This window comes from Notolepis coatsorum, assembly GCF_963971535.1.
Source record: "Notolepis coatsorum genome assembly, chromosome: 7".
Lineage (NCBI taxonomy): Eukaryota > Metazoa > Chordata > Actinopteri > Aulopiformes > Paralepididae > Notolepis > Notolepis coatsorum.
In genome coordinates this window covers 169,736,430-169,808,518 of record NC_140171.1, presented here as the reverse complement: position 1 = coordinate 169,808,518, position 72,089 = coordinate 169,736,430, and positions in this window count along the sequence as shown.

Below are 72,089 nucleotides of genomic sequence, written 5' to 3'. Positions count from 1 at the left end.
AGCACTGACTGCACTTAGCACTGTCTGAGAAAGTACACATTACAGTTCTACTTTTGTTTTGATGTGAAAAGTGATGCTGCACTTAGCACTGACTGAGAAAGTACACATTACAGTTCTACTTTATAAAATGCTAATTGTAAATATGTTTGTCAATGTTAATAATATGAGAAAGTCCACATTACAGTTCTACTTTTGTTCTGATGTGAAAAGTGATGCTGCACTTAGCACTGACTGCACTTAGCACTGACTGAGAAAGTACACATTACAGTTCTACTTTATAAAATGCTAATTGTAAATGTAACTGGGGGGTACAATTCCCTGACTGTATTAATAAGTATGGTATCATTAAACCACTACTGTCTTATGTACATTACTACTGGCCATACAGTACACAGGTATATGATATGAACACCTCCACAATGACACGGTTCCACAACAAATCTTGGTTAGAGTAATATTTATTATTATAGCAACGGTAGGTTACAGAATGATAACTATGAATTGCGCTTGTAAGGCGAAGAATGTGCGTGAGTAAGTCAAGAGCGTAAGTCCATTAGAATAGTACGCAGGAGATAATGAATACCACCTGTATCTTAGGAATTATATCTATGGTACACTAGTAGGGCAGCGGGAGATACTGGTAGGGTCCCTCCGGTTGTAGGCCAGCAGGGGGAGGAAATGTTCGAATGCAAAGTCTGGATCAACGGGGAATCAATAAACTCCAGCTATGGGAGACGGTACATTACTCCCTTGATCGGCAGACGAAAGCAGCAGCTGTAATCCAATTATGCGTGCAGCATAGGTGAAAGCCGGCCAGCCTCTCCTAGAGACGGGCTCGAGTGATGTTCCTCACGGGTAAATCCCACACAGTAGTGGGTGTAGACGATTCTCCTCCGCTCCAACAGCCACAGGACCAAAGCAATAATCCAGCTGGAAAGGGCTCTGCATTCACCGGTGTAGATTCTCCGGTGCGCGGTACTTCACATTAACTAGGTCGAACTTGACGTTATTCCACTAAGCTCTGACACTTTACTATCCTATTCGCACGCGGTTATAAGTGCTCTATTTAGATGCACGGTTGCTCACTTCACTTGGTCGTTGACTCGTGATGAAGGCTTTAACGTTTGAGGGTAACACGTTTCTAGGTTAACTCGTTTCGGGTAACTAACTGCTGTATCCACCTGCAACGTATTTATACGTACGGTGAATAATCTAGTACCAGCCTCATTCCTGTCTCGTATTCTTGCGCAGAGCCGTTCATGTGCAGGCATGTCTTTGGCGGTGACTTTGAACTAGACCTTGGGGGTATGGCAGTGGCGCCTAGGGGACCGCTGTCCAATAGGAGAACGAAATATTATGGTCTGTACTAGGTTAAAGGGATATTCCATGTATATGTACAAAGAATACACAAGGGATATCAGACGATATACAAATATGCAATATATATCAATCAATAAATATATATATTCGGTTTAATCTGATCCTTCGTAACAGTAAATATGGTTGTCAATGTTAATAATATGAGAAAGTCCACATTACAGTTCTACTTTTGTTTTGATGTGAAAAGTGATGCTGCATAAGATGACTGCACTTAGCACTGACTGAGAAAGTACATAATAGTTCTACTTTGACGTTTTAATGTTGGACCAAAGCATTGCATGTAATTAGAATACAGGCAAATAAAAGTCATTTAGTTTAAAGTACAATTTTGGCTGTCTTTTTCTCAACGCTTCAATAGGTAGATCTTGCCTTCACCAAAAAAAAAAAAGGTGATCTTGGGCATAAAAAGGTTGGTGACCACTGCACTAGAGACTAGTGTTTACAACAGCCACGGGTGCGGGAGGGAGGAGGAGCAGCAGACGCCGCAGCTCTCTCCGTGTGTCTGAGTTCAGTTCAGTTCGGCTCACTATAGGAGGTCGAACGCGTCGAAAATATGAAGCAATACTAACTTAACTTTTCTTCATAGCTAAATCAGACAGTCAGCCAGTCTATCAGAGTGAGTGCTCAGTCGATTGTTCCCGCTGATCATACATGCTGAGTGCTCACTGCTCAGCTCGCGTGAGTGACGTCATCGCGTCATCACACGCCTTGGATAATTTAGGAGTGAAATGCGAATGCAAGGCTTGAAAGCACTACTCGCAAGCCCGCCCCCAGATAATATTTACCAATCGCAACGGCCAATTAAAGGGGCAATTCGCGATGATCTCGTCGCAGTGTACAGCCCTGGTTTATTCATTTTCTACTTCCGGGCATGCCGCCATTGATCTGCTTGCGAGAACCACAGTTACCACAACAAGCTTACCGTAGCTAATACGTTAGCTGCCCGCCGACCAGCGCTCCACAGGATGACCAAACGAGACATAATGATTTTACTGCAACGAATGTTATAATAAAACAAAGCCTTTCTATACATTTGTCTGATTGAAAACTTTATTAACAGAATGGATTGGGTACAACTCTCAGGGCTCTATGAGCAACGGAAGGAACTGAGCTAGTAGTTCGGGTAAATACTATGTTTATGTTATTGAACGTGTAACACTAACTATATAACGTTAACACTTTAATCGCCGTTGGCGCTGAAACACGTCTTTCCCCGCCATGCTCATTCTGCCGAAGACGCTGGACAGCGTCTTTGATATCAATATTTAAAAAATCTGTGATCGAAATCATATTTCTCCCCCGGAGAGACATGAGATGTACTGGTGAGCCCCTATCAACTCTCTAACGGTTCAAGAGCGCCATCTGGTGGCCGATCGGCGGATCGCCCAGGGAAGAAACAGGAAGTGGAAGCTGGTGCTCATTTCAATTCGGTCCGATCACTCGGTAATAGTCCCAGGACTCGAGCTGATCACAACGGATAGTGATCCGTTACCAATAACTCGATAAACAACATGATTTGGACGTATATACTATTATACAACCTGGAAATGGATCGGATATTTCGACATCCCATAATAGAAAATATTCTGTTCCACGCTCATCTCCCAACGGCGAGAGGAAGCTACGGTGAGTTTCAGCGTTATTTTTTAATGTCTTCTATACTAACTGCTCTAATGATCATATCACCCACACTAGATGAATGATATAACGTTGCCCACGGAATTATAAACGACCCCCCCCCCCCCCCCCCCCCCATCCGGTCATCATCAGATCATACATAGTAACTTCTAGAAGTACGTCCATTTGAAATTTTTTATCTCGCACAGATTCCTACCAAACTGTATTTGATCATCAATATAATGCATTTAGGGCTATAAATCAAGTTCTGGAGAAAGCTGCAGAAAACGATAAAAACATACTTATACTTTAGACCGTATTTTAGTATGAATATGTGAATGAAAAAGTATAACGTTGCTACACCCTGAACAATATATATAGGACATTGAATGGGCCATAGTAATGTCAATTTAGCAATAAAATTTAAAAAGTTATAGCCCTGCAAAGAAGGGGAACTTCTCCATGTTAAATAGGGCTGGCGAGGGATGGTAAATTATGAATTTAACCCCGGCGATCAAAGTGTTAATGCCACAAAACTAATGTTTGTGTCATTTTAACAACAGATACTTTCTTAAATGCCATCTTCACGAGAGAGGGGTGTTGACGGGGAGCTGTGATGGGTTCGCTTGGTTGTGTTATTAGCATTGAACAGCTAACCGAAAGCTAGCGTTAACTAACGTTAAAGGTTTAGCCATAACGTTACCTTGGCTAAAGTTGGGGCTATTCATAATCCAGCAATAATGGCTGCAGACCTGCAAGCAAAGTACAGCAAGTTGGCAAAGGAGTATTCCAACGTAAATCACATTTTCACCAGTAACGTTAGTCTTTCCATCCACCGGTAGCTCATGCTAGCTAACCTAGCTCACGTTAGCGTCGTCACTGAGCGACCACCTCGCGTACACAATTAATGACATGTTGCGGACAGCCATATCGATGACAATGTTTAGCTTTGAGTGCCAAATGTTAAGAGTCTGAAGTCTCAAAAGAGAATGTTGAATATTTAGTAGTAACTTTGATGCAGTAGCTTGTGTGGGGGACTGGGGGCGGTGTTGTGCAGGACGCAACTGAACTTATCGGCTACTGCCATCGGCACATTCGAGCTTATCGGCCGATAGGCTGATTGCAGTCAACAAGGCACTTATCGCCGATACCGATACCCGACCGATACATCGGCGCACCCCTAGTTAACGGTCTTTATTAGTGTTTGCGCTGCCCAGGCAGCAATGGTCTTTAGGAAGTTAATGGATATCATATCCGACATCACCGTGTACACGTCTGTCAGCCTGTCGCGTATTTCTCCCATAACACGCGTTCGCTCGGTTTAGTAAATTTTTCCACATTTCATGGGGGTGTTTCATTACCGTATATGGTTAATTACGGGCGGTTCTGTATGCAAATACTTAAAATCGCGCTCAAGCGCGCAGCATAGAACAAGTGGTATTTATCAACACGGAGTACTTGCAGGTGTGCGTAGGACCTGTCTACGCACTGTCAGGGAGCGAAATTAAAGCCCGTGTCGTAAATTAAATTGATCAAAATGACCGGTATATGCATTACAGGAGGGATCAAAATCATCTAGCGGTTTCTGGAAAAGGCCACAGGAGAATTCAGTCAAAAGCTAATAGTGCAACCCTTCACCCTTCACCTAGCAGCTATAGGAAAAAGCCCAGAGTGCCATAAAAATAAGAACAGATCAAATGGCAAACAGATGACACATCTTCCTCCACAACGAACAGGGATGGTGCGCCCAATAACTAACTTTTAAGTCAAGAAGTGACGGCCTGAAGGCCAACATCCGAGTTCTGTTTACTTTAGCTAAGCAGACCAAACAGGCCATTCTGTGATACCCACTGTTAGGTTGAGTGGGTACTATATTTCCATCTGTATGAGGGTCGCATTCAGGGACACTTGGGTAAATCATTCTAAAAGGAAACTAGTTCATATCCCCTCTGTAAGGTCACCTTGTAACACTGTTTCGCAAGACCCAAATCACTGAGAGGGGAGACCTTCTAGCCAATAGGAAAGCAGGCTCTCTGGGGTGACGGCACTGGATGGCGCAAGGGCGGGGGGGGGTTCTCTCTTCTCTATAAAACCTACAGGTTGAATGATGGAGGTGAGAGAGAGACACGGAGACACCGACACGCAGAGAGAACGGAGAAGCAGAGATGGAGAATCCACCCCACCACAGTTCGAGAATAAGAGACGCCACTAAGAAGCCCTCCGGGAAAAGCTGATTAGAGATAGAAAATAATTGATGCTGTGAACCAGATAATTTAAGCTGTTGGATATTCCAATAAAACAACGGTCAGACTGTTTACACCTGCAGCGCTGTCTCCGCCTCCACGTGATTTCCAAAGGACCACATTTGAATGAACTGTTACTTTAACGGGAAACACAACGAGCAGAGTAAGCTATTCCACTATACATTAGAGAAAGATCATATAGCTATAACATAGAATCATTGAGAAGATACATTAATCTGGCGCCGTGACTGCCGGTCTGTACATCCGAACGAAACCCAGGACAAGGACACAACAGAACTTCAAAAACTCTCAGAGCAGAGCAACGACGCCTGACTACACCATCCTCGAGCAACAACAACCAGCAGAGGTCAAACGGTGAGTTGGAGATGTGTCTGTATTGTCGGGGTTTGTTTGGGCAGATTTCGAACAGGGGTAGGGAATGGTTGCATTGGCGCGATCGAGTTAAACGATTGAGCGCACAGCCGTATCGGCACTAATGAAATTAAGGGGATTGGCGCGATCGGGTTAAACGATTGAGCGCACAGCCGTATCGGCACTAATGAAATTAAGGGGATTGGCGCGATCGGGTTAAACGATTGAGCGCACAGCCGTATCGGCACTAATGAAATTAAGGGGATTGGCGCGATCGGGTTAAACGATTGAGCGCACAGCCGTATCGGCACTAATGAAATTAAGGGGATTGGCGCGATCGGGTTAAACGATTGAGCGCACAGCCGTATCGGCACTAATGAAATGAAGGGGATTGGCGCGATCGGGTTGGACAATAATATAGTTCAGGTCGCGCACTGCTGAGGGGCTAGAGGATTGCGCCAGGTTAGGCGACAGAGACTCTTGTTTAGAATCGTAGGTTCAAATGCAATGACAAAAACTGGAGACGTCTGGTTTGTACGTTGCTAAAGACAAATCGACGTCGTACGAATCCATTTAATTCTTACGGAACAAGAGATCTGGAGCGCGTAAGGTAGTCCTCTTAAACCTCGGAAAAATTAGCACTTGTGCACTGGGGGGTTATAAAGATCTGCGCTTATGTTCGAACTAAAAAACTGCACTTAGAAGCGATGAGGCATTATATAAGGACTTTGGTATGTAACAATGTATATATGTTGTTTAGATGAAATAGGATGACACATGCATGGTATCATGGCTATAATCAAACGTACGTCATCATAACGCTAAACGTCGCGGATTACTATATTACAACCAATACGGAATAAAGCCGTTTTATACCCGGGAAGCTACTGCTATACAAAGCAGGGCTAATACATGCTAAGCTACGTTGCAAGCTAACGGGGAATGCTTGGGGCTAATAATGTTTAGTACAACTGATGTGTTGAGATGACGGAACTTATAGCTTCATCCATGGTGGCTGAAAGGCTACCGAATGATGCTGCATGATGTACAAGGTTAACCAGTGCTAAGAATGATTATGTTGCTGAATGGAAGTATGAGTGTAACTGTGTGGATGAGAGAGGATGTGTGTGAATGAGTCTGCTAGAGGTTATGGAGTGGATGCCGGTATTTTTTGTATCATTATGATAACTCTAGGGACGGGTACGGCCGCGGGGACACCATAGCACTGTCCGCAAGAACGTCGTACATACCGTATGGACGCTGCGTTGCGATATCGAATGAATTGAGTGAATGACGAGTGAGATGGAACCAAAAGGATGTGTCACGTTATTTGAATTTTTTTTTAAATCAGTGGTAATGAGGTCGTGGTTTAATGTGGTAAAGATCAAAGAAAGCAGGGTTCTTCTTCTGCTTCGAGGAATAAATGGCAGATCGCGGCCACCACTGATGACGTCACTAGGAGCATCTGCTTGGTGGGGGCCTAGAGGGGGTGCGTTAGATTTGAAATACGGGGCTGGATCGGGAGCGTTAGATTTAAAATACGGAGCCGGCCGGGGCCGGACGGGTGTGCAAACGAGAAAATGATACTGTAAGGTTTATGAACGAATGCTTAATAAATTTAAAATTATGTTATAAAGTATGACTGGGTTGTGCAAAACGTCGCGATGTGTTGTGCTGCTCAAATCAACAGGATAGTGGGCCGTATAGGAAACGCTATTGTAAGGGGCTAGGCTAAGCTAACTAGCCGTGCTAGGCTGATCGAGCGATAGCAACATTGAGCTAAGCTAATGGGGCAAACGGTATTAAGCTAATGGTGTTAGCAGTGGACAGCTAACTATGCTAAAAATGCTAAGCTAACTATGCTAACATGCTAAAGCTACCTGTGCTAACAATGTTGCATGCTGGGAGTCTCGGGGAATATCGCGTGATGCTATTTTGGCTGGCAGCGGGACCTTGTGTGTGTGAACGTGACGTAAGCCTGTGGCGACGTCTCGCGGGAAGCCATCCTTAAGGGCGGACTACGATTCGGTACAGGGAATTCTGGGAATTGGGGTTCATGTTGTGTGAGCACGTCGGCTGACGTCATGGGAAAAGTGGCTGCGTGATGACGCACTTGTCGAATAGAGACAGCAGGGGGCGGTGTTGTCTTTGAAATGGATACACCTCTGCTGTTGCTTCGCCCTCTCTCCCTAGGTTGCCCCCCTCCCTTCCTCCATCCCTCCCTCCCTCCCTCCCTCCCTCCCTCCCTCCCTCCCTCCCTCTCTCTCTCTCTCTCTCTCTCTCTCTCTCTCTCTCTCCCTCCCTCCCTCCCTCCCTCCCTCCCTCCCTCCCTCCCTCCCTCCCTCCCTCTCTCTCTCTCTCTCTCTCTCCCTCCCTCCTTCTCCTCTCCTCTCCTCTCTCTCTCTCCCTCCCTCACCTCCTTTTCTTCCTCCATCCCTCCCTCCCTTTTCCACTCCCTCCCTCCTTTTTTCCCCTTTTATGGCTAAAATGGTACAGTATATGAGAGGATACTAGAAGTTTCATCAGGCCCCCCCCCTCCCCACTGTAGCCTTCCCTATAGGGTGTGCCCCCTCCTGCACTATTATAATGGGTGCCATCCTGCACTATTATAATGGGTGCCATCCTGCACTATTATAATGGGTGCCATCCTGCACTATTATAATGGGTGCCATCCTGCATTATCATAGTGTGTGCCCCCTTCCCCTCCCCCCTTCCATCCATCCTGCACTATCATAGTGGGTACCACATTCCATTCCATCCTTCCATTTATTATATGGTGTGAGCTCCCTATGGTACAGCTCCTTCTCTGGAATACTTCCTTTCTTTTGTAGTCTCTCCCTTCATAGCTTCTATGGTGTGTGCCCCCCCCCCCCCGCCCCACTGTAGAGATGAGATATCATCTCCCTCTATACCATAGTGTGTGCCCCCCCATGCAGATATAGTACTCTCCCTCCCTCCCTCCCTCCCTCCCTCCCTCCCTCCCTCCCTCCCTCCCTCCCTCCCTCCCTCCCTCCCTCCCTCCCTCCCTCCCTCCCTCCCTCCCTCCCTCTCCTCTCTCTCCCTCCCTCCCTCCCTCCCTCTCCTCTCTTTCCCTCCCTCCCTCCCTCCATCCCTCTCTCCCTCCCTCCCTGCCACCCTCTCTCCCTCCCTTTCTCCTTCCCTCCCTCTCTCCCGTTCCTGTGTGCGTATGAGTCACGTGTCCGTTCTAATGTTTGCAAACAATGCACCTTTAGATGTAGTTGTGATGCGCTCTGCTCACGAGGACAAGTTTGTAACATGAGACGCACATGAGGTCTTGTTTCGCATTTGATTTGACCAGATGTGTGGAGGCTTATTTCCTGATACGGGTTCGAAGATGACTTCACAGTTATTGGCAATTTGTTTCCTTATATCGCTCCCTCCAGGGTTCCAACTTGTGTTGACAGACGGCAACCCTGCTCAAATACGGAGCGTCAGCGCTCTCGCTGGACTAGAAGGGTGCACTCAGTAGAGCACAGATGTCCGCCAGGACAGCAGCCACACATGATAGTGATAATAATGGATTGGATTTGTGATGCGCTTTTTGTTCGATGGGATCCCAGAGTGCTACGCTACAGGTTTAAAACAGTTATAGGGAAGAAATAGAACATGGTTAATTAGAAACATAGAATGAACGGAGGATTTAAAAAACGAGGGCGATAAAGTTAAAATAGGAGGCTGACAGTCGAAGGCCTTTTTGAACAGGTGGGGTTTCGGCCTGCCTTCTCCCTCCCCCCGTCCCCCCCTCCTCCCTTCGTCTCGCCGTCTCTCTTTTTCTTTCCCTCTCTCCCCCTCTCCCTCCCTCCCTCCCTCTCTCCCTGCATCCCTCCCTCCCCCATTCCCTTCTCCCTCCCTCCGTCCCTTGGGGTATAGTGGTGGCTTTTAGGAACTCCATGCAAAGACCATTAGTTGTATTAAGCTGTGGGTTAACTGGACCAGGCTATACAGTGAAGTCTGCTGGTTGATTCTGGAAATGGAAAGAAGGTAAATAAATCTCCCTTCATAGCGTCCCCCCCTCCTTCCCTCTCTGTGCCCCCTCCTCCCGTCGTGGCTCCCCCCCCTCCCTTCATCTGTCTGTGCCCCCCCTCCCTTCATCTGTTCTCCCTCCCTGTCTTCCTCCCGCTCTCCCTCCCTCCCTCCCTCCCGGTATCTCCCCTTCCCTCTGTCTATCCCTCTCTCCCGGATGGACTCTGTTGATTGATTGGTTGATTGAAAACTTTATCAGAATGGGTGCAATACAGTACGGCTCAATACACACGATTGTTAAGGGGATGCAGACCAGAGAAAGGCTTTCGTCTTGTTTACATCAGGGTCCCCCATTTTCGGTTCATCAGGACATACGTGACATGCTGTTAGTTAGAGTATTCGAGTTAGGTTGCCCTTATGGTGGGCTTGAGGCAGTGGTTGTATTAAAATAGTGTATACTTTACGGAAGGATAGGTTAATATTCATGGTCGTTTGGGAACTCCTCTTCCGTATGTATGTCTCTCCCCCCCTCTGTCTCTTCTTGTATTTCTCCCTGTGTCTCTCCTTCTCTCCCTCCCTTCATTTCTCCATGTGCGCCCCCCCTCGATGCCTTGCCTTCAAATGGATTGTGGGTGCGTTACGGACCGTTTCTAGTTGGGGTCCCTCCAACCCCCAGACTGGCCCTCTTGAGTGTGGCGTGTGTGTTTGGGCTGGGGGCAAGGAGTTTGTGCATTTGTTATAAGGGAGATGGGTTTTACATTAGGTTGGTTTTGGTTAGAGACGGTTGTGGCGTGTTTTTTGTTTTTCATTTTAGGGAAGGTGCCAGTCCCCTAGTTTCCCCCTTCGGTTGGGGTCCTTGGAGGCAGGGTTGGCTTTGCGTCTTGTTGTGTGTTATTGGTTGGGTGGTTGTTTTAAACTATGTAGCTGTTATGTATGTGAAATAGGTGCCGGTACAGGTGATGGTTGGACGAGTTGTGATATTCCTTGGAAGGGGGCTTGGGGTGTTTTCATTCAGGTTCGAAACTGAGGGAAGATGCTTTGGGCTGTGAAATGACGGGTCTCGGTGGATTCAGGGATCATGGGAAATGTTGCGGTGGGTATAGTACTGGGGTTCATGAATTTAATAACGTGGACAACTGGGCTATGTAACGGTCAGGGGTTTAGTGACCTAAGTTGCTAAAGATACATTTTTTTCCCGTGATAGTGGTTGGAAGCAGTGACGCCACCAAAAGGTTTTTTTTTGGTGGTGTGAGGGGGTATGTGTGGAAAAATAATGTAGAATGATGTTGTATGAAGAATGTGATGAAGGCGTGAGATGTAAATGTGGTGAGAAATGTAGGAAGAAGTATAGTTTTTGATTTTCATAGTAGAAAGCAAGTAGGGAAGTTAATATTACATTTATACATAGTTAATACGCGGAGCAGTCATTTAAAGTATAAATTATGACAATTTCATCAAGGCAAAAAGAAATTGGAACAGATGGCTAACCAAGTTTACCATTTGTTAGAATTGATAGGTTGTGTGGAACTTAATGATTATGTTCCCCAGAGAACCAAAGGTGAAAGGAACACAAAAAGGATTGGAACCTCCAGTTTCCGGTTGGACAAACGGACAAAAACAAGTAAAGCCGTATCGTTATATTCAAGTAGATCACACCGAATCTCTCTAGAAGAATTAGTATAGGAATGCCCGACATTTCCAATGCATAAATATTGAGGAAATGAAAAGGGAAATGCCACTGTATTAAGTGTTATGTTTTTGCTTTCTTTTTGCACAGGCTCGGCGAGGACTGGGGCTCTGACGATTTCAATACCAATTGGGGAAACGGCTATATGAGCCTTGGTATAGTATGAATGATAAGAAAATTGTCAATCCCTGTCTGCACCGGTATAAATCTGATAGTGTGGGTGAATTTTAACTCAAGTAGCGAAAAATAGGTTTGGACACAGAGAAACTTGTTCTTCCAAACGGTGATTGCAGGTGTGTTTGGAAGTGGTGAGAATGTCGGGTACACAGGAAGTTCACCTTAGTGGAACATTGATAGAGACAACTGAAGGTTTAGAAGCAATAATGATAGCAAAAGTAGACAATCTGTCTATGTCAATGACTGGAAATATCACAATATAAGTGAAGAAGCCATGGCCAAAGAGATTCAGGCCTTTACAAAACCTTGTATTTAAGTATAAAAAAGGAGGCTGTTATAGATTGAGAAACAAAAATAAAAAAAAAAAACAGAAAAGGAGAGCACGAAGAGCGATGAAAAGAAGTAATGCCGACAATAGCAATAGGCTGACAACCTTTGCAGACACTCCCGTAGAAAGATTGATATCTGAAGTTAATCTGATTGAGTGGGATGTGATGTAATTTCCTCAGGTGACCAGTACGACAGAGGGACTGGAAATAATTACTTTGATTCCAATACAGGAGGTCTTACAGGAGAGAGAACCAGAGACAACGGTTTTACTCCAACCAGAACCGAGCCACACTGGGGTGTCCATTGCAGGCGACTGCAGTTTAACCAAGGGACAGAGAAAGAGACTGAGAAGAGCGGCGTTGTTACAGCAGTCCCACGAAGTCTATTCTGGCCGTACGGCTGGTACTGAGACCAACAGCAGGTATGGAACTATACATGAACAGTTTCTACAGCCCACCCGTTTCCCATGTCCAGTCGTCCCTCGAGACCAAAGCCGGGATGAGAGGCGTGGGCCGGTGACGAGGAGCCAGCCAGCGGGGGCCAGGGTGGAGGTAGAGAGGATGACGTGCCTCTCTCCAGAAAGACAAAGAGCATTCACGGAAGCGTCCGAAAGACATGAGACAGTCCGTAGAAAACTGGTGGAGAAGCAGCTGGCGGTTGACCAAGTCACACGCGAGAGGGAGGTGCTAGAACAAGAGCTGGCGAAACAGACTGTGATCATGAGTGATGTAATTTTGGAAATCATGTTTCGTACTGCAGAACAAGGACTCAGTGAACAAGAGAAGTCACCTGCCCTGTTACCTGAACAGGGAGCGGAGCAGCGAGGGAATGATGACAGCCGCAGGGGGGGTGAGTTTCCAGGCCCCTCCCAACAACAAAAGGCCCAAGGTGCGGCGGCTGGGAAGAACAGGTATGTCCCTCTCTCATCCAGACAACAGAACTGGCAGCCCCAAGGAGGGAATGGACGACAAAGAGGGGGACCGCTTGGATGGCCGGCATCAACTGAGTGCTGGAAATGTGGAGAAATCGGCCATCTCGCTCGATCATGTGGCAAAGGGTGGCGGGCTCAGCCAGAGTCCAATAGAAAGCAAGCGTCCATCAGAAAACAGAGTTGCTGGACATGTGGAAAGTTGGGACATTTTCAGAAGGGGTGTAAAGAGGGTGTGTCTGCAAAGGCCATAGGTTGAATAAGAACGAAGCAGGAATGCACAAGCGAAGCTAATAGTGCTCGGGCAAATAGAGTATTAATAAGTTAAAATGGGAAAAAGGACTGATTGGAATAAAAATAGAATAAAAAATATATAGAAGCGTTGGTACATTAGATTATGAGTGGAAGCGACTAAGATGGATGTGCAACTAACAGGGAGAGATGAAATGACTGACAGATGCATGAGCCAATCGTACTAACAGTTAATTAATAGACCAATCATGGGTTTTCCTTTTTGCTACAGTGTGTCTGATCAACTCTTGCTGTGGCAGTGAGGAAAACGCAAGGGAGAATGGTATGGTGGACGATTTTTGGTATCTCCCACCTGTGCAGCCTGGCCCGGCTGCACAGATTGGAGAGAGAGAAAAAAATGGTCACCGCAATGGCTCTTGTGGTCATGTGAACTCTGATTCAGACGGTGTCAGAGAAGGGTTAAACAGTTGATATTAGACATAATATTAAACAGAGTTAATAACAAAGGACTATTTTAATAGTGATTATACATACTTGATCCAAGGGGGGTCAAGGAGACGTAAAAAAAAAAAAAAAAAAAAAAAAATTTAATTTCTTTACTTAATTTCTTTTTAATTTTTATCTCTTAGTGATTATGCGGGGGTATTTATGCCTCTAGCTGATAGTTTAATTGTGTTGATGGGTGTGTTGCATGAAGGCACTCACGAATTTTTGTTTATGTTTGTTTGCAATTTTCTTTGTTTTTGTTTGACACTCTATTTTTTTAGGAACTGACTGGCTGGGAGGGATCTCTCGCCGGTCAGGGATGGCAGGTGGTGGTGACACAGCGGGACTGGTAGGGATGTCTAATATAATGGGCTGGAAACTAAGGGTGGACGGGAGCTGGTTCATGATTTTGTTTTCCGCTCATTGAGAGTCCAGGAGTAGATTCTGGGGAGTTGTGTCACTTTTTTGGGTTTGGTAAGTGTTGGGCGAACGTGTTTCTCTGTTTATAGGTAAGCTCTGTAGATTTTGGTCGCCATTGGCCAAATAGTTTACGAGTAGGGTGCAGACGTGTGAAATTGATAATTGGCTTATGGGAGACTCTGCACCGGCTTGTTGAAGGCTGGCAGAGTGTGTGGGATGTGTGTTTAAAGGGACTGTGGTTTGTTACCATGCACATAGGTTCTGTTGGTGGTTGGCCTCGTCTAGAGCTGGCTGTCCGGACCGAGGAGGCTGTCTGGAAACAAGGTATTGATAGTGTAATAAATGGTTATTCCACTTTCAAGGGTGGAAGTGGTGATTGTGTTGAACTTGAGATAATTGATCTAGTAAAATAGTACAGCACAAAAATGAATGAGACAAAGGTGATTTGATTGAATATTAACAATTGAAGCTGTGGAATATATAGATAACGAATTTGGAAAAAGAGTGTTGTCAAATACAGAACAGTAAAGATGTATCTGTGCGAAAAAGAGAACTTCCAATCCATTGTGTGTTTGTAAATAACAATCCAAAATGCAAAAAAGGACAGAGGGAAAATCGTTTCCTTCTGTGGAAAATCGGAGCAGTACCAAAAACTGCATACAACAAAGAAGAGGCTGTGGTTAGCACAAAATACAACAAGAAGAAAACAGCCAAAAAGGGTTATCAATAGACCTCAGAGGTTTCAGTGAGGATAACTGGTAGAATTGCAGCTAAGAGGAAATAGACCTCAGAAGGTCTTTTGCGAAGGAGAAATTCAGTGTTTATATGTTTATGGTTTAAGTCTCCTTCGTGTTTTATTAGAACTGTTAGTCTTATATTGGTGTGAGGTAAATCTTTTCTTGCAGAGTCCATTACACAAAATAGACATATTTTGTAATTACATGGATAATGTATAGTCTTAAACGAAATAAGCTGAGAATGGTACGATCATCTTTTTGTATAAAGAGACGGACCTAGACTGGATGTCATAATAATAACTGATAATGTGTATAACTGTGCAAGAAGAAGAGGTAAGTGGAATTTTGGAATTTTTTGGATTTTTGGATTTAAAAAAAAAAAAAATTATATTTTATGGAAATATTATATCATTTTGATTTTGAAATTTACTGGTTACATAATGAGGGTAGACCCCTCAGAGAAGGGATTGTCGTAAATTAAATTGATCAAAATGACCCGTATAAGCATTACAGGAGGGATCAAAATCATCTAGCGGTTTCTGGAAAAGGCCACAGGAGAATTCAGTCAAAAGCTAATAGTGCAACCCTTCACCCTTCACCTAGCAGCTATAGGAAAAAGCCCAGAGTGCCATAAAAATAAGAACAGATCAAATGGCAAACAGATGACACATCTTCCTCCACAACGAACAGGGATGGTGCGCCCAATAACTAACTTTTAAGTCAAGAAGTGACGGCCTGAAGGCCAACATCCGAGTTCTGTTTACTTTAGCTAAGCAGACCAAACAGGCCATTCTGTGATACCCACTGTTAGGTTGAGTGGGTACTATATTTCCATCTGTATGAGGGTCGCATTCAGGGACACTTGGGTAAATCATTCTAAAAGGAAACTAGTTCATATCCCCTCTGTAAGGTCACCTTGTAACACTGTTTCGCAAGACCCAAATCACTGAGAGGGGAGACCTTCTAGCCAATAGGAAAGCAGGCTCTCTGGGGTGACGGCACTGGATGGCGCAAGGGCGGGGGGGGGTTCTCTCTTCTCTATAAAACCTACAGGTTGAATGATGGAGGTGAGAGAGAGACACGGAGACACCGACACGCAGAGAGAACGGAGAAGCAGAGATGGAGAATCCACCCCACCACAGTTCGAGAATAAGAGACGCCACTAAGAAGCCCTCCGGGAAAAGCTGATTAGAGATAGAAAATAATTGATGCTGTGAACCAGATAATTTAAGCTGTTGGATATTCCAATAAAACAACGGTCAGACTGTTTACACCTGCAGCGCTGTCTCCGCCTCCACGTGATTTCCAAAGGACCACATTTGAATGAACTGTTACTTTAACGGGAAACACAACGAGCAGAGTAAGCTATTCCACTATACATTAGAGAAAGATCATATAGCTATAACATAGAATCATTGAGAAGATACATTACCCGCCAACAGCCATTTGCGGGCAGATTTTACGTTTGGCGGGTGGGACTGAGAGGTCTGTCCGCCATGTGGCGGGCAACGAAATAGTCATGTGAAAACTGATCGAATAACATGATCCAATTCTTAGCGGAGTTCTCACTCGCTGTCTCAAGCACACAGACATGCAACGCGCTGCTCCTCCCTCCTCCAGCCCCTCCCAACCCCATGTAAACAGAGAGGCTAGAGTCGGGCCGGGCAGTCTGCTGACTGCTCTAACGTTAGCTACCGTTACAAAATGACCCAGTCAACTATTCACTTTTAGTTTAATACTGAGGCATTGTCTGTTATCTAGCCGGCTAGCTACTGATAGCTCCCGATATCAACAAATGCTCCAGCAAGTCTAGTAGTGCATAATACCTCCGTTGGATAGGTAGCTACCTAGTACACGTTAGCTCCAGTAGGGTCCAGCTGCAGCGCCGGAGAATCCTTGCTGGAGCTGGAGGCTACAGTATAGGGTCCAGCTGCAGCGCCGGAGAATCCTTGCTGGAGCTGGAGGCTACTCGAGTATACACACACAGTGGAGCTGTTTGCAGATAGCGAGCATTTTGACTTGTTGCGTGGTGGCGATGTCTCGCAGATAATACAACTACAAGTATGATTATATAATATATATATTTTATTAAAAAAAAATGTAAAAGAAAATTGTCTGGTAAGAAATATGCTTGGCGGGTAGATTTTTCTCATCTACCAGCCACTGGCCGGTGAGTCAAAAAGTTAATTTCGCTCCCTGCGCACGGTTGATAAATCCCGATTTTTCTGTGTTCTAAATTCCGTGCGTAGGAACGGAAATAGAACACTTTCTACGCATTGTTGATAAATGAGGGCCCTGGTGTGGTTACGTCATTGCTACTTTAGAGCTGCTCTACCGGTCACAAGGTATAGTCAAAATCCATACCGTAGTGCAAATTCATACCGGCGTACTTTCTATACCATTTATACCATCCACCCCTACCCAGTACCCGGAGGGTAATAAAGGAAAGTTGTAAGTTCTCAATGGCCAATTATACAATCAGCAATACAATACACAACAGTATCGTATGCATACAGATGGGCTTGACAACCATACAGTGAAGACACAATATCATTCATATAAATAGTGAAGAGGACAGGACCTAGAATTGAACCTTGTGGCACACCTTTAGTTATTGATAACAATTTTGATTGGGCATAACTCGAGTTTACACACTGACGTCTCCCTGATAGATAATCTTGGAACCAATCACATTCATTTCTATCCAAACCAGTAGTAGCTAATCCTTTTAAGAGTAAATGGTGATCGACTGCACTGCACCATGCACTGCTCCCCCCCCCCCCCCATGTTGGTTTTGTTAATATAACAATACGTTTGTGGTTATGTTACCTTTGACCTGGAAATAATGTGTCTCGGGCGAGCAAGAAACATGATTTACGCATACCGCAGAAAAAGCTCGATAACTCACGTTCTAGGAAAACAGCCTGGATTTTAGTGAAACGGAATTGTGAACGAATGAAGGTATGTAGAAACAAACTCATGTTGGACTACAAATAGTGTCTGTCAAATGAGCCATACTATTGTCTCCATAGCTATAATATAGAATATACAATAGCTCCGCAAAGATCGTGAAATATTGTGATAAAAAAAGCTGGCGCCAGGCAGTGCAGATGGGGAAAGAGTGTTGCAGTCAATGAGTTAAGGGGAATTCACTTACATTTACATTTAGTAATTTAGCTGATGCTTTTATCCAAAGCGACTTACAAGTTTTGTACAACAAGTCAGCAGGAAGGGCAGGGACCGAAACTAAAGCCCGCCGCCCGCCAGGGGCGGTCTGTTTTTACCTTTGGCGCATGACACTTAGAGGGCTGCCCGCCGTGTGGCGTGTAGACGTGTAGTTCATAACGTTACTCTTGTGCGAGTACAGATTATAGCCGCTCGTCTTTTTTTTCTCCGCCGCGAGATCGTTAAAAAACTACAAGTCCCACATTGCACTCAAGTCAACGGTCCAATCACAGTAGAGTGACGTGACTGGTTTCACGAGAAAGAAAGCAAATGACTAATCGGAAGCTCTCATTTGGCTTGTTTACTTCCGTCTGCTCTAGTCTATATCGGACCTCCATGAGCTAACGTTACTGTTTAAACAATGACCCAGTCAACTATTCACTTTTAGTTTAATACATGACGAGGCATTGTCTAACGGGATCTAGCTGGCTAGCTACTGATAGCTGCTGATATCAACAAATGCTCCAGCAATAGTCGACTCGAGTGCTCCGTTCCCTCGTTAGCTAGCTTAGCTAGCTCACGTTAAATCCATCTGTCCCAGTAAACTAAATTGTCTTAACGTTATCTACCGGGCTAGCAGTAGCTACAGATAGCTCCTGATATCAATGTCTTATAAGATCCCGTTAGACAATGCCTCGTCATGTATTAAACTAAAAGTGAATAGTTGACTGGGTCATTGTTTAAACAGTAACGGTAGCTCAGCCCGCATATCGCAATGGTGGTGTTTCAGGAAGTAAACAAGCCAAATGAGAGCTTCCGATTGGTCATTTGCTTTCTTTCTCATGAAACCAGTCACGTCACTCTACTGTGATTGGACCGTTGACTTGAGTGCAATGTGGGACTTGTAGTTTTTTAACGATCTCGCGACGGAGGAAAAAAAGACGAGAGCGGCTATAATCTGTACTCGCACAATCAAAATAAGAGTATCGTTATGAACTACACGTCTACACGCCACACGGCGGGCAGCCCTCTAAGTGTCAAGCGCCAAAGGTAAAAACTGCCCGCCCCTGGCGGGCGGCGGCCTTTAGTTTCGGTCCCTGAGAAAGACGTTTGTCTTGTTTACATCAGGGTCCCCCATTTTCAATTCATAGTGAACATTGCTGCGGTTGAATAGTAGTACCTACTTACTGGTCACGGGAGGCTTCAATAACGTTTGAATGATAATCCATTTTGTGAATCCATTTGTTGAAACAACTTTGTTGGCCGACAGCTCCTGCTACCTTAACGTTAGCTGCGCTCTAACGTTACATAGCTTAATTAACGTGTATAACATACCACTGTAACGTTAAGCAGCTTGTGTTCCGCTGGGAAAACATCACTGCATACACTTTGTTTAATCCAAACGTCCATTTGGAAACGTTGTATTATGAAACCAGTATGATTGTTCTCTTAATTTTTATTTTATTACGAGCTACTAAACTAAACATGTGGTGTCGCACAATGGAAGTGGACACGGTTTCAGGTTTCACAGTCGCGCATGGCTTCTTTTTTTTTATCCCGCCATTCAGTGAATAACGATCGGAGCCAATCAGAGGCAGATCGGCGCTGGTCTTTGCACAATGCACGTGTTGGAACCAATCAAAGGCAGATTTTTTTTAAATATTTTTTTTAGAACGCACATGGCCGGGAAAAATACGCTACACACACACACATACACACAGACAGACAGACCTGCTGGGAGGTGCACCAGTGCGACAAGGGAAAACATCCAGTCACACTCCACTGATATTCGCAAAATGCGACCAAAACAGTCGCACTCTGGAGCCCTGGAAGGGGCGGATCCTTCTGACGTTGCTCAGGAGGAATCTGCAGGTTCTGGTTGTTGCTGCGATGTGAGCGGAGAAGTTCAGCCGGTCGTCAAGGACAACACCAAGGTTCTTGGCGGTCGGGGGGCGCGGCCACAGCTACATTATCTGCTGTGATGGAATGGTCGATCAGCTGTGAGTATTTGGCCGGCAGGTGAATCAATTCTGTTTTGCTTAGGTTCAGTTTGAGGTGGTTGGTCGAATCAGGACAGAGGAGAGGCCCTTCGCTTTTGCTAAGTGAAGAGCTTCTGTGACCAGTCCTGAAGCCTGACTGATTAGGGTCTAGGTCAGGAGGTCATTCTGTATGAGATAATCAGTAAGTTGGTTTGATATAGCATGTTCAAGTGATTTAGAAAGGAAGGAGAGAAGAGAGACAGGACGATAGTTGTCTATGACGGTGAGGTTCAAGGTTGTTGTTTTTTGTGGTGTGACTCTGATTGGTTTTAGGGAGGTGGGGACCACCCCTGAGTTGAGGGAGGAGTTGATGGTTGGACCATCTGGACCATGTGGGACGGTTCGACGTTACCAGTGTCAAGGTCTCGGCATCTGTAATAGGAGAGAAAGATGACAGAGTAAAGGATGAGGTGAGGATGAGGTTGAATTCACAGAGCAGTGGAGGGATAACATTGTTTATGTCCATTACCTTTGTACCAGGGTAGCAGCAGGTCTCAGCATTAGGGACAGTGACATACATGACCATAGAGGACCCTACCACAAGCACAGGGGGGGGTTGGCACACAAGGTCTGGTGTTGAGGCCTCTCCCTGAGAAGCATCCGTGGGGCAGTCACAGGAGTAGCAGGCGGGGCAGCCATAGAAGCAGCAGGTGGGGCAGTTGAGGAAGCAGTAGGCAGGGAACCTGCAGGGGGAGCAGACAAGACAGAGATCTGTGAAGAGGAGTGTTCACTAATCGGCTCCAGCACCAAGGTGCTAAACATGTTGGAGAGCTGTAGGACCTTCTTCGAGGGTGGTGGGGCACAGCAGGAACCCCTCTACCTTCTCACAGCAGACCAGCCCTCTATCTGCGGAGTCCAGTGCCGCCAGCCCATGGTAGATTGTCTTTATCCTCATTAGTAGAGTCATGGGAGGTGGCGATGATGGATGGTGCAGGCTGATGAATTGAGCTGACCAGATTGTTGAGCTCTTCAACCTCTTTGATCTGGTAGAGAGTTGAGATTCTTCCCTCCAGCTCTGCAATCCTCTGGCTCAGGTGTAGACGGCCAGAGCAGTTGGGCTGGTTGGATACCGGGGGCATTAGCCCACTGTGGTTGTCCACATCCACATGTTGGTTGACGTTGTTAATTCTCCAGATTGAACTTCCTCTGGCCTTGCGACTAGGCGAACCTAGCCGTGAGCCATTTAGCCGCAAAGCTAATACAGGCTAGGTTAGTTAGCTAGCCTAGCCACAGTACAAAGAGCAGTCTGGGCGGGGGGGTCAAACCAATACAATCGATAATACCAAGCAACCAATCCGATATCCAAATACTCAAAACTAAAGTAAAAATATAGTAAAATACCAGACACCAAGCACAAGGACACAAACAACAACCAGACCGGATATGTCCTTAATTGTCAATGTTGGGCCGTAACATGCTACAATAATATTACCTTTCCCAGTACAGAGTAGTATAATGCATTGCCACCTCAATTTAAGCCTGTAATAATCCTCTTGGGGAAATCCATTATCTGCATTTTGACCCATCCTAACTATTTAGGAGCAGTAGGGGTGTAACGGTACGCGGATACGTACTGTACCGCGTCAATGTGGTCCTCCGGTACAGTACGGGCTGTGCACCGTACGATTGCAACGGTGCGGAACCTTTTTTTGCGGAACTTAAATCCCCCCGGCCCCACGTAATTTATCAACAACACTGCGGTCTGCTGTGAGCATTATAAAACAAACGTGTGTTTAACCGACCGTGAATTAAAGTGTCAATGCTGTTTGTCATTTTAACAGCAGATACTTTCTTAAATGCCATCCTCCCGACAGAGCAGTGTGACGGGAGCTCTGATGGGTTCGCTTGCTGGTGTTAGCATTAGCTGAAGAGCTAGTTTTAGCTTAACGTTACCTTGGCTAAAGTTGGGACTATTCATAATCCAGCAATAATGGCTGCAGACCTGCAAGCAAAGTACAGCAAGTTGGCAAAGGAGTATTCCAACGTAAATCACATTTTCACCAGTAAAGTTACAGTCTTTCCATCTGCCGGTAGCTCCATGCTAGCTAACCTAGCTCACGTTAGCGTCGTCACTGAACCACCTCGCGTACACAATTAATGACATGTTGCGGACAGCCATATCGGTGACAATGTTTAGCTTTTAGTGCCAAATGATAAGAGTCTGAGGCGGAGTCTCAAAAGAGAATGTTGAATATTTATTGTGCAAAAATCACAACAGATCCTCTCCAACGGAGCCTGTAGACTGAGTAGGGTATATCTGCAGAGCCACTTGGTAACGAGTGCAACACCGTGTAATGTCCGTGTGGATCGTTGGAGTAGGGTATATCTGCAGTGCTGCAGCCCCATACTCAGTGTATAGATTTGTATTAGTATCATAATCAATCACCTGTTGTTGAATAAATACCATTACTTTCTAGTTATTACTAAAAAACAGTATATATAAAACAGTAGCTGTATAAAAAAAAGTATAATTTATATAATTTAATTAAAAATAATTTTTCTTTAATGTATGCACTATTCTATCCAAAGTGTGCTCAAGGCTTAGGTGCACATTGTAAGAAAATCTAAAGTGGGGACTTTCTCTAAAAGGATGAAACAGTGCTGATGCGTCTTCTATATACAGCCTTATGTAAAACAGATTAAAAAACGTTGGTCAATATCTCCTCAAGCGCAATCAGATCCATTCTGGGGGGAAAGCTGGGAACATTTCTCTTCTCAACCATGCACTGCTCTGATGTTATTGGAGGATGATGCTTTATGACAACTTGGTAATGGATCAGACCAGGCTGTAGCAGGATGCGGCTGATCCGCTCTGTCCACTCAGGAGTTTTCAGTCGGGCTACACGATCGATACCTACGGGAAATGGAACCCAATCTGTTTCTATCCTGTTTAAAGCCTGTTTTAATCCAATCTGTTTAAATCAATGATGTTGAGGATGTGTATCTACTAATATTCATGGTGATCGGAATGTGCGCGATCAGCATATGGATCCGGTACTGCTTTAACTTAATTCGGAAAAAGGTGGATCTCTGGCTGTGGACATGGCCAGGATCAAAACCAACCAAGTGGAACTGTATAAGAAGAATGCTGTCTATAATACTAAGGAACAATTGAGCTCTAAGACCATGCTGGAGAAAATCGAGATCTACCACTCTGACGAACAATCGAGCTTGAGGGCTATGCTTGAGAGACTCGTTGCCTACCACGCAGATGAACAGTCGAGATCACAGGCCATTTTGGACATCACAAAGGAAATTAGGGTCATGATATATGATTAAACTAAACTAAATTGGAGCAGCATTTTGCAGCAATTTGGTCAGGCTGCAGGCTGCTGTGAAACCAAGGTCGAGGTCAAGACGGGAGTAAGGAGTTCAGTGGAGCCGTGCCAGGAACGGATCCTCCCGAAGAAAAGCGGAGCCGTCTGGAGTAGATAAGATTGATGGCAGGCCCCCCCCCAATCCATACCCAAACCCCCCCTCCCGTGTGTACGCCTGGCACCGATGTACGCGCGCCGGAGGGGGGAGCCTAAGACTGTCTCATCACCAAAGCCAAAACTCCACCCCAACTGTAGTCATATCCAAACACCTCCCCCTCCGGTCCTAGCTGATGGCAACTGTAATTAGTCAAAGCCGGAATTTCTCTCCGTCCTCCCTCCCACCCCACCACCCCCTCCCCTCGGGGTGCTCAGAGACACACAGACTCACGGCTAGATTAACATGTTTCAACAAATGCCATTATTGCTATGCAAATGTAATAATTGTAAATGATTTTCTGTAATGAGTTGTTTGTGTTGTTTTCAAGCATCCTTGACTTCCAAGGACAACGATGTAAATAAGTCATTGGCTTTTCGTTCCTCTCCTTGACAAAAGCAAATATGTGATGTAATGATCTGTATATGTTTTGTAAATACCATACCATACCAGTCGATACAGATCCATCAAATAGTGATGGAGATAATGGGGATCCCCATCTGTGCATCCCTATATATTGGTGTTACCTAACTGGAAAAAGTGTCCCTTTATTTTCAAAAGCAATGGTTTTATTTATTTTAATTACATTATTTTATGCCCTTCTTTCTAGACTCCCTTGCTTCACAGCAGTTTATCCGTGAAGAGAGGGTTCCCCCTGAGCAGCAGGAGAGGAGCCACAGTGTCGGCCAGGAGGAGCCAGAGCTCCTACAGATTAAAGAGGCACAGGAGGAACTCTGGACCAGTCAGGAGGGAGAGCAGCTTCAAGGTCTGGAGGAGGCTGATATCATAAAGTTGACTCTTGTCTCTGTAAAGAGTGAACATGATGAAGATAAACCTCAGTCCTCATGGTTTAACCAAACCCAGGACCCAGAGTCCCTACAGATTAAAGGTGAACTACACCAAGGGCTGGAAGAAGCTTATCACTCTGAGATCACAGTACACCCAGTAAATGTGAAGATGGTCAAGATAACACTCAGCCCTTCCAGCTTCTTCAAACCCAGAGGGAGAGAAACAGAGAAGCTTGCTCTTTACCCAGCACCGCAACTATTATGCAAACAGAGCCTGATAGAGAGGGCTGTGGAGTATCAGAACCAGCCAGTTACCTAAATCCAGCTGGTGATTTGGAACCAACTATAAATAATCAGCTTCTCTCTTCACACTATTCTGGAACTGAGACAGATGCCAGTGATGATTGGAAGGAAAGTGAAGGACCTCTGTCAGGTTTAATGACTCTGAAACCAAAGAAGATACAGAAAATAAAAGGTGTATCTAACAGCAGGCCTGGGTTCAGCAAGAGAGATCTGAAGATATACACAAAGAATCATACTGGAGAGAAACCATTTAGTTGTTCAGTTTGTGAGAAAGTGTTCAGTTGGAAGGGAGATCTGAACACACACATGAGAACTCATACAGGAGAGAAACCATTCATTTGTTCAGTTTGTGGGAATGGGTTTAGTCAGAAGGGAAATCTGAACACACACATGATAACTCATACTGTCGACAAACCATTTAGTTGTTCAGTTTGTGGGAAAGGGTTCATTATGAAGGGAGATTTGAAGTCACACATGAGAACTCATACAGGAGAGAAACCATTCATTTGTTCAGTTTGTGGGAAAGGGTTCAGTGATCGAGGAAGTCTGAAGAGACACATAAGAACTCATACTGGAGAGAAACCATTTTGTTGTTCAGTTTGTGGGAAAGGGTTCAGTTGGAAGGAAGATTTGAAGAAACACATGAGAACTCATACTGGAGAGAAACCATTTAGTTGTTCAGTTTGTGGGAAAGGGTTCAGTGATCGAGGAAGTCTGAAGAGACACATAAGAACTCATACTGGAGAGAAACCATTTTGTTGTTCAGTTTGTGGGAAAGGGTTCAGTTGGAAGGAAGATTTGAAGAAACACATGAGAACTCATACTGGAGAGAAACCATTTAGTTGTTTAGTTTGTGGGAATGGGTTCTGTAGGAAGGAAGATTTGAAGAGACACATAAGAACTCATACTGGAGAGAAACCATTTAGTTGTTCAGTTTGTGGGAAAGGGTTCAGTATTAAGGGAAATCTGAAGAAACATATGATAACTCATACAAGAGAGAAACCATTTAGTTGTTCAGTTTGTGAGAAAGCGTTCAGTTGGAAGGGAGATCTGAACACACACATGATAACTCATACAGGAGAGAAACCATTCATTTGTTCAGTTTGTGGGAATGGGTTTAGTCAGAAGGGAAATCTGAACACACACATGAGAACTCATACTGGAGAGAAACCATTTAGTTGTTTAGTTTGTGGGAATGGGTTCTGTAGGAAGGAAGATTTGAAGAGACACATAAGAACTCATACTGGAGAGAAACCATTTAGTTGTTCAGTTTGTGGGAAAGGGTTCAGTATTAAGGGAAATCTGAATAAACATATGATAACTCATAAAAGAGAGAAACCATTACGTTGTTCAGTTTGTGGGAAAGGGTTTAGTCAGAAAGATAGTCTGAGGATACACATGAAAACCCTATGTTCTACTAAGCACTATACTCGGTAGGAACTCTCATGTGCTGTGGTTTATGTCGCTCCATGCCACTGTGGGGCACAGAATGATTACAAGGTAGATATCACCAGAGCCTTTTTGCTAGTATCTGGAGCATCAAAACAAGAGAATCTGGAAGTTGCTTTTGTGTATTAAGCAATGCAAAAAAGGAAGGATAAGGCAAAGGAGTTTTGCTTTCATCCTCTAAATCAGAGGAAGGAGAATGGAGAGGTTTGCTCTTTACATTCTGCAAATGCTGCATTTAGGCGGAGAGGTCCACCATCTAGTACATTATGTAAACAACTGTTCACAGCATCATAACTCATGTATAGCTTGTAGTTTTCTGTTGTTATTATATGTATTATGCTTTTAAAGCTGCAGAAGGAAGAAAGCCGATATGCTGTATGGAAGCTAAATGGGTAACTGTGTTTCATATCTACCACCTTGTTATTGATCAGAGAGTTTCAATGGCTCTGTCATGCACGAAGGATCATTGAAAACCCCTGTCATCTTAGACACATACTGTATAATTCTGGATCCTTGTTCATTAATATCTAATGACATCTACCCGATGTTTCACCAATAGCATCTTGCCAATAGTGAACAGTTGATATTATTGAGACTTATTTCTGTCTTGTGACTGATTTCCCATTATATTCGTTCATATCAAATATTACGTTTATTTTTTTTGGATGTAATCCATAAATTATCTTTGATTATATGCTTTTCTTGACTCTTTCATCATGAGTGTTATCATTTGAAATGTTGTGTAGCCATTAGGGCTGCCCCCCCAGTTCATTATTTGGTTGGTTTTGTCTTAATCGACCAAAACGGTCAATTTGTCGATTTTAATGCTTTTTTTCCCAATTATTAAGTTTGAAAACCTCGGACTTTAGTGGAAGTGACTTATTTTCTAAGGGTTATTGCACCGGTGGAAGAAGTACAGTATTTTACTTAAGTAAAAAGTACACCGCCCATAATAATCTGGTGGGTGTACTTTGGTAGAAAATAGTTCCTAAATTAAACTCTTCACAAAAAAACATTAATGTAAAGTTTTTCAATGTTTTAAAAGAAAAGATGTTTGCTTTGAGCCACAAACAGTGCCATTCAACTCCATTGTATTGGTGACGGCACATCTCAGCAGATATCTCCAAATCTAGGCAAATCACACAAACTATCATGGATAGTTTGATAAATAGAACACGTATTAACACATATGTTTTCCTTGTTTCATTTTTGGTGAACTGGCCCTTTAACAAATGGACTATACACACTACATGTTTTTCTGGTGTGGCGCTCTACATCGTGGACCTCGTGGCTGCAGACGCTGCTCTATATTGTGTACCTCGTGGCTGCAGACGCTCCTCTACATCGTGTACCTCATGGCTGCAGACGCTCCTCTACATCGTGCACCTCGTGGCTGCAGACGCTCCTCTACATCGTGCACCTCGTGGCTGCAGACGCTCCTCTACATCGTGCACCTCGTGGCTGCATACACTCCTCTACCTCGTGTACCTCGTGCCTTTAGACTCGTGGCTGAACTCTTTGGTTAAGTAAACACACACACTTATTGGCAGGACAAATAATGTTGTGTTGCCAAACAGAAAGAAAAAAAACATGAGGAACAAATAATGAAACATAAGGACACAATATCAAACCAAATAATATAATAATATATATTATAAATTATATGCGTCCATCTGGTTCGCTCTGTTAAAATAGTCGTTTTGCCTATGTTCATATTTCTGCAAAAAAACACATACCTCGTCAGGTACACCCATCTCTACATATTTTGCAGTTAACCGACTTGCCTTTTGTAAAGGATGGGAATTTGAACTCTGCACACAACATGCTGACACTTTCCTGTATGTCAATCAGCTAAGACAAAATGTCCCCTGGCAACAATTTGTCAAGAGAACCACTGTTCTGTGTTATATGTTTGTCACTTGTATGGCCACTCCACCATTTTGTTAGGAAACAAATAAATCCCTATAGTGTGACTGTGCTTTTCCCTGGAAAACATTTGGCCGTGTGCTTTCAGATTGGATGGTTTCTCTGTGAAAATCTCAATCACTGCTACTCTGTGTCCAAAGGCCTCCACATCTGGCCATTCAATCGAACATCTCGGGTTTGCATATAAAGATTACACAATTACATTGAATGTTCTGCACACATGTGGTCTGGACTAAAACAATCACGGACTACAAAGGGAAAATTAACAGTTCTGTAGAGGTGTCTGCTTCCCTCACAGAGGAGCTTAACACCTTCTGCACACCCCACACAAGTGTATGTGTCTTCTGTCTGTATGGGTATTCTGAGTCTCTCCCTGTGTGTATTATTATATCCCTCCCTCTGTCTCTTCTCTCTCTGCACTTAAAACACAGAAGTCCCCGCCCAGCGGAAATGACGTCAATGCTCTGTTTGTGCTTCACTTCATTGTCTATGGCTAATGGAATAATACTAATCTATAATTAATGGAATAATACTAATCTATAATTATCTATGGCTAATGGAATAATACTAATCTATAATTCTCAGAACGTATCTAGAATGTAGATTGTGTAAAGAACGGCAGGTCTCGGCATTAGGGACAGTGACATACCTGACCATAGAGGACCCTACCACAAGCAGCGGTTGGCACACATTCTCTTCGGATCAAATACCGTAATTCCTCTAATAGTAACCCCGGCTTGTATTTGTTTCAACTGTAGCGGGTACCAGGCTTGTATTAGGAGGAGGCCTGTATAAGAGGGAGGCCTATATTTCAAATTTTCAAACGGATCATAATGAATAAATCAACATTTTGTGTCAGTTTGAACCCAGTAAAATGTACTGGGTTCATTTATTGAAACCAAGTACTGTATGAAATAGTAAACAGTGCAATTACAGGTGGTCACTGGTCATTTCAACGTTTTCAAAGTGAAATCAAGTAACTAGCTCAGTATGCAGCTCAGTATATTAGTAACCCGGCTTGTATTAGGAGGCCGGCTTATAATTGCTTAGCTCAAGAGCGCACCCGGCCATTAATAGAGACCCGGCTTGTATTTGAGACCCGGTTACTATTAGAGGAATTACGGTAACAAACTCAGCAAGACAAACGACTTCTCTGTTACAGTGGGTGACAATATTGTCACAGGTGAAGGATTTGGGGTGCTTTTTCAATGTATGTGATGTATAGATTGGGGGGAGATGATCACAGCTAAAACGGTGAGATCGAAATGTGCATGGAAGCAGGAGACGGTGGTTCAGTAGAGCAGGGTGATTGTTGTGAGGCACACTGCCAGCGAGAGAATGTTTTGAATTCCTTGTAAGAACAAACTGATAGCGAGAGCGAGGGAGAGGGGTTCATCTTAATGAAACTGTAGAAAACTGCATTTTAATGTGTGAAAGGTTATTTAGAAGTTGTCATGACAACGCGGCACATGACAACCAGAAAGGGGTGGGCTATCATAGTTATGACGAAGATCCTATAAAGCTGACAGTGGTTCCGGGTAGGGCAGACTAGAATCTGACCAAGAGCGAGTAGGACTGAGATCACACAGAACACACTCTCTCCTCTCATTGAGAGGGGGGGGGGGGGGGGGGAAGAATGCCACATCATCATTAGCTTCGGCTAACGCGAGGAGGGTTAGGCTAAAGACCAGGCCTGAACACTATTGGACTGAATAACAAAAGGACGATAGACGAACACACCGAAAGATCATTAGAATAGACTTTGCAAGGACAATACAATCTGTTAACATCTGAGCTGAGGTTTCTGTTTATCAAATAAAACCACGCTTTTCCTTGTAAGGTATTTCACGTTGTCGGAGTGTCTGATTCTTACGGAGGTGGAGAATTATTATGGTTTGCGGATTGTACTAACGGGGAGAGATAAGGATCTTATCAGCCAGTATAGAGACGTCAGGACCATTAAAATGACACAACGCAGAGGAATTGGATGGAGGGCCAAACAGACGAAGACGTGATACTGGCCAGTTCGATCAGGATCTAACAGTTGGTGCCGACGACCGCCGGATTTGCAAGAGATTAAAACAACGGGAACAGTTGGTTGCCGAGAGATAAGAACAACGGAAAAAGACTTTTTCAAGAATGGGACGACAGTGGACAACAGTCATCGTGTGTGGGAGAATCATGATCGAGCAAGGCCGGCCAGCCCTGGGAGAGAGCGGCGAGTCGAGCGGTCATGAGGCGGACCAGCGCTGTAGGAGAAACAGCGCTTAGGAGAAAGATGTGAGTTCACTGTGCACACATGGTTGTTTTGATCTTTTAAGCCAAATAAAAACGAACAGATAGTGCATCCGTAAACGTAAACATATTTAGTTTGACACAGAGAGAATGCCAGCTGTAATAGTGTGTTTGAATAACAGCAGAGCGGCACAGTTTTGTTTTGAAAATCGAAGGTGTTATCTGAAAGGGAACCAAAACAGTCATAGATGACGAAAGAAAGCTAAATAGGGCAGAAGGAGCCATAATGAGAGAGATGAGGAGAGGGGGGGTGCTGAACCAGACTGAAATCTGTTATGGCGGGATTGTTATGACAAGACTGTCGCCTGAGACGGCCCACCTTAAACTGGTCGCTGTGGTCTCAAGACGGCCGGAATTTGTTTTGACGGGAGGAAAGTTGGTCGGGAATTTACCTTAAACTGTGTATTATGTCCGATAAGCAAGAGTTTAGTCCGGGAGAAGCATCCCCTGATAGGAAATAGAGGAAAAACAGCTGTGTTTTTAGGCCTTGGAAGGAAGGGCAGCGTTTGTTTGTTTGAGAGAGTAGCCATTATGAGCGAGACAAGATGGCCGCAAAAGGGGCCACGAGGAGGATGATACAAGATGGCCGTGAGCCACGAGGAGATAACAGATAAGAACCAGGAAGTGACACGTCAACTAAACCACCATAGAGGAGGAGTAGGTCGCCACCTAGTGGCGGCAGGGCCGCCTCAGGGGGTGTGCGAGCAGTGCGGTCGCACAGGGCCTCGCGGGAAGGGGGGCCTCGCAAAAAAAAAAAAAAAAAATTTATTAATTTTTTTTATTATTATTATTTTTTTTTTTTTTTTTTTTTTGCGAGGCCCCCCTTCCCGCGAGGCCCTTTTTCATCACAGACCTAAAATCTAGTTTTGCTTATATGCTTATATATTTCACATTAGACACGTTTGTAGAATGTGTCTGACTTGTTCCTGGGTCTGCAGTCCTGCAGCTGCAGACATACTCACTATAGGAGCTCAGCCTCTGGGGTTCTGCAGCAGCATTGGTTTCAACGAAGGGAGTGGTTTTACTTACATCATGTGTAGACAGTGTAGACGCCGGCAGCGTGAGTCGGCTGCGTTTGACATTTTCGCGCGTGCAGCTTTTGACTATGCTTAGTTATGCCCAATAGCCAAGACGAAGAAAGAGGTCGGTCATTATCAGTCGGTCGGTCACCAACCAAGGTGAAGAGGACATCGTTCGGCAGATGGACTGAAGATGAAAGTTGTTGCATGTTAGACAGTTCAGTCAGGCTAGCCATCCCGGCTAAAGACAGGGACAGCTAGTTAGCTTTAGCTACGTTATAATATTGAGTGCTATCCCGTGTGGTTCAGTCGGGATAGCCATGATGCTGTCGCCGGCTAGTAGCTAGCTTAGCTAACGGCTAACCTATCCAGAGGAGCGAGGCGAGGCGAGTGGATGTCTTTTCAAAAGAAGCAATACGCCGAAAGGTGTCCAGTCTGCCGGAAAGTACTCGAAGAAGAAGAAGAAGAAATTACACCGTGGGGCCAAGAAAGTCTGCTTCCACGTTGATACTGCGTTATGGTGAGTGACCGTGAGTCAACATATGATTATATACCCGCCGTGGATCTGTCTTTCTCTATCTGGAGCCAAACTGGTCGACTGACTAGCTAATACTACTAGTAGCTAACGCTAACGGTGTGTGCTGGTGGTGAGAGCACCTGGCTGTATGCAGCTACATAGAGCCACGTGCCTGATTGAGCTAACTGTTAGCCAGACGCCATGTGTGGGCTGGCTGGCTGGCTGTCGGCCCACCACGTCCTCCCCACACCCAGTCTCCTCGGCCGGAGCCGTGGCCCCCCGTACTATACCAGGAGGGAGGGGTGGGGAGCGAAGGGGGAGGGAGGCGCGCTGAGGCCTTTCGTCAACGTGGAGACCTGTGTTGCGGCCTTTCGCCCGGCGCCCTCGTGCAGGTAACTAAGATTAATGAAAATGTCATGACATTACCCCACTCTTACTTCCTTCCCCTCCCGAATGTTTTGTTAATAACGATGTTTTTTTCCAGGCAAAACATATGCTACTTCACAACATTTGGAGATACGACATGTGCTGTGTGTGAATGGTGTAGCTTGTGTAGCTTGTGTAGCTTGTGTAGCGTTGGGCCATTGGCCAAAGCTGTGTGTGGCCTGGTGTCACAGTACCTGGCTAGCCTATTTAGCTGATGTCGGCCATTGGCTCCTTGCTTTGGTTTCTCTGGTATACCCTGCTCTTCTTGTTGGATTTAAGTGTTGATCTTTGTCCTTTTGAATCTGTCATACATGCTCTAGTCTCTAACACACACACACATGACAAACACACATGTTCTCTCTCTCTCTCTCTCTCTTTCTAACACACACAGTCTGCCTATGGCGGCCTTTCTCGATGGCTAGGCTGTGCTCAAGGATCTTCAGTCACAGTGCTCAGGTATTCTGCCACTGTGTACTCTCTGTTTAGGGCCAAATAGCATTTCAATTTCTTTCCAATGTGTCTCTCTCTCTCTCTCTCTCTCTCTCTCTTTTGATCTTTGTCCTTTTGAATCTGTCATACATGCTCTAGTCTCTCTCTAACACACACACACATGACAAACACATGTTCTCTCTCTCTCTCTCTCTGTACACTGTATATTGACTGTAGAACGGGAGCTCTCTCTCGCTCTCTCTTTTGCTATATGTTGACTGTATCATGCCCCGCCTCGGGCAGCGCTATTATTTAAGAATATGTTGACTGTATATATAAAAAAACAAAAAAAAAAAATATATATATATATATATATATATATATATATTTTTTTTTTTTTTTTTTACCTTTGGGGGGGGGGGGGGGGGGGGGGCTCGCGTTCAATCTCGCACAGGGCCTCGCATTTCTCCCAGGCGGCCCTGAGTGGCGGAGAGGGGGTAGTGCTGGGGAATTTTCATTACCCATAGGGGAATATTTAGATATAGGCCTGTACTACCATCTAGTGGGGGAGTGATTCAATAGTGAATCTAATGAGCACAGAGAGTGGATTATTATTATAATAATATTGGATATAGAGTTTAATTATACAATGGATTAAATAAGAATTGCACGGAAAGATGGTGCAGTTATTTGAATGGGTTAATTATGGAATAAAGAGGGAGTTTGAATTCCAGTGGGGCCTTCTCACACCTGATAGATAGGCAGGGTCTTCAGAAGACACGTCACCAGAAGAACTGGCGCGCGCTGGGGGTCAAACTGGGATGAAGATAGCCAGCGTCGAAAAGTGGGAATCGGTTTAGTTGCAAGTGTCACGCCGGAAGACAACAAACAGGGAACCGCCCTGTAAGATGGATAATAGGTGTGGAGAAGGTGGTAGACTAATAGCAAAACAAGGGAAGTCGAATGTACAGACGACTGCCGGTGTTGTGTTTCTGCTTTCAGCAGGGGGAGACACCGACAGCGGTGGAGACGACCAGGAGACAGACTGGAGGAGGAGGAAGCCGCAGGGGCCAGGCACCGCAGCCTGGGACACAGATCATCCATGACGAGAGAGAGGAGACGGCGGCGGTGGAGGAGCAGATGTGGAGAGGACAGCCAGAGACACTAAGCAGTAGCAGACCAGGGGAGACATTTTTGCCTAGGGGACCGCACCCTGGAGGGGGGACCAGCTCAGGAAAGGAGCCATCACTGAAAGGGGCCCTTGCCCTAGAAGACGGGACCGGCCCAAGATGGGAGGTGTACTGTAAGAGGGAAGGGAGCGCTCTGATTTGGACGTGGGGTGTACCTAATAGGGGGGCCGAAGGGTTTAGGTGTGTTGTCTGGAAAGTTGCAATCTGTGTTTTTCTCTGTCTCTCTCTCTCTCTCTCTCCTCCCTGACCGTTGTTTATCCTTTCTGGTTTAGGGGTGATGCGGGTAATGGAAAACAATAAGGCAAAACAGCAGACGGTGCGGCCCTAATTGTTATGAGTCTATTTTTGAGTATAATTAATTGAAAAACCAAGGAGTCTGTGGATTCTGAAGGTTGATTAAGAATCAAAGGGGGGAATGAAGTATTTGGGGTGCTTTTTCAATGTATGTGATGTATAGATTGGGGGAGATGATCACAGCTAAAACGGTGAGATCGAAATGTGCATGGAAGCAGGAGACGGTGGTTCAGTAGAGCAGGGTGATTGTTGTGAGGCACACTGCCAGCGAGAGAATGTTTTGAATTCCTTGTAAGAACAAACTGATAGTGAGAGCGAGGGAGAGGGGTTCATCTTAATGAAACAGTAGAAAACTGCATTTTAATGTGTGAAAGGTTATTTAGCAGTTGTCATGACAACGCGGCACATGACAACCAGAAAGGGGTGGGCTATCATAGTTATGACGAAGATCCTATAAAGCTGACAGTGGTTCCGGGTAGGGCAGACTAGAATCTGACCAAGAGCGAGTAGGACTGAGATCACACAGAACACACTCTCTCCTCTCATTGAGAGGGGGGGGGGGAGAAAGAATGCCACATCATCATTAGCTTCGGCTAACGCGAGGAGGGTTAGGCTAAAGACCAGGCCTGAACACTATTGGACTGAATAACAAAAGGACGATAGACGAACACACCGAAAGATCATTAGAATAGACTTTGCAAGGACAATACAATCTGTTAACATCTGAGCTGAGGTTTCTGTTTATCAAATAAAACCACGCTTTTCCTTGTAAGGTATTTCACGTTGTCGGAGTGTCGGATTCTTACGGAGGTGGAGAATTATTATGGTTTGCGGATTGTACTAACGGGGAGAGATAAGGATCTTATCAGCCAGTATAGAGACGTCAGGACCATTAAAATGACACAACGCAGAAGAATTGGATGGAGGGCCAAACAGACGAAGACGTGATACTGGCCAGTTCGATCAGGATCTAACACAGGGAAAGATGAAATTACATACCTGGGGTCCATCCTAGAGGCAAATCTTTCCTGTGACAAAATGACAAACAATGTAATAAAAAAAGTCAACCAACGAACAAGATTCTTGTACCGGATCTATTTGGTAAACAAGAATACCCTGAAGACTCTAGCAGGAGCACTCATTCAAGGGTACTACGACTATGCTTGCACCTCATGGTACCAAAGCACCTCAAAGGCACTAAAAACAAGACTACAAACATCACAAAACAAACTGGTCAGACTACTGCTTGACCTTACTCCTAGAACCCACCTCACCCCAGCCCATTTTGACAACCTAGGATGGCTAAGAGTAGACGACAGAGTACAACAACTTGCAATGGGCCTGGTCTACAAGATACACTACACCACTAAGGTACCCATGTACATGTCGAGGTACTTCCCAAAGGTCAGTGAATACCACGACCACAACACCAGAGGGAGTTCCACAAATCATGTGCAACCCAGATTCGGCTCAAACAAGGGACTAAACACGTTTCGCAATTATGCCACATCAATGTCGAACGCCCTACCCACAGCCGTAAAAAAAAATTGAATCCCTACCCACCTTCAAAATCGCTCTCAAAGAGCACCTACGGGAGGCTGCAATTTTAAACTGGCCCCCGTAAATGTCCGAACACCCTATCACCCACCCACCCCCTCCTAATGTACATTTCCCTCCCCCTCGTATGTATATATTTACTGTTAGGATCTCTGTTTAACAGTACTGTATATTTGCATATCTTGTATGTCACAAATGTAATAGTATTGTATGTCATTAGATTAGATTAGATTACATTTTTACATCTGTATATCTGTATGTTGTGTATGTCATGAATGTCATTATTAACCCTTTAATCGCGTTGACGCTGTTCAGCGTCATTCCCCGCCATGCTCATTCTGCCGATGACGCTGTACAGCGTCATTGATATCAATATTTCAAAAATCTGTGACCGAAATCATATTTCTCCCCCGGAGACATGAGATGTACTGGTGAGCCCCTGTCAACTCTAACGGTTCAAGAGCTCCATCTGGTGGCCGATCGGCCGCTCGCCCAGGGCAGAAACAGGAAGTGGAAGCTGGTGCTCATTTCAATTTGGTCCGATCACTCGCTATAGGTCCCGGGAGTCTAGCTCGACACAATGGATAGCGATCCGTTGCCAATAACTCGATAAACAACATGATTTGGACGTATATACTGTTATACAACCTGGAAATGGATCGGATATTTCGACATCCCATAATAGAAAAAATTCTGTTCCAGGCTCATCTCCCAACGGCGAGAGGAAGCTACGGTGAGTTTCAGCGTTATTTGTTCATGTCTTCTATACTAGGACAGCCGTCTTCTATACTAGGACAGCCGAAACACGTCCAATCTTTCGCCGTCGACTAAAGACGCACTTCTTCAACCATTATCTGAATTAAAAAAAGAAAAAAAAAATTATCTAACCCTAACTAACCATACTGTCATGCACTTGTCCTAATAAACTAATAAACTAACCTACACTGTAGCACTCAACACTTTGATGAACATTGTTACTCAGCTGATAGAGTTGTGCCCTTCCTGATGGCTTGTCGTACAGAACTTGTAAGTCGCTTTGGATAAAAGCGTCAGCTAAATGACTAAATGTAAATGTAAATATACTAACTGCTCTGATGATCATATCACCCACACTAGATGAATGATATAACGTTGCCCACGGAATTATAAACGACCCCCCGCCCATCCGGTCATCATCAGATCATACGTAGTAACTTCTAGAAGTACGTCCATTTGACATTTTTTATCTCGCGCCGATTGCTATCAAACTGTATACAATCATCAATATAATGCATTTGGGGCTATAAATCACGTTCTGGAGAAAGCTGCAGAAAACGATAAAAACATACTTATACTTTAGACCGTATTTTAGTATGAATATGTGAATGAAAAAGTATAACGTTGCTACACCCTGAACAATAGATATAGGACTTTGAATGGACCATGGTAATGTCAATTTAGCAATACAATTTAAAAAGTTATAGCCCTGCAAAGAAGGGGAACTTCTCCATGTTAAATAGGGCTGGCGAGGGATGGTAAATTATGAATTTAACCCTGGCGATCAAAGGGTTCATTGAAAATGGGGGACCCTGATGTAAACAAGAAGAAAGTCTTTCTCTGGTCTGCATCCCCTTAACAATTGTGTGTATTAAGCTGTACTGTACTGTACCCATTTTGCAATCTGTTCATTAAAATGTTCAATCAATCAATCAAGGTCTGGTGTTGAGGCCTCTCCCTGAGAAGCATCAGGTGGGGTAATGTAATGGGAAATATTAAAGGACAAAACGATGAGCCGTTTACATTAATCATTCTGAGTCATTATTAATAATAGAAAGGTTTATTTCACCGTGGCCACAATGAAAGTTCAGTTTACAGTCAGAGACAACATGTTCACACAGTAGCATCTGGCCATAAAATTACGAAGAGCTCTGGTCAGACGTATATTAAATACACAGTTGTCAGACGTAACATAATACATCAGATATGATGATGAGGGTAAATAAAAAATGGTTCCCAGTCACGGGAAGCAACAACAACCTTGCTATGGCTGGGGAGATGTTAGTACATTGGAGTCTCTTAAAGAGACACACACATTAACCAGTCAAGCTGGTCACACTGAAACAGTCAAGCTGTATAAAATGATATCTCAACACAGATCTATAATGACATGATAATATATTCCACGACAGTAGTCACAGGAGTAGCAGGCGGGGCAGCTGTAGAAGCAGCAAGTGGGGCAGTTGAGGAAGCAGTAGGCAGGGAACCTGCAGGGGGAGCAGACAAGACAGAGATCTGGGAAGAGGGGTGTTCACTAACCGGTTCCAGCACCAAGGTGCTAAACATGTTGGAGAGCTGTAGGACCTTCTTCGAGGGTGGTGGGGCACGGCAGGAACCCCTCTACCTTCTTACAGCAGACCAGCCCTCTATCTGCAGAGTCAAGTGCCGCCAGCCCATGGTAGATTGTCTTTATCCTCATCAGTAGAGTCATGGGAGGTGGCGATGATGGATGGTGCAGGCTGATGAATTGAGCTGACCAGATTGTCCAAGAGCTCTTCATCCTCTTTGATCTGGTAGAGAGTTGAGATTCTTCCCTCCAGCTCTGCAATCCTCTGGCTCAGGTGTAGACGGCCAGAGCAGTTGGGCTGGTTGGATACCGGGGGCATTAGCCCACTGTGGTTGTCCACACGTTGATGTTGTTAATTCTCCAGATTGAACCTCCTCTGGCCTTGCGACTAGGCGAACCTAGCCCTGAGCCATTTAGCCACGAATCTAACACAGGCTAGGTTAGTTAGCTAGCCTAGCCACAGTACAAAGAGCAGTATGGGCGGGGGGTCAAACCAATACAATCGACAATACCAAGCAACCAATCCCATATCCAAATACTCAAAACCAAAGTAAAAATATGGTAAAATACTACAAAATACCAGACACCAAGCACAAGGACACAAACAACAACCAGACCGGATATGTCCTTAATTGTCAATGTTGGGCAGTAACATACTACAATAATATTACTTTTCCCAGTACAGAGTAGTATAATGCATTACCACCTCAATTTAAGTTAAACCTCTAATAATCCCCTTGGGGAAATCCATTCTCTGCATTTTGACCCATCCTAACTATTTAGGAGCAGTAGGCAGCCATACTGTGTGGCGCCCGGGGACCAACTCCGGTTGTAAAGCCAGTACCTTTGTCAAGGGCAATGGCAGGAGTATACGGTTTACCTAGCATGTATGTCTGTATGGTGTGGGAGGAAACCGGAGTACCTGGAGGAAACCCACACAAACACGGGGAGAACATGCAAACTCCACACAGAAAGGCCCCTGCTGGGGTTTGAACCCAGGACCGTTTTGCTGTGAGGCAACAGTGCTAACCACTGAGCCACCGTGCCATGCTGATATAAACATTATTATTTCAATACTAATATTGCAGTTACGTCTATTCTATCCAAAGTGTGCTCAAGGCTTAGGTGCACATTGTAAGAACATCTAAAGTGGGGACTTTCTCTAAAAGGATGAAACAGTGCTGATGCGTCTTCTATATACAGCCTTATGTAATACAGATTCCAAAACTTTGTCCAATATCTCCTCAAACAGAATCAGATCCATTCTGGGTGGAAAGCTGGGATGTTATTGTAGGATGTTGCTTTATGACAACTTGGTAATGGATCAGACCACCTTTAGTCTATACCGTTCCATCAAACAGTGATGGTTTTGAATTCTTTATTTTAATTACATTATTTTATGCCCTTCTTTCTAGACTCCCTTGCTTCACAGCAGTTTATCTGTGAAGAGGGGGTTCCCCCTGAGCAGCAGGAGAGGAGCCACAGTGTCGGCCAGGAGGAGCCAGAGCTCCTACAGATTAAAGAGGAACAGGAGGAACTCTGGACCAGTCAGGAGGGAGAGCAGCTTCAAGGTCTGGAGGAGGCTGATATCATAAAGTTTACTCTTGTCTCTGTAAAGAGTGAACATGATGAAGATAAACCTCTGTCCTCACAGCTCAGCCAAACCCAGGACCCAGAGCTCCTACAGATTAAAGGTGAACTACACCAAGGGCTGGAAGAAGCTGATCACTCTGAGATCACAGAACACCCAGTTAAATGTGAAGATGGTCAAGAGAACACTCAGCCCTTCCAGCCTCTTCAAACCCAGCGGGAGAAAAACAGAGAAGCTCGCTCTTTACCCAGCACCTCAACTAAACATATGAAGACAGAGCCTGATAGAGAGGACTGTGGAGTATCAGAACCAGCCAGTTACCTAAATCCACCTGGTGATTTGGAACCAACTATAAATAATCAGCTTCTCTCTTCACTCTGTTCTGGAACTGAGACTGATGACAGTGATGATTGGAAGGAGAGTGAAGGACCTCAGTTACGTTTAATGTCTCTGCAACCAAAGAAGATACAGAAAATAAAAAGTGTATCTAACAGCAAGAAGAGAGATCTGAAGCGATGCGAAAATAATGATACTGGAGAGAAACCATTTAGTTGTTCAGTTTGTGGGAAAGGGTTCAGATGGAAGGGAGATCTGAACACACACGTGAGAATTCATACCGGAGAGAAACCATTTAGGTGTTCAGTTTGTGGGAAAGGGTTCACTTGGAAATCAAATCTTAAGAAACACACTACAACTCATACTGGAGAAAAGCCATTTAGTTGTTCAGTTTGTGAGAAAGTGTTCAGTTGGAAGGGAGATCTGAACACACACATGAGAACTCATACTGGAGAGAAACCATTTACTTGTTCAGTTTGTGGGAATGGGTTTAGTCAGAAGGGAAGTCTGAAGGCACACATGAAAACTCATACAGGAGAGAAACCATTCATTTGTTCAATTTGTGGGAAAGGGTTGAGTTGTACAAGAAATCTGAAGATACACACAATAACTCATAGTGTGGACAAACCATTTAGTTGTTTAGTTTGTGGGAATGGGTTCTGTAGGAAGGAAGATTTGAAGAAACACATGATAACTCATACTGGAGAGAAACCATTTAGTTGTTCAGTTTGTGAGAAAGGGTTGTGTAGGAAGGAAGATTTGAAGACACACATGAGAACTCATACAGGAGAGAAACCATTTTGTTGTTCAGTTTGTGGGAAAAGGTTCAGTCAGAAAGGAAGTCTGAGGAGACACATGAAAACCCTATGTTCTACTAAGCAGTATACTCAATAGGAACTCTCATGTGCTGTGGTTTATGTCGCTCCATGCCACTGTGGGGCACAGAATGATTACGAGGTAGATATCACCAGAGCCAGAGCCTTTTTGCTAGTATCTGGACTATCAAAACAAGATAATCTGGAAGTTGCTTTTGTGTATTAACACTTTGAGTGCCAGCCACGGCATAATTCGTTATTTCATGCCAACCGTTGAGTGCCAGAAACGAGATATGCCGTTGTTTAATCGTTTTTTTTTCATCAATCTAGCCTCACGTTACCACTGGCACTCTCTCTGAGCTCGAATTGGGAAAATACCGCCCCCTATCGTCTCTCCGGATGATACTGCACATTGGATTAGACTCAATGAAACGCATGGGAAAAAAAGAGTCCGGATTCCACATTTTACTTGTCAGGCAAGTAACCGGAGACGATCCCAGTCATTGCCCACAGCGTGGAATATATGTTTCCAGTACCCAGCGTTGGATCAATAAACGCGATCGATATTTGGAATGGCGATCAGGAATTGGAATAATCTTTTTGGAGAACATCTGATCTGAGGTAAGGAATCTATTTGACCAGTATTGGGATAATCAGAGCTGTTTTCGCCTATATATGAACGTGTCCCATATGTGTAGAGCCATATGAAATCTGTTGAATTTTTTCCCAAATTCCATTATTTTTTTTCCAAATTCCGTTTTTTTCCGTTTTAATATTTCAGAATTCTGTATTTTGCTTTGTACGGTCATTTTACCATCAGAAATAGTGTCTAATAAGTGGGAATGAATAAATGTTCACAATTTGTTAGATATAACAGTCCATTTAATAGGGCTATCTTAAATACTTCGAAGCTTCGTTCGATGGGCATGGGATTCGAATATGAAAATAAAATGTGATTATTAAAAAATATATATAAATGATATATTTTTATTTTATTTTGCAAAATCAACTCTGCCTCTCTTTGTTAACTACAACAAGCAATGCTGTTTGTTATTTAAGATGAGGTCGGACTCGGCACTGACAGATTTGTGTTCATTGTGCTGCTTTTATAAAGCCTCAAATGACGGCTTACAATATTTCATGAAAGCAAAGTGTTTTGTTTGTCTAAGATTTAAACTTTACAGCACTGACAAAGTTGAACAAAGTGCTGTACAAGTCCCACAACATTAAAAAATGTATTCCATTTTTATTGCTCAATTCCGCGATTCCGTCCGCGATTCCGTGACCGCGGATTTAATATGGCTCTACATATGTGTGTGTGTGGCTGTGAGTGTGTGTAGCTGATCAGGAAATAAGATAATCGATTTTTCAGCCCGCTTCTATAGCGTGCATAAGTACACATATACTATCGATAATCTAGCGTTTATTTGAAAACGATTCATAAATAGGCCGAAAAATTACAACGTGTTTGTGTATTACAGTAAAGCGCGATTCCTGCAGAATCTTTTTTTTTCTGAAAGTTTAAAAAAACTAGCGTTTTTCAAAATGGTATAAAACGGAAATGAACCGATTAAAAAAAAACTATCCTTTTTGACAATATTGACTGCAAACAAGTCATTAATAAGCGACGGTCGTATTAGACACATATCCCTAATTTAAGATATAGTTTATGCGAGGCGGCTGAGTGGCGCAGTGGACAAGGCGCTCGCCACTAATGCAGGAGATGCTGGTATCGAGCCCAGCTCTCTGTGTTGCTACCGGCTTGGCCGGCCGTCATACTAACACAATTGGCAGTGTTAGAGGGTGGGAAAGCCGGTGGTTGGGGATTGGACGTTGTGGACAGCGACTCCTACAGGTCGGTTGGGTGACGCCGGTGCGGCGGAAACAGGAAGTATCGGGGGCAGCGTGAGCCTGAGTCCCACGCAATACTCCTCGCCACAGAGTTCGAGCTGCTCCGGTGAAAAGATGCGACAGGCTGCCTCCTCGTGTACCGGAGGGGCGCGTGTATGCTTTTACCAACGCATTTGTGTTTCCGGGTTCCCGTTTTGCGCTCTGATTGGCCACTGACCTAGACGCGTACGGCCCCCCTCGCTATCCCCTTTGGGGCGTGAGATATGAAGACAGATTTAACTCGGTATAGGAAGTCTGCGACAACAACCCAATAATAAACACTCGAAACAGCTATTACCAGACAATTACAACAGCAGTGGTGCCTGCTTCAAATGTCACGTATTATAGGCTATAAGCCTGTGTAGATCTATTCGGAATAATAAACATATACACCCTCTAGCAAAACATGACACAATGTGATCCTATCTCCGATAGAGCGGCTGGTCGCAGAGATGCGAGTTGAACAAACACATCGGGAGGAGAATGAATGAATGAATTAACCTGATGTAAACAAGACAAAAGTCTTTCTCTGGTCTGCATCCCCTTAACAATTGTGTGTATTGAGCAGTACTGTATTGTACCCATTTAGCAATCTGTTAAATAAAGTTTTCATTCATTCATTCTCCTCCCGATGTGTTCGTTCAGCTCGCACCCTCTAGCAAAACATGACACAATGTGATCCTATCTCCGATAGAGCGGCTGGTCGCAGAGACGCGAGTTGAACGAACACATCGGGAGGAGAATGAATGAATGAAAACGTTATTTAACAGATTGCAGAATGGGTACAATACAGTACGGCTCAATACACACAATTGTTAAGGGGATGCAGACCAGAGAAAGACTTTTGTCTTGTTTACATCAGGTTCATTCATTCATTCATTCATTCATTCTCCTCCCGATGTGTTCGTTCAACTCGAGTCTCTGCGACCAGCCGCTCTATCGGAGATAGGATCACATTGTGTCATGTTTTGCTAGAGGGTGTATATGTTTATTATTCCGAATAGATCTACACGGGCTTATAGCCTATAATACGTGACATTTGAAGCAGGCACCACTGCTGTTGTAATTGTCTGGTAATAGCTGTTTCGAGTGTTTATTATTGGGTTGTTGTCGCAGACTTCCTATACCCAGTTAAATCTGTCTTCATATCTCACGCCCCAAAGGGGATAGCGAGGGGGGGCGTACAGGTGTAGGTCAGTGGCCAATCAGAGCGCAAAACGGGAACCCGGAAACACATGCGTTGGTAAAAGCATACACACGGAGGGGACACGTGATGCGAGGCTTCTATCCTCACTACAGCCGATCAGTGGGAGGCATAGTCTAGCAACGTTCAAGACGGGGGAGGGAAGAATTGGAAATACGAAATTGGGATGGGAGAAAAATAGAAAATGGGGAGAAAAAGTGGATACAAAAAATATATATAGTTTATGCGCTCACAAATGCGAGTGCTCTGTCATTGAATAGAGCGGTGGCATTCAACGGGGTAAATATGACACGGAGGCTGGCACGGAAAGTGTTAAGCAATGCAAAAAAGGAAGAATAAGGCAAAGGAGTTTTGCTTTCATCCTCTAAATCAGAGGAAGGAGAATGGAGAGGTTTGCTCTTTACATTCTGCAAATGCTGCGGTCCACCATCTAGTACATTATGTAAACAAACTGTTCACAGCATCATAACTCATGTATAGCTTGTAGTTTTCTGCTGTTATTATATGTATTATGCTTTTAAAGCTGCAGAAGGAAGAAAGCCGATATGCTGTATGGAAGCAGTGAACCGTCTGTAGTGTGGTAGTGAAAGAGTTAACCTTCTGTTCTGTAGTGTGGTAGTGAAACGGTTAATGAACAATGATCCAAAATTATACAGTATGTGTCTAAGATGACACAGGGGTTTCCAATGATCCTTCGTGCATGACAGAGCCATTGAAACTCTCTGATCAATAACAAGGCTGTAGATATGAAACACAGTTACCCGTCTGTAGTGTGGTAGTAGTCTCACTACCCTGCTGTAGACCTTTCCCTTAACTCTTGCTGGGGCGACAGTGGCTCGGGAGGTAGAGCAGTCGTCTGAGGTCAACAAGTACCAAATGGGTTCTTTTTTTTATCCACTTTCTCTTTTTCTATTTTTCTCCCATCCCAATGTCGTTGTGCCAATTCTCCCCTCCCTTGTCTTGAACGTTGCTTGCATATGCCCCCTACTGGCCGGCTGTAGGGAGGATAGAAGCCTTGCATCACGTGTCCCCTCCGGTACACGAGGAGGCAGCCTGTCACATCTTTTCACCTGCCAGCGCGGACTCTCATTGGCGAGGTGTAACGTGTGGGAGGCTCACACTACCCCCGCCATTTCCTGTCTCTGCTGTGCAGGCGCCCTGACCGACCTGTAGGAGTCGCTGTCCACAACGTCCAGATTACCACCCATCGACTTCCACCCGCCAACTCTGCCAATTGAGTTGGTACGACGGCCGGCCCAAGCCGGAGGCAATGCTGACACCCGGATTCGAGACCGGAGTCTCTCGCATTGGTGACGAGCGCAATCTCTGCTGCGCCTCCCAGCCGCTCTGTCCAAACAGGGGTTCTTATGTACAAAGTGATTGGTCTTCCTTTATCTTTGCCTAATTTTTTTCAAAGTTATTTTGAGTTTAATTCTCATTATCATGCACATCTCACAAGAAGAAATAAAGACTTACGCATTCCTTTCTGTAGGACCTCTGTTGCCAAATTCTCATTTGTTTATCAAGGTGCAGTGATGTGGAATGATATACAAAATCTAACAGAAACATGTTATACTTTAAATATATTTAAAAGTAAGCTTAAGAATTACAGATCATGTAGTTTGTAGTATCCATGTGTATTTGTGTGAAGTCTTTTTTTTTACCATTATAATTGTTGTATAATGCTGTATTGTATGCATCTGTGTGTATGAGAGAGGAATATGTGTGTTTGTGCATAATGTTGGGGGGGGGGGGGGGTTGTGTGTGTAGTTATCCTATATAGGTCTAAGAGGGGAGGTCGCTTATAAGCCCTTGGTTTTTTTTTTACCTTTCCTGCACATTTGAACTGTTCTTCTTTTACTTATTTTATTCCAGAATGTATGTTTGTAAGTGCAAAAAAAAATACCTATTTCTATACTGTTGCTTTTAGCTGATTTTAAAATCCCTGTTGTCATTTATGCTTTTTAGATATTTTCTTAATCATGTTTTGTTCTTTTTGTCGTTTTAAACTTCTGCTTTTCTTTTCTTTTTTTGCTTTATTGTCAAATGTTGTGTTTTTTGCTCTGTTAAGCACTTTGAGCTGCATTCTATGTATGAAAGGTGCTATATCAATAAAGATTATTATTATTATTGAAAACCCCTGTGTCATCTTGGACACATACTGTATAATTCTGGATCCTTCATTAATATCTACATAATTATATCTACCCGATGTCTCAGCAATAGCATCTTGCCAACAGTTGATATTATTGAGACTTATTTCTGTCTTGTGACTGATTTATTTCCCGTTATATTCGTTCATATCAAATACTAAGTATCTTTTTTTGATATAATCGATCAATAATCTTTGATTATATGCTTTTCTTGACTCTTTCATCATGAGTGTTATCATTTGAAATGTTGTGTAGCCATTAGGGCTGCCCCCTCAGTTCATTATTTGGTTGGTTTTGTCTTAATCCAATGATTACGTGTGGAAACCTCAGATTTTAGTGCATGTGACTTATTTTCTAAGGTTTATTGCTGATTTTATTAATCACTGGTGGAAGAAGTACAGTATTTTACTTAAGTAAAAAGTAGAAATACTCTAAGTACACCGCCCATAATAATCTGGTGGGTGTACTTTGGTAGAAAATTGTTCCTAAATTAAACTTCACAAAAAAACAAGACATTCGACAAATAACGATGGGTTCGGGAATCTAACCCGGGTCGGCCGTGCCGCGACTCAGCGTGTTATGTGGTTCGCCACTGGGGCGCCAATGTAAAGTTTTTCAATGTTTCTTTTTCAAATATTTATTTAGCTTTGAGCCACAAACTGAGTGCCATTCAACTGACGGCACGTCTCAGCAGATATCTCCATATCTAGGCAAATCACATCAAAACTATCATGCCTTGTTAATGATGCGGTGACGTTTTTGAATGGAGTGTTTTTGTGCAGAACCGTACCAGACTGTGATTGAAGAGGTGAGTATGCTTTGGATGATGATAGTATAGAATTGGACCAGCAGGTGGCGTTTGACCCTGTACTTCCTCAGTTGGAAGTACAGGCGCTACTGGGCATGGCTGCAGACACTCCTATACATTGTGTACCTCGTGGCTGCAGACGCTCCTCTACATCGTGTACCTCGTGGCTGCAGACGCTCCTCTACGTCGTGTACCTCGTGGCTGCAGACGCTCCTCTACATCGTGTACCTCGTGGCTGCAGACGCTCCTCTACATCGTGTACCTCGTGGCTGCAGACGCTCCTCTACATCGTGTACCTCGTGGCTGCAGACGCTCCTCTACATCGTGTACCTCGTGGCTGCAGACGCTCCTCTACATCGTGTACCTCGTGACTGCAGACGCTCCTCTACATCGTGTACCTCGTGGCTGCAGACGCTACTCTACATCGTGTACCTCGTGGCTGCAGACGCTCCTCTACATCGTGTACCTCGTGGCTGCAGACGCTCCTCTACATCGTGTACCTCGTGGCTGCAGACGCTCCTCTACATCGTGTACCTCGTGGCTGCAGACGCTCCTCTACATCGTGTACCTCGTGGCTGCAGACGCTCCTCTACATCGTGTACCTCGTGGCTGCAGACGCGCCTCTACATCGTGTACATCGTGGCTGCAGACGCTCCTCTACATCGTGTACCTCGTGGCTGCAGACGCTCCTCTACATCGTGTACCTCGTGGCTGCAGACGCTCCTCTACATCGTGTACCTCGTGGATGCAGACGCTCCTCTACATCGTGTACCTCGTGGCTGCAGACGCTCCTCTACAAAGGAAATGTATTGAAAGCAGCCGCACTGCTAGACTTGGCCGGTGTCGGTCAAAACGAGCCATGAGGTGTGACAGCAGCAGGACTGTGTGTATTAATTTATTAATGAGAACCTTTAAGAGAGCCTGTTCCACCCACAGAAGAGCATATACTATATATAATATAATTCAGTAACTCTTTGGTTCAGTACGCACACACTTATTGGCAGGACAAATAATGTTGTCTTGCCAAACAGAAAGGAAATAAAAAATCTAAGCAACAAATATTGAAACAGAATATCAAATCAAATAATATAACAATATATATATTATAAATCATATGATTCCATCTGTTTCTCTCTGTTAAAATAGTATTTTTGGGCCTTGCATAGTATAGCTTATCTTCATATGTCTGCCATCCCTAAAAACTTAGTTTAACTTAGTTTACAGCCATTTATTTTCGACTCATAATTGTGGAACACGTCCATATGGTACCATATAGCCAAGGCCTTAACCTGTTAACCTGCAATGAGTCTCCTGGCCATTTTCGTTTTTGAGGACTGCATACTTTTTTTGGAAACCAAAACAACATACTTCATACTTATAGCACATGCATGAGCCTGGTCTCCTTTGAAAGATGACATTCTGAAGTTTCTGATTCCAGAAAAGAAAATCACTTTTAGTGCTAACGTAATAGAGTAACATAGGTCTGAACTTGAGTTGTAAAAAAAACTTGTTACTCAAGTTTTTCTGTAGTAGTTAGTAGTCCAGAGGTAGTATTTCCCCAGAAGGTGGTATGGCTTACAAATCCAGATGGAGCCATAGCTTGACGCCTTATGTAGTAGCCTACATATCCAAATTTCATAAAGATCCATTTAGAAATGAGTGATTAGGAGTGATTTTTGTAAACTGTGTACAAAGAAAAACTCAGTTTTCTCATAGACTTCAATTCATTCGGCTGTTTTGCTCTTCCTGTTTTCGTGTTTGTAACTGAGGGGTACAATTCCCTGACTGTATTGATAAGTATGGTATCATTAAACCACTACCGCTTTATGTACTTTAATTACTGGCCATACAGTACATGATATATAAATATGATGAACACTTCCCACATTGAATCGGTTCCACACAAAGGTATAATCAAGTATTTATTGCAGCAAAAGGTACATAATATACTTCTCTATTATACTGTGGATGCGCTTATAAGGCAAAGGAATATGCGTAGGCAAATCAATAATGAATGTCCATTCTCTGGTTACGCAGGAGGTAATTATACAACCTGAATCTTAGGGAATTATATCTATGGTACACTAGTAATATATAGCGGGAGATACTGGAAGGGTCCCCCCGGTTGTAAGCCAGCAGGGGTAGAGGATCTGTCGGTAGTAGAGAGTCTGGTCAACGATGACTAAGGAGACTCCAAGTACAGGAGACGGTGCAATAGTCTCTTGATCCACAGACGAATACAGCTGTTCTCCGTAGACTGTAGCTCCACAGTGAAGAAAGCTAGCCGGCCTCAGGCTCTCTGAGGCGCCGACTCGACCTGGCTCCTCACAGGGTAAATCCCACACGTGTAGGCGTCGGCGATTCTCCGCTCCATAAATCACAGGACCAAAGCAAATATAATCCAGCCGCAAAGGGCTATGTAGTCGTCGGGTAGATTAATCCAGTGTACATGTCCACACGGTTCTCGTCTAGGTCTCCTCGGGTGAAAGCGCCATGAAAGCAGCCCAGCCTGGATAAGCACTCTAGCTGGTACGAGGAAGCGTTGGTGATGCTGGTCACTGTAGAACTTTAGCCGCACGATACACTATACACAAATAGACTATTACTGACTTAATAGAAATATGTCGCACTCGACGGTATAGCGCCAAACTCTGACAATTCAGTTATTAATTCGCACGCGGTCTCAATGCTCTATTTGGGGCCAAACAGGCCATACTTCACCGCACGGAGTATCGTGGGTGAGGCTTCAACTTATTGGGTAACTCTAGACTTCTGACTAAGTGCTTCTGTATTCACCTGCGCCATATTTATATGCACGGCGAACAAACTAGTGCCAACCTCATTTCTGTCTCGTAGCCCTGGGCAAGGCCGGGCATGTACAGACATGTCGTGACGGTGGCCTTGAACCTGACTCTGGAGGCATGGCTCTGGCGCCTGTGGACCGCTGTCCAATAGGAGAATGAAATATTATGGTCTGTACTAGGCTAAAGGGACATTCCGTGTATATGTACAAGGAATATACAAGGGATATCAAACGATATACAAATACTATGCAATATATATCAATCAATAAATATATATATTCGGTTTAATCTGATCCTTTGTTACAGCCGCCTCCTAATTAGTCCCACCTAATTAGCTAAGCAGAGACAGATTAACCGCACTGTCCACTACTCAATGTCTGTTGTGAGGGGTCGGGCAGTTCACAAAGTCATGGGTCATGGTCGTCATCGATAGTATCGGGGAGCCTTGGCAGTTCTATTAGCCTCGCCACGGGTCGGGTGTAGATCCGTCCTTGGACGAGCACTTCGGCTGCTCTGACCTTTCCGTCGGCACCGGTGATCACTTTGCTTACGCGGCCAGCCGGCCACATAGCTCGGGGTAGTGACTGGTCGATAATCATGACGACTGTTCCTTCTGTCAAATTGTCTCTCTCTTTCACCCATTTCTGGCGGGTCTGTAGAGACGGTAGATAGTGGAGTAGGAAGCTGTTCCAAAACTTGTCAGCCAATACTTGACTGTACCTCCACATTCTTCGGCCGTTCGCTTCTTCAGGCCTGTACATTGTCTGTGGTAGCGCGGGGTCCAGCCGCTCCATCAAGAGTGTGTTGGGGGTGACTGGGTCGACATCTGCTACATCACTTGAGACGTAACCGAGGGGCTTTGAGTTCAATACTCCCTCGATCTCCGTGAGGACTGTCATTAGGACTTCTTCCGCCACGGTCTGGGCCCCAAGCACGGCGTACAGGGCTGTCTTTTTGAACGTACTTCTCGTTCCCAAGTTCCACCGAAGTGAGGTGCGTTCGGGGGATTAAACTGGAAGTCAATCTGGGATGGAGCGAGGTGGGTCTTAAGTTCTGGGCCCATAGCTTGGAAGCTCTCTCTCAGCTCTCTTTCTCCGCCTTTGAAGTTTGTCCCGTGATCAGACAATAATATAGACGGTTTGCCTTTCCGCGATGTGAATCTTCGGAAGGCCATAAGGAATGAGTCTGTGCTCATGGTTGGAAGGAGTTCTATATGCATCGCTCGGGTGGTCATGCATTTGAATACAATACCCCACCGCTTCTCGGTTCCTCTTCCTCTCTTTATATACAGCGGGCCGAAACAGTCCATACCGGTGGAGTGAAAAGGCTTGTCGCCGAGTCGGAGGCGACAGGGAGGTAGGTCAGCCATCCGGGGTATACTGGGCTGCGCTCGCCACTTACGACAGTCTAGACAGGTTCGCTGGAAGCGCCGCACTGCTTCTCTCCCTTGCAGTATCCAATAACGACGTCTGATCTCCGCGAAGACTCTCTCTGCCCCGGCGTGATGCACATCCTCGTCGTATTTCTTTATGATCAGCTCTGTGACCTTGTGTCGGCTGTTTAAGACTATCGGGTACTTGACGTCATCCGGTAAGTCTGGAGCTCTCCGCAGACGACCACCCACTCTGATGAGACCATGGGCGTCGCTCTCGGGGGCTAGGTGGAGCAGTCTGCTGTCTGATGGGACGGGCTTTGCTCCCTGTAGACAGTCTAGCTCATCGGGGAACGAGTCTCTCTGGGCTCGTTGTAGTAGAAGAAGTTCTGCTTCTTCGTAGTCAGCTGCAGTAATGTCAGTAGTGAGCTGAACCTCTGGGTGGTGCCACAGGAATGTCTTTAGCTGCGCACTCTCTAGGGTGAGGCAATCGTCTATGTCGGGGTCTGTGGAGACGAGTGTGTTCAATCCACAGAACATAGATTTCTTGTTTTCGGCCTCCTCTTTACTCGCTTCCCGTTGGGTGGGTGTAGGCCACTCTTCTTCCGGGAGCTTGAGGAACTCTGGCCCGTCACTGTATAGGTTGTGACGGGTGAGGTCATCCAGGGACATTCCCCGGGTGATGACGTCAGCTGGGTTGTGTTTTGTGTCCACATACCTCCAGCTTGCTACTTCTGTTAAATCTTGAATCTCTGTGACTCTGACTCCCACGAAGACCTTGTATCTGCACGAATCAGACCGGATCCATGTGAGTACTGTCGTGGAGTCTGACCACAAGATTGTTCTTTGCACCGGAATGGTGAGTTCACGTTGGATTAACGTGGCGAGTTGCGCTCCTGCTAGGGCTGCGCAGAGCTCTAGACGCGGGATAGATTGTTGCTTTCGTGGGGCTATTCTTGAGCGAGCCAGGATGAAAGCAGTATGTATTTCTCCTCCCTCCTCTCGGGCACGCAAGTAGGCCACCGAACCGTAGGCTACTTCGGAGGCGTCGCTGAAGACGTGCAGGTCCATCTGGCACGTCTCCGGCCTCACTGTGGGTGGGAAGTAGCTGCGGCGTATGTTGACACCTGGGAGTGAGCTGAGTTCCGTCTCTCACTCTCTCCATGTGGATGCAAGGTGTTCGGGTATGGGGTCGTCCCAGCCCTGGTCCTTGTCCCATAACGCTCTTACAATCATCTTTGCCCTGGTGGTGTAAGGTAGAATACATCCCAACGGGTCATATTGTCTGGCGAGTGTTCTGTATACACTCCGTCTGGTGGTCGGTAGTGCAGTCGACCTTCCCTGCTCCTTGGTCAGGGGTGTGTGTTTATAATGGAGCGAGTCTGTTTTGAAGCACCAGACTAGTCCTAATGTCATTTCTTGGGCTTCTCCTGGGATGGTCGCCATCCAGGTCTCGCTGCTTGCTGCCTTATCCTCGGGGGAGAGGCTGCGCAATACTTGCGGGTCGCTGCTGGCCCACTGCCTGAGATCAAAGCCGCCTTTGATCAGGGAGGCGCGGAGCTTGAGTAGAAGGGCCTCGGCTTCTTCTGGCGTCGAGACGCTTTGCAGACAGTTGTCCACGTAGAAACTATTTCCTACACTTTGTCGGACCTCTTCATCAGCTGCTGGGTCCTCTGCGACGTGTTTTTGCAGTGCAAACGTAGCACAGCATGGGCTGCATGTGGTTCCGAAAGGGAGGACTTCCCATTGATAGATGGCTGGTCGCTCATCCCCGATCCTCTCTCTCCATAGGAACCGCAGCAGGGGCTTGTCCTCCTCCACTAGTCTCACCTGCAGGAACATCCCTTTGATGTCGCCGCTGATGGCCACCTTGTCTTGGCGGAAACGTAGTAACACGCCTAGTAGAGAGGGGCCGAGTGTTGGGCCGGGCAAGAGCTCTTTATTCAGATTTTGTGATCCGATCTGGTAGCTGCAGTTGAACACAATACAATCCTTGCCGTTGTGGTGGACCTTGTGGTGCGGCACGTACCATGATTCGGTCGTCTGATCGGCCTCTTTAATGTCAATTTTCTTTATGTGTCCCGCTGTGATTAGCTTGTTAATCTCAGCGCGGTACACAGTCTCTTGAGCGGGGTCTCTGGCTAGGCGCCGCTCTGTGTTCAATAGATACTGTACCGCTCCGTCGCTTCTTTTGGGGCGTGGAAGGTAGGCATACCCTCTCGCCTCAGGAGTGGAGTTGCGTATCTCATCACTCCGTTGACTTTGACTCTCTTTGTCCCCTGCTCGAGGAGGGATATAGCGTAAATGTCTTCCTTGGAACGAATGTCTTTCTTTTCGTTCTTAAAGGGCATTGTCTCTAGTGTCCATAGCCTCTCGACATGCTGTAGGAGGGTGGTGTCTTCTTCTGTCACTCTGGAGTGGAGGCAGTTAGTGGCTGCTGTTCGGTTAAGAGACTTAGCGAGGGGGCCTTGTAATGTCCATCCTAGGCGGGTCTCGACTGCTGCAGGACAGCCTCTGGGCCCTGTGTGGACCCGGTCTATCGGGACGATGAGGTCTGCATGGTCGGAGCCTATCAGCAGGGTCGGGGTGGCACCGTCTATGAGCGGTATAGGTAGTTGACGCAGGTGCACATATTTATCCATCAGCTTGGCGATGGGGTAGGTGTACTGCGACAGGCCTATTTCTTGGCTGGTGAAAGCGTTAGTAATCCTATACCGTCTCTCTGGCTGCCCGCTTGCTGCGATAGTGAAGGAGACATTCTCGCCCTTTATCGTCTTTAGATCTCTTCTTATTGTCCGAATCGTCATCTGGTTTTCGCTCCCCCGCAGCCCCAGCTGGGCCGCAGCGGACGCGAGGAGAAGGGTCTTCTCTGACCCGTCGTCAAGGACGGCGTAAGTGTCCATGACCTTATCTTGGTAACTCAGTGTTACGCGGACCACCTTTAAGAGCACCCGGGCGCCCCCGCTGCTGGCGGGGTCAATGTACATAACACTTGCCTTTGTGCTGCTTGAGGGTGCAGGCTTTCTTCTGTTACTGTCGTGTAGGACATCTAGGTGGGCTCCGTCACACCGACTACACCTCTTCTTTAAGCGGCAATCGGCTGCCATGTGACTGCGCGCACATCGGTAACAGCGTCGGTTGGACTTTATCCATTGACTCACCTCGTCGGCGGTCATCTTCTTGAATGTGTCACATTGTGACAACCAGTGTTCCTTTTCGCAGTACGGGCACACCATCTTCCACTTCTCTTTCATCGAGGGGGTACTGTGGTTCTTGCTGCTCGGTACTGATTCTGATTGGTGCATGACGGTCACCAATCTTCGGCCATCGTTTGCTCTCCTAGGTCCCTCTCTGGAGCTTGGGGTGCTCCGCATGAACGTATCCAACCGTAGGCTGTTGACTTCACTCGCCAGGAAGTCGGCTAGGTCTAGGAGGGATGGCTCGGGACCGTTAGGATCACAGTGGTCTCTTTGCCGCCTGAAGCGCTCTTGTCGGGCGGGCGGAAGCTTCTCTAAAATCCTCTCGAGTTTGCGTACAGTTCGTGCATACCCTTTTCTCTTTGCGCCCCCAGCATCCCTACCAGGGATTGTACCTTGATAGACAGGTCATCTAGTGAGCGATTGTCTGTGGCTGGGGGTAGGCGGTCAATATGCCTTATCTCTTGTATTACGTAGTCCCATATGCGTCCATATCTTTGGTCGAGTGCTGCTAGAGCCGCTGTGTATGGGGTAGTAGAGGTGGCATAGGCCAGCGCTATATTGTGCGCTCGGGGCACCTTGAGGTGCTTCAGTAGGATAGCATACTTGTACGGTTCATCAGCTACATCGGACATCATTGTCTCTAAGCACATTCGTAGCTCCGTGTACTGTGCTCTGTTCTCGTGGGTGAAGTCCGGAAACGTCGGTGTGCCAATGTATGATGCCATGGATGGCTGGCACATCGGTGAGCGTTGGAAGAGAGGCCTCCTAGGCGAGTCTCCTCTTACGCCTCTTGGTGGGCTGGTACCTGCTGGGTACCATGGCCCGCGTATCCAGGTGCTGTTCCTCGGGGCTGGTCGTGCGTCAAGCTCACCCGTGAATTGAGTCGGGGGTCTGTAGCGCAGAGCCGCGGGGGTAGAGCCTGGGCTGTACTGGACCTCCTGGTCCTGTGGAGTACTGTGCTGCTGTCGGGCTTGACTCTCCTCCTCTCCCTCTTCTTCTTCCTCTGGCAGGTCCTCTCGATCCTGTAGTCGTCTATTTAGCCTCTCCGCGGTGTAGACCGTTTCTTCCTTGTAGCTGGGTCTCACTTGGACCGGTCGGGGAAGGGGTTCGGAGGGGGGTATAGGCTCTCTCTGGTGGTCGGGCTCAGGGTCGCTTGATCGGGTAGGGGAGGGTGCCCTTGACCCTTGTCTTGACGAGGCCCTGGAACCCCGTGCGGAGGGAGGGGGTGTTGCCCTGGTGATCAGCTGCTCCATTATCCGCGCTTGTAATCGGTCGCGCTCGGCTTCGCGCTTGGTGAGAGCGAGGTCGCGCTCTGCTTCCCTTTGGGCACCGGCAGCGGCGCGCTGGGCTTCGGCGGCGGCGCGCTGGGCTTCGGCGGCGGCGCGCTGGGCTTCGGCCCGGTCCCTTACCATATTCTCTTCCGTCTGAAGGCGTCTAATCTCTAGACGTATACGATCTTCGTCGCTCCGTCGCTGCGCCTGAAGGCGTTCTCTTTCCATGGAAGAATGTTCGCGCTCACTAAGCGTCTGTGCTTGGAGTCGATCGCGCTCTGTTGAGGCTGCTAAGCTGGCGAGGAATGCCTGTGCCAGCATCTTGTCCGCCTCGCTGGGGGAAGACGCTGGTTGAGGTGATCCGCTCCTGGCAGTATTCGTTGGAGATCTGTTCTCCTGTGGCGAGTCCTGGAGATCCATCTCCGGGGTGCTCTCCTCTTCTTGTAGCGGGTAGAGTTCCATCCCTGGAGGGCTGTCTTTATCCTGGAGCTCTCCGGGGACTACTTCTTCGGTCTTGGCGGGGGGTAAAGTCATGTCGGGTCCCTCCTGGTCCCTACCGTGAGCTTGGTCAGTTACGTTAGAACCCACTAGGGCCTCTATTGGCGGGGTAGCCTGGTCGATAGGGTCGGACATAATTTTACTATCTACTTTTTCCGCGTTTACCGTCTGTAGAAAGCTAGGTAGTATATTGGCAACGTAATCCTCTAAGTACTGAGGTGTCTGCCGTCTACGCTGCGGGCGATCTACTTTAGGAGAACCGTTTTGTGGAGTGTTCATCATAGGCCATGTTAATATTAATACCACTATATTAATATTACACTAGTTACCCTCCGGCTCGAAGGACCAATTGTAACTGAGGGGTACAATTCCCTGACTGTATTGATAAGTATGGTATCATTAAACCACTACCGCTTTATGTACTTTAATTACTGGCCATACAGTACATGATATATAAATATGATGAACACTTCCCACATTGAATCGGTTCCACACAAAGGTATAATCAAGTATTTATTGCAGCAACAGGTACATAATATACTTCTCTATTATACTGTGTGTTACAAAGGATCAGATTAAACCGAATATATATATTTATTTATTGATATATATTGCATAGTATTTGTATATCGTTTGATATCCCTTGTATATTCCTTGTACATATACACGGAATATCCCTTTAGTCCAGCCCATAATAGTTCATTCTCCTATTGGACAGCGGTCCACCGGCGCCAGGGACCGGCCCCCGGAGCCAAGTTCAAAGTCACCGACACGACATGTCTGTACTTGCCCCGGCCCTGCCCAGGGATACGGCGACAGAAATGAGAGTGGCACTATTTGTGCACCGTGCGTATAAATACGGCGCAGGTGAATGTAGAAGCCCCTTAGCCCCTTACCTCCGTACCCTTCGTCCATTTAGTATGTTACCGATAAGTTGAAGCCTCACCCACGACACAACGTGCAGTGAAGTATGGCCTGTTTGGCCTCAGAATAGAGCATCGAGACCGCGTGCGAATTAGTAACTGAATTGTCAGAGTTTGGCGCTATACCGTCGAGTGCGACATATTTCTATTGAGTCTTTAATAGTCTATTTGTGTATAGTGTATCGTGCGGTTAGAATTCTATAGTGACCAGCATCTCCAACGCTTTCTCGTATTAGCTAGAGTTCTTATCCAGGCTGGGCCGACCGCATGGCGCTTTCACCCGAGGAGACCTAGGCGAGAGCCGTATGGACATGTACACTGGATTAATCTACCCGACGACTACATAGCCCTTTGCGGCTGGAATATATTTGCTTTGGTACTGTGATTTATGGAGCGGATAATCGCCGACGCCTGCACGTGTTGGATTTACCCCGAGAGGAGCCAAGTCGAGTCGGCGCTCAGAGAGCCTGAGGCCGCCTAGCTTTCTTCACTGTAGAGCTACAGTCTACAAGAGAACCAAGCTGTATTCGTCTGTGGATCAAGAGACTACTGCACCGGCTTCTGTACCTGAAGTCTCCCTAGTCATCGTTGACCAGACGTCCTACTACCGACAGATCTTCTACCCCCTTGCTGGCTTACAACCAGTGGGAACCCCTTCCAGTATCTCCCGCTATTACTAGTGTACCATAGATATAATTCCCTAAGATTCAGGTTGTATAATTACCTCCTGCGTAACCAGAGAATGGACATTCGTTATTGATTTGCCTACGCATACTCCTTTGCCTTACAAGTGCATTCAAAGAATAATGTAAAGTATCCTATGTACCTTTTGCTCCATTAAATACTTGATTAATACCTTTGACTGGAACCGATTTCATTGTGGGAAGTGTTCATCATATTCATATATCGTGTACTGTATGGCCAGTAATTAAAGTACATAAAGCGGTAGTGGTTTAATGATACCATACTTATCAATACAGTCAGGGAATTGTACCCCTCAGTTACAATTGGTCCTTCGAGCCGGAGGGTAACTAGTGTAATATTAATATAGTGGTATTAATATTGAAATGGCCTATGATGAACACTCCACAAAACGGTCCTCCTAAAGTAGATCGCCCGCAGCGTAGACGGCAGCCACCTCAGTACTTAGAGGATTACGTTGCCAGTATACTACCTAGCCTTCTACAGACGGTAAACGCGGAAAAAGTAGAAAGTAAAATTATGTCCGACCCTATCAACCCCGCCAACAGAGGCCCTAGTGGGTTCTAATGTAACTGACCAAGCTCACGGTAGGGACCAGGAGGGAACTGACACGACTTTACCCCCCGCCAAGACCGAAGAAGTAGTCCCCGGAGAGCTCCAGGAGAAAGACAACCCTCCAGAGATGGAACTCTGCCCGGTACAAGAAGAGGAGAGCGCCCAGGAGATAGAGCTCCAGGACTCCCCGCAGGAGAACGCATCTCCAACGAGTACTGCCAGGAGCGGATCACCTCAACCAGCGTCTTCCCCCAGCGAGGCGGACAAGATGCTGGCACAGGCGTTCCTCGCCAGCTTAGCAGCCTCAACAGAGCGCGATCGACTCCAAGCACAGACGCTTAGTGAGCGCGAACATTCTTCCATGGAAAGAGAACGCCTCCAAGCGCAGCAACGGAGCGATGAAGATCGTATACGTCTAGAGATTAGACGCCTTCAGACGGAAGAGAATATGGTAAGAGACCACGCCGAAGCCCAGCGCGCCGCCGCCGAAGCCCAGCGCGCCTCTGCCGGTGCCCAAAGAGAAGCAGAGCGCGACATCGCTCTCACCAAGCGCGAAGCAGAGCGCGACATCGCTCTCACCAAGCGCGAAGCCGAGCGCGACCGATTACAAGCGCAGATAATGGAGCAGCTGATCGCCAGGGCAACACCCCCTCCCTCCGCACGGGGTTCCAGGGCCTCGTCAAGACACGGGTCAAGGGCACCCTCCCCTAACCGATCAAGCGACCCTGAGCCCGACCACCAGAGAGAGCCTATACCCCCCTCCGAACTCCTTCCCCGACCGGTCCCAGTGAAACCCAGCTACAAGGAAGGAACGGTATACACCGCGGAGAGGCTAAATAGACGACTACAGGATCTAGAGGACCTGACAGAGGAAGAAGAAGAGGGAGAGGAGGAGAGTCAAGCCCGACAGCAGCACAGTACTCCACAGGACCAGGAGGTCCAGTACAGCCCAGGCTCTAACCCCGCGGCTCTGCGCTACAGACCCCCGACTCAATTCACGGGTGAGATTGACGCACGACCAGTCCCGAGGAATAGCACCTGGATACGCTGGCCATGGTACCCTGCCGGTACCAGCCCACCGAGAGGCGTAAGAGGAGACTCGCCTAGGAGGCCTCTCTTCCAACGCTCACCGATGTGCCAGCCATCTACGGCATCATACATTGGCACACCGACGTTTCCAGACTTCACCCATGAGAACAGAGCACAGTACACGGAGCTACGGATGTGCTTAGAGACAATGATGGCTGATGTAGCTGATGAACGCCACAAGTATGCTATCCTATTGAAGCACCTCAAGGTGCCCCGAGCGCACAATATAGCGCTGGCCTATGCCACCTCTACTACCCCATACACAGCGGCTCTAGCAGCACTCGACCAAAGATATGGACGCATATGGGACTACGTAATACAAGAGATAAGGCATATTGACCGCCTACCCCCAGCAACAGACAATCGCTCACTAGACGACCTGTCTATCAAGGTACAATCCCTGGTAGGGATGCTGGGGGCGCAACGAGAAAAGGGTATGCACGAACTATACGCAAACTCTAATGTCGAGAGGATTTTAGAGAAGCTCCCGCCCGCCCGACAAGAGCGCTTCAGGCGGCAAAGAGACCACCGTGATCCTAACGGTCCCGAGCCATCCCTCCTAGACCTAGCCGACTTCCTGGCGAGAGAAGTCAGCAGCCTGCGATTGGATACGTTCGTGCGGAGCACACCAAGCTCCAGAGAGGGACCTAGGAGAGCAAACGATGGCCGAAGATTGGTGACTGTCATGCACCAATCAGAACCAGTACCGAGCAGCAAGAACCACAGTACCCCCTCGATGAAAGAGAAGTGGAAGATGGTGTGCCCGTACTGCGAGAAAGAACACTGGTTGTCACAATGTGACACATTCAAGAAGATGACCGCCGACGAAGTGGGTCAATGGATAAAGTCCAACCGACGCTGTTACCGATGTGCGCGCAGTCACATGGCAGCCGAGTGCCGCTTAAAGAAGAGGTGTAGTCGGTGTGACGGAGCCCACCTAGATGTCCTACACGACAGTAACAGAAGAAAGCCCGCACCCTCAAGCAGCACAAAGGCAAGTGTTATGTACATTGACCCCGCCAGCAGCGGGGGCGCCCGAGTGCTCTTAAAGGTGGTCCGTGTAACACTGAGTTACCAAGACAAGGTCATGGACACTTACGCCGTCCTTGACGACGGGTCAGAGAAGACCCTTCTCCTCGCATCCGCTGTGGCCCAGCTGGGGCTGCGGGGGAGCGAAAACCAGATGACGATTCGGACAATAAGAAGAGATCTAAAGACGATAAAGGGCGAGAATGTCTCCTTCACTATCGCAGCAAGCGGGCAGCCAGAGAGACGGTATAGGATTACTAATGCTTTCACCAGCCAAGAAATAGGCCTGTCGCAGTACACCTACCCCATCGCCAAGCTGATGGATAAATATGTGCACCTGCGTCAACTACCTGTCCCGCTCATAGACGGTGCCACCCCGACCCTGCTGATAGGCTCCGACCATGCAGACCTCATAGTCCCGATAGACCGGGTCCACACAGGGCCCAGAGGCTGTCCTGCAGCAGTCGAGACCCGCCTAGGATGGACATTACAAGGCCCCCTCGCTAAGTCTCTTAACCGAACAGCAGCCACTAGCTGCCTCCACTCCAGAGTGACAGAAGAAGACACCACCCTCCTACAGCATGTCGAGAGGCTACGGACACTAGAGACAATGCCCTTTAAGAACGAAAAGAAAGACATTCGTTCCAAGGAAGACATTTACGCTATAGCACTCCTCGAGCAAGGGACAAAGAGAGTCAAAGTCAACGGAGTGATGAGATACGCAACTCCACTCCTGAGGCGAGAGGGTATGCCCACCTTCCACGCCCCAAAAGAAGCGACGGAGCGGTATCTATTGAACACAGAGCGGAGCCTAGCCAGAGACCCCGCTCAAGAGACTGTGTACCGCACTGGGATTAACAAGCGAATCACAGCGGGACACATAAAGAAAATTGACTGGCGACGCCGTGCGCTGCTCCGCGCCTCCCTGATCAAAGACGGCTTTGATCTCCGGCAGCGGGCCAGCAGCGACCCCCCAGTATTGCGCAGCCTCGACCCAGAGGACAAGCCCCTGCTGCGGTTCCTATGGAGAGAGAGGATCGGGGATGAGCAACCAGCCATCTATCAATGGGAAGTCCTCCCTTTCGGAACCACATGCAGCCCATGCTGTGCTACGTTTGCACTGCAAAAACACGTCGCAGAGGACCCAGCAGCTGATGAAGAGGTCCGAAAAAGTGTAGAAAATAGTTTCTACGTGGACAACTGTCTGCAAAGCGTCTCGACGCCAGAAGAAGCCAAGGCCCTTCTACTCAAGCTCCGCGCCTCCCTGATCAAAGGCGGCTTTGATCTCAGGCAGTGGGCCAGCAGCGACCCGCAAGTATTGCGCAGCCTCTCCCCCGAGGACAAGGCAGCAAGCAGCGAGACCTGGATGGCGACCATCCCAGGAGAAGCCCAAGAAATGACATTAGGACTAGTCTGGCGCTTCAAAACAGACTCGCTCCATTATAAACACACACCCCTGACCAAGGAGCAGGGAAGGTCGACTGCACTACCGACCACCAGACGGAGTGTATACAGAACACTCGCCAGACAATATGACCCGTTGGGATGTATTCTACCTTACACCACCAGGGCAAAGATGATTGTAAGAGCGTTATGGGACAAGGACCAGGGCTGGGACGACCCCATACCCGAACACCTTGCATCCACATGGAGAGAGTGGGAGACGGAACTCAGCTCACTCCCAGGTGTTAACATACACCGCAGCTACTTCCCACCCACAGTGAGGCCGGAGACGTGCCAGATGGACCTGCACGTCTTCAGCGACGCCTCCGAAGTAGCCTACGGCTCGGTGGCCTACTTGCGTGCCCGAGAGGAGGGAGGAGAAATACATACTGCTTTCATCCTGGCTCGCTCAAGAATAGCCCCACGAAAGCAACAATCTATCCCGCGTCTAGAGCTCTGCGCAGCCCTAGCAGGAGCGCACCTCGCCACGTTAATCCAACGTGAACTCACCATTCCGGTGCAAAGAACAATCTTGTGGTCAGACTCCACGACAGTACTCACATGGATCCGGTCTGATTCGTGCAGATACAAGGTCTTCGTGGGGGTCAGAGTCACAGAGATTCAAGATTTAACAGAAGTAGCAAGCTGGAGGTATGTGGACACAAAACACAACCCAGCTGACGTCATCACCCGGGGAATGTCCCTGGATGACCTCACCCGTCACAACCCATACAGTGACGGACCAGAGTTTCTCAAGCTCCCGGAAGAAGAGTGGCCTACACCCACCCCACGGGAGGCGAGTAAAGAGGAGGCCGAAAACAAGAAATCTGTGTTCTGTGGATTGAACACACTCGTCTCCACAGACCCCGACATAGACGATTGCCTCACCCTAGAGAGTGCGCAGCTAAAGACATTTCTGTGGCACCACCCAGAGGTTCAGCCCACTACTGACATTTCAGCAGCTGACTACGAAGAAGCAGAACTTCTTCTACTACAACGAGCCCAGAGAGACTCGTTCCCCGATGAGCTAGACTGTCTACAGGGAGCAAAGCCCGTCCCATCAGACAGCAGACTGCTCCACCTAGCACCCTGCGGAGAGCCCCAGACTTACCGGATGACGTCAAGTACCCGATAGTCTTGAACAGCCGACACAAGGTCACAGAGCTGATCATAAAGAAATACGACGAGGATGTGCACCACGCAGGGGCAGAGAGAGTCTTCGCGGAGATCAGACGTCGTTATTGGATACTGCAAGGGAGAGAAGCAGTGCGGCGCTTCCAGCGAACCTGTCTAGACTGTCGTAAGTGGCGAGCGCAGCCCAGTATACCCCGGATGGCTGACCTACCTCCCTGTCGCCTCCGACTCGGCGACAAGCCTTTTCAGGTATGGACTGTTTCGGCCCGCTGTATATAAAGAAAGGAAGAGGAACCGAGAAGCGGTGGGGTATTGTATTCAAATGCATGACCACCCGAGCGATACATATAGAACTCCTTCCAACCATGAGCACAGACTCATTCCTTATGGCCTTCCGAAGATTCACATCGCGGAAAGGCAAACCGTCTATATTGTTGTCTGATCACGGGACAAACTTCAAAGGCGGAGAAAGAGAGCTGAGAGAGAGCTTCCAAGCTATGGGCCCAGAACTTAAGACCCACCTCGCTCCATCCCAGATTGACTTCCAGTTTAATCCCCCGAACGCACCTCACTTCGGTGGAACTTGGGAACGAGAAGTACGTTCAATAAAGACAGCCCTGTACGCCGTGCTTGGGGCCCAGACCGTGGCGGAAGAAGTCCTAATGACAGTCCTCACGGAGATCGAGGGAGTATTGAACTCAAAGCCCCTCGGTTACGTCTCAAGTGATGTAGCAGATGTCGACCCAGTCACCCCCAACACACTCTTGATGGGGCGGCTGGACCCCGCGCTACCCCAGACAATGTACAGGCCTGAAGAAGCGAACGGCCGAAGAATGTGGAGGTACAGTCAAGTATTGGCTGACAAGTTTTGGAACAGCTTCCTACTCCACTACCTACCGTCTCTACAGACCCGCCAGAAATGGGTAAAAGAGAGAGACAATTTGACAGAAGGAACAGTCGTCATGATTATCGACCAGTCACTACCCCGAGCTATGTGGCCGGCTGGCCGCGTAAGCAAAGTGATCACCGGTGCCGACGGAAAGGTCCGAGCAGCTGAAGTGCTCGTCCAAGGGCGGACCTACACCCGACCCGTGGCGAGGCTAATAGAACTGCCAAGGCTCCCCGATACTATCGATGACGACCATGACCCCATGACTTTGTGAACTGACTGACCCTCACAGCAGACATTGAGTAGTGGACAGTGCGGTTAATCTGTCTCTGCTTAGCTAATTAGGTGGGACTAATTAGGGTGCGGCTGTTACAAAGGATCAGATTAAACCGAATATATATATTTATTTATTGATATATATTGCATAGTATTTGTATATCGTTTGATATCCCTTGTATATTCCCCTAATATCCCTTTAGTCCAGCCCATAATAGTTCATTCTCCGCGCCAGGGACCGGCCCCCGGAGCCAAGTTCAAAGTCACCGACACGACATGTCTGTACTTGCCCCGGCCCTGCCCAGGGATACGGCGACAGAAATGAGAGTGGCACTATTTGTGCACCGTGCGTATAAATACGGCGCAGGTGAATGTAGAAGCCCCTTAGCCCCTTACCTCCGTACCCTTCGTCCATTTAGTATGTTACCGATAAGTTGAAGCCTCACCCACGATACAACGTGCGGTGAAGTATGGCCTGTTTGGCCTCAGAATAGAGCATCGAGACCGCGTGCGAATTAGTAACTGAATTGTCAGAGTTTGGCGCTATACCGTCGAGTGCGACATATTTCTATTGAGTCTTTAATAGTCTATTTGTGTATAGTGTATCGTGCGGTTAGAATTCTATAGTGACCAGCATCTCCAACGCTTTCTCGTATTAGCTAGAGTTCTTATCCAGGCTGGGCCGACCGCATGGCGCTTTCACCCGAGGAGACCTAGGCGAGAGCCGTATGGACATGTACACTGGATTAATCTACCCGACGACTACATAGCCCTTTGCGGCTGGAATATATTTGCTTTGGTACTGTGATTTATGGAGCGGATAATCGCCGACGCCTGCACGTGTTGGATTTACCCCGAGAGGAGCCAAGTCGAGTCGGCGCTCAGAGAGCCTGAGGCCGCCTAGCTTTCTTCACTGTAGAGCTACAGTCTACAAGAGAACCAAGCTGTATTCGTCTGTGGATCAAGAGACTACTGCACCGGCTTCTGTACCTGAAGTCTCCCTAGTCATCGTTGACCAGACGTCCTACTACCGACAGATCTTCTACCCCCTTGCTGGCTTACAACCAGTGGGAACCCCTTCCAGTATCTCCCGCTATTACTAGTGTACCATAGATATAATTCCCTAAGATTCAGGTTGTATAATTACCTCCTGCGTAACCAGAGAATGGACATTCGTTATTGATTTGCCTACGCATACTCCTTTGCCTTACAAGTGCATTCAAAGAATAATGTAAAGTATCCTATGTACCTTTTGCTCCATTAAATACTTGATTAATACCTTTGACTGGAACCGATTTCATTGTGGGAAGTGTTCATCATATTCATATATCGTGTACTGTATGGCCAGTAATTAAAGTACATAAAGCGGTAGTGGTTTAATGATACCATACTTATCAATACAGTCAGGGAATTGTACCCCTCAGTTACACTGTGGATGCGCTTATAAGGCAAAGGAATATGCATAGGCAAATCAATAATGAATGTCCATTCTCTGGTTACGCAGGAGGTAATTATACAACCTGAATCTTAGGGAATTATATCTATGGTACACTAGTAATATATAGCGGGAGATACTGGAAGGGTCCCCCCGGTTGTAAGCCAGCAGGGGTAGAGGATCTGTCGGTAGTAGAGAGTCTGGTCAACGATGACTAAGGAGACTCCAAGTACAGGAGACGGTGCAATAGTCTCTTGATCCACAGACGAATACTGCTGTTCTCCGTAGACTGTAGCTCCACAGTGAAGAAAGCTAGCCGGCCTCAGGCTCTCTGAGGCGCCGACTCGACCTGGCTCCTCACAGGGTAAATCCCACACGTGTAGGCGTCGGCGATTCTCCGCTCCATAAATCACAGGACCAAAGCAAATATAATCCAGCCGCAAAGGGCTATGTAGTCGTCGGGTAGATTAATCCAGTGTACATGTCCACACGGTTCTCGTCTAGGTCTCCTCGGGTGAAAGCGCCATGAAAGCAGCCCAGCCTGGATAAGCACTCTAGCTGGTACGAGGAAGCGTTGGTGATGCTGGTCACTGTAGAACTTTAGCCGCACGATACACTATACACAAATAGACTATTACTGACTTAATAGAAATATGTCGCACTCGACGGTATAGCGCCAAACTCTGACAATTCAGTTATTAATTCGCACGCGGTCTCAATGCTCTATTTGGGGCCAAACAGGCCATACTTCACCGCACGGAGTATCGTGGGTGAGGCTTCAACTTATTGGGTAACTCTAGACTTCTGACTAAGTGCTTCTGTATTCACCTGCGCCATATTTATATGCACGGCGAACAAACTAGTGCCAACCTCATTTCTGTCTCGTAGCCCTGGGCAAGGCCGGGCATGTACAGACATGTCGTGACGGTGGCCTTGAACCTGACTCTGGAGGCATGGCTCTGGCGCCTGTGGACCGCTGTCCAATAGGAGAATGAAATATTATGGTCTGTACTAGGCTAAAGGGACATTCCGTGTATATGTACAAGGAATATACAAGGGATATCAAACGATATACAAATACTATGCAATATATATCAATCAATAAATATATATATTCGGTTTAATCTGATCCTTTGTTACAGTGTTCTTTCGTGTTTTTGTTTTTTAGATCCCCATGTTGGGTATCATTGGAAAGCCACACTCATTGGCTACAATGATCCACAATCATTTTCGAGATCGGATCTAGATTGACGGAACTACTGCAGCCTAAGTCAGGAGTGGTATTTTGCGCAATACAGTGGAACAGGCTCTCTTAAAGTTTCTCATTAATCAATTAATACACACGGTCCTGCTGCTGTCACACCTCATGGCTCGTTTTGACCGACACCGGCCAAGTCTAGCAGTGCGGCTGCTTTCAATACATTTCCTTTGTAGAGGAGCGTCTGCAGCCACGAGGTACACGATGTAGAGGAGCGTCTGCAGCCACAAGGTTTACGATGTAGAGGAGCATCTGCAGCCACGAGGTACACGATGTAGAGGAGTGTCTGCAGCCACAAGGTACACGATGTAGAGGAGCGTCTGCAGCCACGAGGTACACGATGTAGAGGAGCGTCTGCAGCCACGCCCAGCAGCGCCTGTACTTCCAACTGAGGAAGTACAGGGTCAAACGCCACCTGCTGGTCCAATTCTATACTATCATCATCCAAAGCATACTCACCTCTTCAATCAGTCTGGTACAGTTCTGCACAAAAACACTCTTTTTTTGAGTCTTGTGACTCATTTCCTGTTATATTCGTTCATATCAAACTAAGTTTATTTTTTGGATGTAATCAATAAATTATCTTTGATTATGCTTTTCTTGACTCTTTCATCATGAGTGTTATCATTTGAAAGATTGTAGCCATTAGTGCTGCCCCTTCAGTTCATTATTTGGTTGGTTTTGTCTTAGCTCATTCAGCGCCAGGGATTAGCCGGGTCCTGCTGTAGCTATGCCACACTTTAAAGATAGGAGTGCGTCACCTTGTTTGTAGAGCTATATCTATATTCTATATTCTAGCTATGGGGACAATACTATGGTCATTTGACACTGACTTTCTTCCGTCCAAGATGAAAAAAGAGATAATTTTTTCATGCATACGTTCACACGTTATCCCGTGGTCAATATAAGTATAATTTCAGATTGATCCGGGATCATTCCTGGGAAGCGAGTAATAGGGTGCAACGTGAGTTCTACTATAAGCGTTGGCGTTTCTTGCCTGGACACGCTACTATTTCCAAATCAAATGTATATAATAGGTATTATGTTTCATCATGAATGCATGAAAGGGGGGGGGGGTCGTTTTTGTATGCTTTGATGGCCAGTAACAGCATTTGTGTTGAACACTACAGAAGCCGATCAGCTGGATGGATATGAAAACATTGTCGGATCAAGCTGAAATTGATGTCAGATAGTCCTTACCTGTGGTCGGTGGTATTTCAAAAGGAATATTCCAATTGTCTGATCGCAATTTTCAGTATTGGTGTCCATCTGGTCCCGGACATAATTTGGCACAACTTATGGATCGAGTGTGCCAGATGCGTTACCAAGTGCTCGGATGAAGCGACTTACTGCCCAATGGCAGGATGTGGCCGGTATTGCACTTTGGCAATCTCAAAATCCCTTCCTATGGCAACTGTTATGGAAAATGTTAAAGGACAAAAGATGAGCCGTTGTATAAATCATTCTGAGTTGAGTTATTAAAAAATAGAAAGCATAGTTTAATTATTTCTCTGTGGCCACAGTAGAAAGTTCAGTTTACAATCAGAGACTTCATGTTCGCACACAAGAGTCTGACCAGCAAAGTGACAAAGAGCTCTGGTCAGATGTACATTAATACACAATTGAAATGACGTCCACTAGACACCCAGACAGGTAAACAAAGTCTGCCCAAAGGAGAACCAGCCTTGGCTAGGCGGTGTTGTTTGTTATGTTCTTAACTGGAATGCTAAACAACCTTGCTAGGAGAGAAAAAGATTAGGTCAAAAGTCATCCTCTCCCCACATTAAAGGGACAGTAGTGTCTGCCAGTGTCTGAGCTCATTATACTAGCTGGTCATATTGAACCAGTCAAGCTGTACAAAGATAAAATGATATCTCAACACAGATCTATATGACATGATAATATTTCCACGACACAACACCGAGGTCAATGGATGAATAATGAATAAAAATAGCCAATAAAAGAAAGAATTACCAAAACCCGAGATATCTCGGGTCTGGCGTCCAACGCATGGCAAGTTAACCCGAGATATCTCGGGTCTGGCAATTAAAGAGTTAATCAACCAAAACTGTCAATTAGTCTATTTTAATGCTTTTTTCCAATGATTACGCGTGGAAACCTCAGATTTGAGTGGATGTGACTTATTTTCTAAGGTTTATTGCTGATTTTATTAATCACTGGTGGAAGAAGTACATTACACTGCCCATAATAATCTGGTGGGTGTACTTTGGTAGTTCCTAAATTAAACTCTTCACAAAAAAACATGAATGTAAAGATTTTCAATGTTTCTTTAAAAAAAATGTTTTGCTTTGAGCCACAAACTGAGTGCCATTCAACTCCATTGTATTGGTGACGGCACATCTCAGCAGATATCTCCAAATCTAGGTAAATCACACCAGAACTATCATAGATAGTTTAATAAATAGAACTCCACGTATTAACAAATATATTTTCCTTGTTTAATTTTGGGTCAACTGCCCCTTTAACAAATGGACTACGCACTACATGTTTTTCTGGTGTGGCGTCGTGCACTTGGTAGGCTTTGCTCATGCGTTCAATGTAACAGAAGGCTAGTTTCCGACAACCTCCAGCCAAGTCTAGCGGCACGGCTGCCTTCAATTAATTTCTAATGTAGAGGAAAGTGTCGTGTATTATCAAAATGAAATATGTCTTCTCCCAGGAAATGTACATGTGCAGGGAATCATGCTGTTGAAATTGGTAAGCTGTAGGGAATGTGGACCCAAGATTCTAGCGCTCTCTGTCAAAGCAAACCCGTCCCCCTGTCAAATAATTCCTACAAGCAAGGCCACTGGTAGAGAATAACCCTCCCCCGGCCCAACAGCACATTCTAAAGGGAAACCACCAGTCAGGTATTATCTTTAAAGACAGATGGTTGTTGAAACCAAAAACCCTTCCCCTCACTGGATCATTAGGTCAGAAGGCCAGCTAAGTTAAGCATTTCAACAGGGCTTTATTTACTTAGGCTAGGAACCAATGGTCAGGCAGGAAACCAAATTGTTTAAAATAGGTGATTAGATCACTTTTAGATGGAGGGGCCGAGCAGCTGGTCGACTGCTAGTTACTGAGAACTCCAGAGGGTAGAGGACAGGTAATCAGAGAACAAGACATAACTAACTATAAAGCTAAACAACTTGGTATAAAACTATAAAGATACAGATTAATTCGTTAAAAAGCTTAGTTATACTATAAAACGTTATGAACCAAAAAGTAGAAATTAGACCGAGATGCTTAGTGTTCAATTAAGCTAAAACAAGGTTAAAGATTACTTTAGAATAGAAATAGAATCAGTATGATGAACAATCAAAGAAAGTTCAATTACATAAAGTTAGATGTGGACATAACTCAAGGAAAAACTATTAGGAAACAGTAGTCACAATAAAGAATAAATCTCTTAATGCTGAAAGGATAAGAAAACCATGACACAGTACTTATTATCGGTTAAATCAAGAAGCCACGTATTCCATTTCTGTTGAAGGACAGATGCCATTCTCTGTTCAAGGAGAGCCATGTAGAAATTCCCAATAAGGTAATGAAATACTAGAATAGCCTTTAGATGTAAATAAGTATCCTGTCCTTAGAAAGAGTCAAAATGGCCGAGATCATCTTTTAGCCAATAGGAGAACAAATGACGCCCCTAGCTATCGTCACCAGGATGACGTAGGAGAGGGAGGAGAAATGTCTTTATATACAGATCCACGATGAGGAGAAAAGGGATCGCATCGCAGCAGGGGATCCAGACTCCCAGAGAGACGAACCAAGCGCTCCCCAGCTCAGAGGATCCGAGACCAGCGTTGCTTTGGCAACCAGCAGCCAACAAAGAGAGGCCTCGTGTTGCCGAGACAACCACACCAGGAGAAGACGCTCTGACCGGCACCAGCCGATGATCAGACATGGGCCGATAGCCACACCAAGGACGATGATTAGATATAGGAAGAAGATTCAGTACTGAGTTGATTCATCTAGCTTGTGTTTATTGAAATGGAATAAACACAGCTTTGTTTTATTCAAACCATCTCGTCTGCGCCTCCTTCCTGAAACCGAACCACATTGAAATGCAAACAATGCAGAGAGAAGGGTGAAGTGGATTTCCCAAGCTATTTCGGTTCTGCTCTGATCAGAACCGGGTTGCGTTAGTACTCTGCGTTGTGATTCAATACTTTAAAGCTCTGGGAATCACTTCTCTTCAAACTGAGCAGTGCAGGCAGAAGGAATTAGGAGGAAAAAGGTTATATAGCAGCTGTTTAATCAAAGTTTAAGAGTGTATACAAATTACAATAAGAAAATGCTATAGTTGTGATCACAAACACTATGCCGTGAGTGATACAACCAGACTAATATTACAGTATAAAGAATGATAGTTGATAAGTTGTTGATGGTCTTTGTTGTTTGATAACAAAGAGTTGGTTTTCCCTCCAAAAAGTCCTTTGTCCTTGTTGCCTGCTTTGGATGGGTGAGATGGTGGAGAGGTCTTGTCCTGTGGGTTGGGTTGTTCCAGAGCCCCTCTCCCCCATCACACCTGGGATCTTATAGCCAAGGCCCAGTGTCTCGGAGTTGATGACATCATCACATTATTTCCTCCAATCACAAGCCTGCTAAGCTGGCATTTGAAAATAGGGGTTTGGCTTATAGGCCAAACCCCCTTCACATTTACCCAGAGAATATTTTCCCTATATTTTTTACTTAAACACATTACTTGACTTGTTAATACTTTGATGAACCTCAAGATATATTGATTACATAAACACAGATATATTTCTTTATCACTAAGTCTGCTGACTTTCAGAACATATCTAATCATTCTGTTAGCTTAATAGAATACAAATCAATACCATATAGAACAATCAATTAATCATATTGAACCTAAATGAAAACAGAACAGGCACATTAACTAATTACCTACTTTAAGTATGATTTTAACTTACTTCAATGACTTCAGAATTCTAGAACAATATACCAGGAAATAGTTAGCTTGTTTGGAGATCTTCTCTGTGTGTGTGTGTGTGTGTGTGTGTGTGTGTGTGTGTGTGAATGTGTGTGTGTGTGTGTGAATGTGTGTGTGTGTGTGTGTGTGACTATGTGTGTGTGTGTGACTATGTGTGTGTGTGTCTATGTGTGTGTGTGTCACAGGAAACTCCAGCGAGATAACATGTTTACGTGACCTTTTGGTCTTTTGTCCCGATCTTACAGAGCCCATTGTCCTAAACTCTTCCCAGGCCATGGCAGATGGCCCTTGGGTTCCTGTCATTTGACCACTCACTCCATATCGCTGCTGTCGGGACAAAACCTCATAACTCCAAAAACCCAACTTTTCAGCAGATGAAAAAAACGAACACAGATTTGAGGGTGAATAGAGTTAGGAGGTTTAGACAGATGATCGGTTTAATGCTTTCCCATTGTTTAAACTTTGTAAAACCCACACACACATATGGAGGATGATCTACGGAGTTGATTTATATAATAATAAAAAAAATTAAAAAAATGGAGTTATGAGGTTTTGTCCCGACAGCAGCGATATGTAAATCGACCTGTGTGCCTACAATGGCAATCAGTCTATGTAAACACACACACAATCTATGAATTATTGTTTTG